The 72,089-nt window shown below is 47.5% G+C and overlaps 3 protein-coding genes, 1 non-coding gene and 1 pseudogene across 4 annotated transcripts in view; all 5 read right to left on the minus strand.

Annotated features, from left to right (window-relative positions):
- Positions 1-13,853: 13,853 nt before the first annotated feature.
- On the minus strand, positions 13,854-32,926 carry LOC129380199 (uncharacterized). Its single transcript, XM_072286592.1, has 2 exons — positions 32,422-32,926; positions 13,854-15,718 (listed from the first exon to the last, which is right to left on the minus strand). Exons 1-2 carry the CDS (start codon positions 32,567-32,569, stop codon positions 15,024-15,026), a joined length of 843 nt encoding a protein of 280 aa, XP_072142693.1. The 5' UTR covers positions 32,570-32,926; the 3' UTR covers positions 13,854-15,023.
- On the minus strand, positions 20,006-20,190 carry LOC126541012 (U2 spliceosomal RNA). The gene has a single exon (XR_007601600.2). It is a non-coding gene; the product is annotated as a U2 spliceosomal RNA (small nuclear RNA).
- Positions 32,927-47,425: 14,499 nt separating the features above from the next.
- LOC126540866 (uncharacterized) lies at positions 47,426-51,055 on the minus strand. The gene is made up of 2 exons (XM_050187693.3): positions 50,614-51,055; positions 47,426-48,069 (listed from the first exon to the last, which is right to left on the minus strand). The coding sequence occupies exons 1-2, from the start codon at positions 50,909-50,911 to the stop codon at positions 47,426-47,428; spliced, it is 942 nt and encodes a 313-aa protein (XP_050043650.3). The 5' UTR covers positions 50,912-51,055.
- A 1,713-nt stretch (positions 51,056-52,768) lies between these two features.
- LOC126541076 (U2 spliceosomal RNA) lies at positions 52,769-52,947 on the minus strand (annotated as a pseudogene).
- Positions 52,948-70,464: 17,517 nt separating this feature from the next.
- Positions 70,465-72,089, minus strand: part of LOC126540402 (uncharacterized) — a 5,320-nt gene continuing 3,695 nt past the window's right edge. Inside the window, exon 3 of the mRNA XM_050187214.3 lies at positions 70,465-71,460. Coding sequence (XP_050043171.2) covers positions 70,775-71,460 — 686 coding nt within the window. The 3' untranslated portion in view covers positions 70,465-70,774. The remainder of the gene's footprint in view (positions 71,461-72,089) is intronic.

The following is a 72,089-nucleotide window of genomic DNA, read 5'->3' on the forward strand; positions in this document are numbered from 1 at the left end:
TTGGAAGAACTTAGGCTGGAGATCGCCACACTCAAAAGCCAACTCACACCTAAGGCGGAACAAGCAAAACCCACACATGCGGGACAACAAGAACACACGAAAGTGACACCCTCTACGGACAAAACACTACAACTCCTAGTGCAACAGATGCAAAGCATCCAAAACTTCCAAGAACAACTATACGCTGATTTACAGGGACCTAAAGGATACGTAGAAGAAACACCAGCCCGACAAAGGCCACTGCGTAAAAGAGCGAATAGCAACACACCGACCAAAGGCGTATCTCGTCCAGTGCCATATCTCAGCGGTGTCTGCAGTTCTGGGCGTTTTACTGGCCATTGTCGATCACGCTTTCGACCTGGTAGAAATCACAGACAAATATGATATAGAATTAGTAATTCTCCCACTAACACCCACTAGATTTGGAAATAGCGTGTGTGAGGACACCTACCCCGACTTAACCTTCACACTAAACATAGCGAATGGACAATGGAGGAACTTCGAGGAAAATATGGGAAGTGACCACTACGTTATTAGCTATTCAATGACCACACCCCGGCTCAAGCTTCCACCAAATCAGGCCAGAATCACAAACTGGATGGCGTACAGGAGATATCCAATGTCCACAACACCCCCCAACACAGCTGAGGACTGGGCAAAGGAACTCAAGTCGAGCACGAAGCCACAACACGAAACACATCCATTAACGCGAAAACACCTGCAGTTGACCCACACCTGCTGCACATGTGGGAGGGACGGCGCAGCTTAACCAAGCGTTGGAAACTGAACAGAACTGAACTGAAGACTGAACAGAAAACTTAGGGCAAGAATAGCAACGTTAACGGAACAAGCAAATGAGTATGCCAGACAGCTGCAAACGGAATATTGGCTCCAATTTTGCGATTCACGGAGAGGGACGCTATCCACCGCTAAGACATGGGCTATCTTACGTAGCATGATAGACCCGGACCCTGCAAAGACGGCAACAGCGAGAACGATACGTACCCTAGTAGGTAAATACAAAGGTGACACCGATAAACTGATCCAAGCGCTCATGGACAAACACATCAAAACAGAGGACGATCGCGTCGAGTCTCTCAGCTACAAAGGGCCGACAAACCTCTAGATGAGCCCGTTACGGTTGCGGAACTATACGCAGTGGCACATGCAGGACATCAGACGAAACGCAGCACCCGGAGGGGACGGCATCACCAACGCAATGCTGCGCAACCTCAGCAATGAGCAACTCGGACGACTAGTCGACTACTTCAACAAGGGCATATGAGAAACTGGTACCATTCCACAGCAGTGGAAGGAAGCCACCATAGTCCTAATCAGTAAACCGGGAAAACAGAAAACTATTCAGAACTTAAGACCAATCTCACTTACGTCATGTCTCGGGAAGCTGTTTGAAAAAGTGATACTCACCAGTTTAACCGATTATATCGAAAGTCACAACCTACTATCGGTGTAGATGTACGGTTTCCGCAAACATCTCTCAACACAGAATGTTGTCCTTAGGCTGAGAGACTAAGTAATAAACAACGTGGCAACTGGAGAAGAAAACATAGTAGTGGCATTGGACCTAAAGAGCGCATTCGACACTATGTCCCATAAGCTCATCATGGAGGAACTAGAAGAAATGGGATGCGGAAAGAGAATTTTTGATTACATCAAATCCTTCTTAACTGGTAGGACTGCCACTATAGGTTTAGAACATGTACGACCACCCAAGCTCAACCTCCCCACAGGGAGCTATACTCTCACAATTATTGTTTAGCATTGGCATGAACAATTTGGCAAGAAGGTCGCATAAAATTCAAGATCTCAAATTCGCGCTCTATGCGGATGATATCACGTTTTGGATGCACAAAGGATCGTTAGGCCACAAAGAAAGCACCCTACAAGAAGCCATCAACTCCGTCCAACACTTCGTGGAAGAACGCGGCATGGCCTGTGCACCAGAAAAGTCCGAATGGATCAGAGTCCATGGACAAAACTACCGTAACAGGCCAGACCTACACCTCCAACTAGAGAACCGCATGCTTTCAGAAAAGACCAAGGTTCGTGTCTTGGACCTCCGGATCCAAAGCAACAGGCGAGCGGATCACACTATAGCGACCCTGAAAGCGACAACGAAGCAAATAGCAAGACTAATAAGAAGAATCACAAAGAAAGGGAGAGGCTTATACGAAAGCGAAACGATACGCCTTGTTCAAGCTTTTGTCATCAGCCGGATAACATATACTCTACCCTATCAAAACTTAAATCGCACAGAAATCAAGATGGTGGACCAGATCATACAATGCGCGTACAAGGTGGTGCTAGGATTACCGGTGAACACAGGAAATGAAATACTACACGACACAGGAGTTTACAACACCTTTGAAGAGCTCGAGGCAGCGGTTATGATAAATCACACAGAGCGCCTGTGTCTCACACAAGCCGGACAACAACTACTGGCTGAACTAAGATATTCGGTGAAACGGCAATATTGCAGTGACCAAATCCACCAGATACCAGGCCACATCAGGAAGCTAATACAAGCCACACTGATACCAAAGAACATGAATCCCGAATACCACAAAGGCCGAAGACAAGCCCGAGCCAAGCCACTTATCAAAAGCTTTGGGAATAATCAAGTGCAATACACGGACGCCACTCGGACTGCTAGAGAACACGTCATAGTAATAGTTCGCAACACGCAGCGGAAAAGAGCCGAAATAACGGCCTGAATGAACACAACATGCACAGCCACTGCCGAAGCTTCAGCAATCGCGATGGTAATCAAACACAGCGACATCGCCGGGCATTCGGCACTGGTTACATGCGACTCTCAAGCAGCATGCAGAATGTACATACAAGGCAGATTGCCACGAATCGCGCTGAGAATCTCAGACGACGCACTCCAAGAAGAACATGCAATCATATGGTGTCCAGGACACGAGGGCATCCCAGGCAATGAGAGAGCACACACCCTAGCTCGAGAACTCACAAACCGAGGGGGGAACCACAGCCCTTTCCGAAATAGTCCACTTACAGACCAAGACACCCTCGAACACCAACGTCGCATGAGAGAGCGTCTTGCCCCTCCACGTAGGCAACTGGGGCTACAAGAAGCCCGCGCATACAGTATACAAACACACACCTATGCCCACTTGGGAAGAGCACACCACATAAATCCCACATTACATGCCGGCGCTTGTCCATGGTGCGGTGCGTGGCCGTCGCTGCCACATGTGACGTGGGAATGTGCAAAAAGACCACAAGAAGCGAACTCGCCTGAGATGCTTACCTACAATAGGGAGCCGTGGGAGATCCTCCTTGCCCGGCCGGGGCTGGGGGCCCAAAGGGGGCCTCTTGGACCAGGCGAAGAGAGTGGCCAGGATCACTGGTGTCCTGGAATAGGGACCCACCCAACCGCTTCCCTCCCACCCTACGCTTTTCCTTATTCCCCTCTTCCCTCTAAATAATCAATAAAGTTTTTCCTCCTCCTCCTCCTTAATAATAGGCTGGTTATGGCTTAAATCCCTTTGGCAGGAACGAGGTGAGACGGGTGCTGACGTCAACCGTGTCACCTTTCTCTTTTGTGGCGGGAGGAGTCAAAGCTGCATGCCACCGGTCTCGACGGCAAGGGCGCAGCAGTTCTGTGGAATTTTGAAGGCTGTCAGTGGATCCGTGGTGGTGCTCTGTGCCCTCGGCCTCCTCAGTTCGACCCACGGAAAAAGGTCGGCAGTTTCTTCGAACTTTGAAGGTTGTCAGTAGATGTTTCAAGCCCAGTACAAGGGTAACCACTTCAGAAAAACGAGGGGGGAGGGAGGAGCGCCCGCTGCCTCGATGATAGGTACGCAGAGAGACACAACACTAGTGGCCCAAGCTATTAAAAAACTTTGCATACTTGGTCCGTATAAATGGCGTGACGACAACAGCATGATGAAAGTCGGATGACGAAGCTGGGAAAAAGGAAGTTATAGGGTTTTACGTGCCGAAACCACGATCTGGTTATGAGGCACGCCGCAGATTTTGACCACCTGGGGTTCTTTAACACACACGGGTGTTTTCGCATTTTGCCCCCATCGAAATGCGGCCGCCGTGGCCAGGATTCGATCCCGCAAGCTCGTGCTCGACGAAGCTGGAATGACGATGAAATTACCATGACAGCATCATTATAAAGTCAGCCCACGAATGCATGACGACTGTGTGACTACAATGGCGTGCCGACGACAACACGACGGCGATGAAACTACAAAAACGGCATCCCGCGTAAGAGGCTTGATAACTAATACATCAGAAGATTCAGATGAAGCCGGAATGATAACAATTAATGACTACGATGGTACCATCTTTACGACCACATACTAAGTGACCCAAGCCGGTAGACAACTTCGCTCATTTGGGTTGTCGCAAGATTACAGATAGATATATGCCCAGGAAGCACAAGTTGGTTACTAGCTAGCTTGACACATCTTCAGCACGCTAGAAGCAGCTAGCGTTGTGTCAAGTTATACTTTAAACGTCTTCAAGATGGATGGCTAGCACTTGATGTCTCTAAGACATACGTTTCTAGCCATTTTGATGGCAATTACTTTGAAAAAAATGTATCCAGGGTATCCAGGGCAACCTCAATGAATTGGAGGGGAAGGGAGAGGGAAGGAGGCGCCATAACGTAGAGTAAATGACGGGCGGCGACACGATAAATGTTGCAAGCTCGGAAACTGCCGGCACGCTGCGAAGAAAGGGAGGGGATAATTGCGTTGATAGGGCATATTAAACGCCTTGTAGCCTAATGCAGCATCTATCCGACCTCCACAAATGGAGCGCGCGGAACTGATACTTCATATATTTCCTACGCACGCGCACGTCCGCCGGTTGAAATCTGGCGCCACACTGTTGCGATTTGCAGCCCGAAAAGGTACATAAAGGCCAGTTAAGATAAAATATATTCTGTTTAAAAAATAGCTTTGCATTAAATTTGTTTTCAAGTGAAAATATATAAGCATGAGAAAAGATTGAGTATCTTATACAAGCGAAGCGCATCTAGCGCAGCAGGCGCCACATGCACCGGTAGCGCTTCCTTGATTTTTTTCTCTCTTTATTGCAGATTTTGAAACTTTCGGAGAATTTGGCGGCGGTTGCTGAGTGGAAAACTTCGTATCGTGTTTGCAAGAATGGCAACAAGACCACTTTATTTCGGCTCGGAAAGATATTTTATGACATGATTGAAGGGTTCCTACTTTGCTGGAAATTGTGTTGCACGATTTGAACGGCCTGAACGTCAGTTAACGTTCCAGATTCTCGGGTTCATGCAGTTATAGGCGCAGGCTGTTTCAAGTGGCAAATTTTTTTAGGCTTGTTAGCAGCATTTAATTTCTTTGCAACTTGAATATGGTATTGGCTTTGAGGCTACGACGGGAGCTGTGTAATTCAGTTACCGACTTGATATGTGGAGGTCGATCCCCAGCCCAGATGTTCCACAGTTGTGATCACATTATTCGTGGCTATGCACTGTAGTAAAACATGATAGCGTAATTAACACTCGGAAGTGCTACTACAGGCTAAATCGAAGCGAAACCACAAGCACTTGGCATGAAAGTCGCCTCGACACCATTCACTGACCGTACAAATTGGGAGAAAAGCTGATAATCGCCCCACATTTAGCTCATGAAAATGCCTCCACTCCCGTAGAAAAATTACTGTTGATTTACCATTGATTTGTTGAAACAACGGGCTTTCAACAAAATTTCAATAGTAACTGCGTTCGCTCAAAACTTGCACGACGATGTTAGCATTGAACGCTTCTCAATAAATAATTTATTGTGTAATTTTTCTTGACTTTTGTTTTTTTTTTATTGCGTAGCAGTTGAGTCCAGCATATAATAATTAGGACTCGTATATGAAGGCATTCCAAATTTTTAATGCGAAGCATTGTTTGCCTCATTCTTGTCACTTTGTGGCAGGTAGGTAGGTTCTTGTTTCGCCTCGCTTTCATAAAAAGAAAATGATGTCTGACCATGGTGGCATCGAACGTCGAGCCCAGTGCTCTAACCATTAGGCCGCGAGCCCACGCATATCCCTCTCGTTCGAAAACGAGTAAGCTCTGAAATGCTTGGCGCGTGCGCGGCGTGACACTTCCTCGTCCTCGTCCTCGCGATTTGAAGCACCACGAAACACTATCTCCGGGACCGCCCCACTTTCGTAGCCGTTTGCACTACGGAGAAACTGCGACGTTGGACCAGCTTCATGATCGCCCAAGTTCATAATGCTTTGACATTTCTTCACCGGTGTACACATGCCATCGTCGTTTCAACATACACCAGGTGACATAGCCAGGGGTACCATCCAAAATGAGCACGTTTCGGGGAGCAGAAGAATGCAAAATTCACTTGCAAACACGGCGACTGTGCGCATGTGGAGTTCCCCGAAAGTAGACACGGCGGCAGCGCACCTGGTGGTAGGCGCGGACACGTGACGACGCCTGACGACGCTACCTTTGGGCATCGTATCCGCTGTGGGAACTGTGGGATGCAAGCGCGCAGAGGCTGCAAACATACACGTGAGATGTTATCGAATTTCCTGTGCCGCACCCTCTGCCTGGAAAGCAAATATACTTCTTTTATACAAAGGCCGTGGTACTAGAGATCAACCAACGAACGCGTCTTGAGATCGCAGCGCGCAGCCCGCTATGACCATCCAGTTGAAAAAGCTTCGGATTCAGTAATAGCCGCAACAGTATCACAGCTAATCACTCTATGAGCGGCTGCTCCTGACTCTCGTCTTACAAGAAGCACGCGATAAAATCCTTGTTATTTAAGCCTCGACGGGCGGGTATATTCGCCCAATCCCCGAATAACTCGCCGGACCTTCGAATAAAATTATTATTATTCGCCGAACTGTCTTCTCCCAAGCCTGAGCAGCTCTCGTATGTTCAGTGAAATTAAAGAAGGCCAGAGGGAAATGAAAGAAATACCGGTAACGAACTCACATTATAGCTCACTTGTCACCTCGTCATCTGTAATGGCGCTGCAAACTATATCAAAAGCGTGATTTTTTTGTAAAAATGAAGTAATTAATAATAATTCCTACACCTAGATAGCGCTATAAACGTTAACTTAGTGCTCGGTTGTGTGTGCGCACGCGTTGATGACTGTTCTGAGCAGAATTTTTGCAACCGTACGCATAGTGTACCTCTAGTTCCGTAGTGGCATTTTTCGGTCGTAGTACTTATTGTTTACGCTACAAATTAGGTTGTGCTTAAAGACATAAATTTTAGTAGGAGAAAAATTATCAGTAACTAATTAGACATTCTTCAGCACGATTATGTTGTGTTGGAAAGGTTTTTATAACTCAATACAAGCTGTGAACGGCTTTCAGACACAGTTACTCGGTTATAGTTGTGCGGTGGTTCACGTCTCGCACTTTTTGACGAAAATATTTCTGTTTTCTTTTCGGACATCATGACGCACGTTTCCGCGAAATGCTTCAACGACGATAAGTCGGAGAAACTGAAGAAGGTATCGTGAAAACACGATACCTCAACTGCTTCATCTGTTGAAGTCGTTGGCTGACGCAGCTATACTGGTCTTCGATTGACGTGCGAGCCTGCCGGTATTGATGAGTTGCGCGACAGATTTCATGATGTCTATTGGAGGGAAGGCACCCGGGACCAGCCGCAGCCGAACTTCTGCGCATATGTAAGCAATCTCGTTTTCTTGAGCACGTAGCCTCTTTCGGTATTTTGACTTTGACGAGCGTGAGATGTTAAGCACACCATTCACTTTCTTCAGGCAAACCACATGCCCCGGAGTGAAAGCGCGCGCAACTAACGCTTGCTGCCGCCGCTACTTCGACTGAAACAATGGTAGGCGAAGAAGCAGCGGCGCCCCACGTGCGTAAAATTGCATTGCTTCATTTGTTCCTGTCTAATAACTTTACCTTAGCTAACCTTAATTTGTATGAGAGAACACACTTGGAACATAAGTATCAGCATCTCTGCACAGTTAAAATTTGTACAATGGCCACGCCGTCTTTCATAGGGGCTCCCGTGGGGCGCCTAAGCTCTTACCTAGTTCCGATATGTGAGAGGCGCGCTGTCTTTCAAGGTGTTTAGGCAGGCATTAAAACCTTAAGCGAACCATGATAAATAATTTTTCAGCATGTGTGCATCCGTGCTACGCTTGAACCACACTCATACCGGAAGGCAGTGCTGCACTTCATATTTACTCATTTCGTAACTATACACGACGGCCGCCATAGCAGTTTGCTCCTGTTGGTAGCGCTCCGTCTTTCCGGTATGCTCACGCACTTGCGATATTAAAAAGCTTTACTATGACTGCCGCGTTATTAATTTTTGTTGTGCGGGGAAGCTGACAAGCGGGTTTCAGTTTCTTTGTGTTAAGTGGCCTCCAACTCGTGTCGGGCATCGAGCCGCATAAATGACACATGGAATCACTTCACACTCCTACCTTCGGATCACACTGTGCCACATAAGTGATTCTATGTGGATTGAGAGAGAGAGAGAGAAACGAAGAGGGAAAGATAGGGAAGTTGTCCAAGGACGTGCCCGGTTGGCTCCCCTACACTTGGGGAAGGGGAATAGAGAATGATTTTGTGAAATGTTATGCATGGCATGCTGCATTGATAATGTGGGCCAATGAGGGACAGGAGCTTGTTCTAAAGGTCCTTAAAAATAGCCTTTCATGCTTGCGCAGTCGGGGTAACAGCACCACTCCATTATGTTGGTGTTACTTTCAGCCACAAGTAGATTGCTATATGTAACACGGTTCGCCGCTATCTGCCACACGCTCGCATTTTGCACCTTCGAAGGCTCAGGACGGTCACGTGAGCTGCACTTTCAAGCCATGCTTGACACAATATCTGAGACTCTCATTTTAGTGGAATACGAGTTGAATTTTGTACTAAATGCCGGCTTGAACGAATTTTTCGGGCGATTTACATGCGTACCTTGTATATTGCGCAATGACTGTCGTTTCCATATTTTACGTCTAATAGAAGGCACCATGTACTTGCTCGAAGAGACTCAAAGAGCTCAAAGAAGAAAAAGAAATTCTCAAGGCTAATTCGAATGTGCTTCGCTGACTCAAGGAAAGTAAATTTTGCTCAGTAATCCACAACGTTTCTAATCCAAGGCATGGAGATAGGTATTAGTTTTTCTTCCATTCTGTTTTAGATCTTTCATGCATGGCTGGCCTTGAAGTATACTGCTTCTTGATAGAGGCAATAAAATGGGAGAAAGGCCTCGTTAACGCATACCAGTTAAAATGTATGAATAGTTAAAACGTGATTGCGACGGATATTGCGCACCCGGTTTCCATAGAGCCTGATGTATTGGCAGATTGCTTAATCGATACTGGCACCTGTCGCAATATTCCAGTAGCTATATGGCAATGCGCTGCCAAGCTTGAAGTCGTGGGTTGATCACTGCTGTGGCCGCCGCATTCTAGAGGGGGAAATGCAAAAACGCTCTTGCATTACGCATTGTGTGCGCGTGAAAAATTTTCAGGAAGTCAAAATTAACACGGAGTCCCGACCACGACCTCCCTCATAATAAGATCGTGGTTTTGGCACGTAGGACACCAGAATACCTTTTTTTTATCTGTAGTGGGTCATGGTATACAATACGATTACTGTAATCGCATTTTGTGCCGTAGTGCTTAGGCACGCCTCGATTTGTGTTGCAGCTAACGACGCGATGCGCCGCAAAATATATCTCGCCTTTTCGGGATATGCGGGCAACGGTCAGCCGATGTGTCGTGCTGCCGCGCGGTGGTGGTGGTGGTGAAAAACGTTTATTGATGAGAAGGCCAAAAGTACGAGGGAAATTTATTTACAGAAAGGCAGAAAGGTCGACCAAAAGTAAAAAGAAAATTAAAATGCAGCGTCGTGGGCGGCCTTCAGGCTGCCGGTTGTGGCGCCCAGGCCATGCCTAGTCGCGACGTCCTCCGCCCAGTTCACCAGCCGGAGTTGGATATCCGGCTCGGTGCTGGACAAAGCAGCCTCCCACCGCTGTGGACTGGTTAGGTGCCAAGAGCCAGGGGCAAGTGTGCCGCGCAAGAGAATTAAGACGTGAGTGTAATCGGTGCGGGAGCCGTCACATAAGCGGCAGGCCGGCGAGTGCGTCCCGGGGTGGAGGAGGGCAAGACGCGCGGTGACTGTACACGGATACACATCGCAAATGAACGAAGGCGTGGTGGTGACGTCGCAAAAGAACACAGCCGCAGACGGGCTCGCCTTATCGCCTTATCGCCTATCACTGCCATAACTACCTCAGTAAGCGTCTGGCGTGTTGCGGTTGAAGGCGTACTGTACACTTTTAATATATGCGATGACCGAAGCACGCCACCGTTCTCTGCTGCTTGTTTGAGCTGGTCCGAATGTGCATCGCTTGCAGAAGCGAAAGGACCGCCAACATTGTCGCGGCTGGCGCCTGAAGCTAAGCGCCGCATTCGAGCACCGTTTGCGCGAGGAGAAAGGACACTGCGCATACGCTACTGCTCAATGCGTGCAAAGGCGTGTACGCGACGCGCTCCACACAAATCGCGCGGGATGATCGGAGGCGTGCGGGAGCGGATACTAATAAGCTTCAAAGAAACGGTACAGGTTCTCACTCGCACAGGCACGCTCACGCGCGCATCGATCGCTCTCAGCGTATCTTTAGGTCATTCCTGCTGCTGGACTTCTACCCAAAGATTCGATATCTCCTTGGTAATCGGTGGTGCACTGTAGCGTGGTCTTTGGTTCCGCGAGACAGCCGAGAATATTTTTTCACCGCTGTGAAACAAACATCGTGCTGCGTAGAAACAGCCACGTGCGACAAAAGAAATGGAAAAGCCATGTCATGTGGAATAAACGTGCCTCAAAAACGAAACCTTACAAGATTTGTCCTATAAGTGATACTAGCTAACGAGAAATACTTTTAAAAATTGCAACTCTTTTCCAATAAGGGCAATAAATAACTTGCTTATGCATTTGTTTCGTTGGTGATCAATAAATAATGCTTCCGTAATTCCTCTGGCATTCTGGTATTTGTGATAAAGCAAAATGTTTTTCTCTGCCTGTAAAGGGCAGAAAAAAACGATTGTTTCAACACAAAGCCAGAACGCAAGAGGAATTATGGAAGCATTATTTATTTATCACGAAGAAGGCAAATGCATAAGCAAGATTTCTGTGACCCTTAGTGGGAAACAGTTGCTGCAGCATTTCTCGTTAAGTATTATCGCTTATAGGACAAATCTTTGTTTTGATGTGTTTCTCGTTCGTTTTTGACACAGATGTTGATTCTACAGGACATGCCTTTCGTTCCTTTTTTTCTTGTCGTACCTGTCTGTTCTTGCCGCGCATGCACGGCTTTTTCTTTGTGAAGTTGGCCAGTGTGTTTAAAATTTTTGTCTTCACGAATAAACAGCGTTCGTGAATAAGTCAGCGTTCGTGTGTGTTCCTATCTTAATTCATCCTTCTCGTCTCTGTTTGGGTAGCTTGTCAAACATGTATGTACACCAAAGTGCCGAAGTGTCCATAGAATTGTTTATTCTGCATTGTTTATTTCTGCAAGAACGCTACAAGGTCTGATCTTCTGTTTGTTTTTAAGATTGATGTACATTTTTCTAGTTCAACTTTAATGAGTCCCCTGAGGCAGCCAATAAGAGTGATGGTAACTTTATGGTGTCGAAGATTTATCAATGTCCTCCATTCAAGGTATCACATGTCACATACCTGTTTGTAGGTATGAAAGCATTCATAGTTTTTAAACACAAAAAGCTCTACTTTTCGGTTCTCATGACGCTGCTTTGTACTGTGCTGCATTCTCCAGGCTCATCTTTATGCCGTAAGTGCATGTGTTCTTTTTGTATATATTAGAGAAAAAAATTGTCGTGAGCTTAAATATGCGCGTACATCACTTTCGTTCTAATTTTTTTCAACATGGGTGCTGTAGCTCCCTCCATCTTTCGGTTACTGCTTTGTCCCAGTTTTTATTCAACTTTTACGTATGTTATGGTGCGAATTTCTGGTGGCATTTTATTTATATTGTACCAGCGCAAGTTAGGTAAATTGTGTTTTGTTATACGTATTTATTTGGCATTTTTCACTATGTCACCATTCACGGTGCCCAGTCATTGGAACCTTTTCTCATACTTCTTAATGACTATTTCTGGGCTACTTGATGCTGCAAGTGCAGGTGACCATTTATTTGGCTGTTGGGAATTGTGTTAGCTGTGTGTTATTAGGAGTTTTCTGTACTAAATAAGTATTTTTTCTCTTACTTATACAATTCAAAATATTAGCTAGCCTTGCCTTATCTCTTTATTGACAGAAGAAGCACTGAATTGCTGGGTATGGTGAAAAAGGCCCCAAAAAGTGCTTTCATGAGCTTTGTGCAAGTCCAGAAAAATTGGATGAAAATGAGCTTACAAAATTGAAGAAATGCCACCATTAAACACTTCTGTGCCCCACATTACCTTTAGAAATTAAATGGTGTGCAGTTAGTTCTTGACTTGTGCCAGTGATATAAGCCGCATTCAACACGTAAAAGCTGTAGATGTTTATTTGTAAAGAAAGCAAATCTGCCTCATCAGAAACACATGATTCAGGTGTTTCTCACTATGTCCGACAACTTTCTAAATGAAGTCTCGTCAATTAATAGCTAAGTAAAGATGAACGACGTTATTTTATAGAATTGGGCAACATGAAAATATATATACACCTCGAGGACGAAAAGCTCAAATCAACAGACAGGTCTGCTTTAGTACTTCGTTAGATTTTAATTGTGGTGAAAGCCGTGTGCTACATGTTTTATCTACGTGAAGTCATTTATTTCCACTCTATTTGTTATTTTGCCTTTTCACAGGCAGCCGTAACTCTTCGTGATGTGCTGGTGTGTGAAACATTTTACTTCAACGTATTCAGATGTATTTTGTGTGTTCACACATGCAAGCCAGCTTCAAGAGTTCATGTGTTTAAAGCTATTGTTACAAACGTATGCTTAAGCCCTGCCTTTTGAGTCACTTTGCTTTCTAGAAACAAACTTAATTCAGAAGTCAAGACTACAATGAGTGTTCTGACTGAGTTTAAATGTGTAGTTTTCTTTTTCAGATGTGTTTACACGGTCAAAAGTGCGTTAGGTACTAACATGTACCTCAAGGTTCAATGCTGTTGTGCCTTATGTACTGTAATAATGTTTCATGTGCACGCATCTTTAGTTCAGATAAAGCTACCTGAAAGATATCAGTCTCTCTTTTGCTTTTGTTTGTGTTACGGAAAGTTATGAGCAGGCACCGGGGCATGCAGTTGTGAATACAAAGATATTTCAAAATGAAATGAATAAAAACAACCAGCCCAGCGAAATATCAATCCTATATCAGTAGCGAATTTTGAAATCTCAATGCCATCTCAACTGGGTCACAATGTACTTGTCGCTGCTGTGGCAATAAACACTCAACAACAGGTCAACCGAACTACCACATCATTTCGATGCACCATCAATATAACCCAAAAAGAATTCAAGAAAACGAACACCACGGTCTAAGAACAATGGAGCGTCAACGGTAAGTTATCAATTATTCAAGTTTGAGACACCCAAACGTCTTTCAATAAAATTTCAGTGGCCAATATTCATGAGCCCTCAACACTGATCTCAATGATATCGCAACAAACTCTCAAACACTTTTCACTATTATATTCAACATTGACCATTGAAATTTGAATGCATTCTCAATAAATATTTGTAAGGGCTATTAGGCATGAAGGCAATGCAAATAATACCAATGGCAGACAGCAAACAAGTGGGGCTGCCGAAGGTAACGGCCGCCTACAGATGAGGCCTCTTTTGTAGAAAATGATGCCAATAAGGAGCAGAAGTTTATTATGCTGTTTCAAGGGAAGGCACAATGGAGTAACACATAATCATCTGTACCTCATAAGCACATATATGGAAGATGTCATAAAAACTAAACCTTTAAAGTGGTTCAAATGTCTGTCGGCCACTGTTATATTAAGTACAAAAAATATCAGCTCTACACATTAGCTAAATGAAACTTGCAGTTTCAAGGTAAATATATTTAGCACTGTGTGACTTTTTTCAATGGTTTTCTAGGAAATGTAAAAAGCCTATACGCAAATCATCGGGAGCTAGGGATGGTCACATTGTTGAATGGGTAATCGATTTGTGCACTAAAATTTTGCCGCACCGATTAAACGCATCATCAATGTCTACCTTTCATTTAATCGATTAAAACAGTTCGATTGATGGTTTGACAGACGGTCTGAATGTGTGATTTCTGAATGGTACTGTAGAATGCCGAGCACGAACAGCGACGGCGCAGCTACGACGAAAGAGAGCCGCTGTCGACTGTTTCCCGAGTCCTGTTGAGCCAGCCAAGCGCTTCCCCGCTTTACCCCCACGTCGCACACGCTGCCCGGTGCCAGAGGCACCGGAGAGAGGCAAGCTCACTGTCAGTATTAATATAGTGATGCGTTTCTTTTTTGCGCTTCGTGAGTGGTCAGAATAACATTCCCTTTGCATTATCGGATAAGATACGGGATCCAGCAAGATCAAGCGTTACATATACACCGGCCTTGTTTCCGCGAAGATAGGTGGCGTATGCCTTACTTTCTGGGCTCTGACCAAATCGAGCGAGGTCATTAAAAAAAGTATGAGCGTGCGAATATCCGAATTCTTACGATAACGAATCGAATATTGCCTTATTCAATTCGATCTTCAATTGTATAGTCACTATTCGTAAATGCTTTTACTTTCCAATATTTCAAACAGCCACACGTGCGCGATAAGACATGAAATTGCACCAAATGTGCGACAAATTTAATCCCGGTGGCCATAGTAGAAAAAGAACACGAGAAAGTGCGTATGGAAACACGCTATACATTGTTCAGCGAGTGAGAGCCTTCCGGCTAAACCACCATGACAGAAATTATCATTGCAGCGCCTACATGTATATACAGCAAAAAAGCGCGTTTCTACAATTTCAGGCGAGTCCACGCGTAAAGGCTGTTCAACCGACACGCCGTCTTAAGCCTCGGTGCTCTAAATGACCCTTTCCCTCCCGTCGGCGGTCCCCATAGCTCCCATTCGAAAGACGCGCGTCGTTCGCCGGCGCCGCAAACACGACCGGCTCAAAGGGAAGCCGATCTTCACCAGGCGTCGTCGTCGTCGCCGGGGCCGGAACTGCAGCCGTGTCTCTTGCCTCTTCGCAATCTTCGCCTCTTTCCTGCGCGTCGTCGGTTCCGACGATACCGCTCGTGGTTTCGGCGCTCTCCGAGGCTCCGCGACCACGTGCCTTGGGACCTGGCGAAGCTAGTGCGGTGGCACGTCTGCTCCCAAGCGGTAGTAGCGGTATTCCAGTGGCGCCGCGTTCGAGTTCGCGCGTCTCGGAGGCCACGGACGGCTTCGTCGCCGTCAACGTCGTTGCCTCGTACGTACACGGCTCCATTTCCGGCGGCCCGGTCGACAGGATGCGGTAGACGTAGATGAGCAGCCCGGCGATTCCGAAGGCCACGACGCTCATGTAGACGTACACGCATGACATGGAGCCCTCGGGGGCGTCTTCCTCGTGGCCCCCGACCGCCTGGACGCCGCCGGTTGCGAGTCGCACGGAGGGCGGCCTCTCTTCATGGCGAACGGGCGCAGCAGAAGCCGGGTTGGGGACGCCCTCGGTTGTCGCAGCCACCGGCTTTCCGGCAAGCGGAGCTGGGAATAGTTAGAGGGGAAAGTGAAACTGCGCGTGATAACGAAGAATTGTCTTTTATAAATTTCTGCGCATACAACGCTTCTCAAAGAACCGATTTGTGGGATCTAGCACCCCAGAAACTGCACAGTGAGGTACACCGCAGCGGAGGGAACCGGAATAATTTTGGTCACCGCGGTTCGTTTAACGCACATTTAAATATACACGCACAAGCGTTCCTCTCATTCCATCCCCATAGGAATGCGGCAGGCGCGGCCGGTGATCGAGCCCGCCACCTCGTGCATAGCAGCAGGACGCCATAGCCACAGTCACCGCGGCGGATACGGTTTCTGAATCTGAACTGGTGAACGCGAAAGCTGCAGTTGAAAAGCGCAAGGAGGTTATTAAACAAAAGTTCAGTGGAAGAAGTTTCTCCGTATTCAGACTCACGTGGGATAGGCTTAGTATTTTTCTATCAACTTCATACCAACGAATGCATGCGACAGGGACACTGAAGAGAAAGATTATTTGAGCTGTTATAGTGAATTTCTTTTCCATAGTACCAAAAATAGTCACTCTTACCGTGACACGACGCTTGATATAAGCCAGAAAGTACGCAAGGCTTGATGCCGCCTTGAAGTTCCCGCACCCAGCAACGAGCCGTGACGTCATGGACTTTGACGTCCTCTGCTCGGGCATGCACAGGCACCTTCATATCGGAAAGCTAGGCTACGCTGTGCTCAAGAAGGTCCGAAGCTTGAACTGAACAAGTCTCAAGAACTGTTACAGCGCCCCGACAGCCCAAACGCGAGATGATGCTCTTCAACATTCGCGACGTCGCACTGACGCATCCGCGCTGAGGTTTCTGCTCGAAATTCAAAGTGTAAATGTTTGACCATAATTTTTTACTCCTGGCATTCAACCTGTAACCACGAAATTGATCATAGATTGATGAGCGAATACTGTATCAGTCTATTAGTCTCTCGCTGTAGTGTCGCTTTAACGTATACTTAATGGCTGCCAAGAGAAGGAATGCGCAGTCGAGGACGGCAGAAGACTAAGTGGAGCGATGAAGTTAGGAAATTCGCGGGCGCTAGTTGGAATAGGTTGGCGCAGACAGGGCTAATCGAAGATCGCAGGGTGAGGCCTTCGTCCTGCAGTGGACATAAAAATTTATTTTTATTATTATTATTATTATTATTATTATTATTATTATTATTATTTATGACTTGTTCAGTTGACACCACATAATTACTCGTATCTTCATTCACTCGTACCTTCAACCCTAAACTTGTCTAAACTGGCCTGACCTTTCGCTGCGTCGAAAGTCATCTCACCTTAATCTTTTTCACAAAATCTGTTACTATAACAACGATTTGAAGGATGTCCTCTTTTATCCACTTCATTATATATGTTCAAAGACCGATCATCGCTTCAAGGTGGGTCTACCTTCTTGTCGCACAAAATTGTCGTACGACTCTTTTATTCCTAGAACAAGCGCCGCATGGAACCACCTTCCCTCTACATATCGAAACCACAGCTGATGACCACCAGTTCAAGATCGCTTTACAATATGCCTTGTAATATTTTGTTGTTAGCTGCACATATTGCCATTTTTCCCACTCCTTTCTGTACTGCCTTTGGGCCCGGAAAGCGTTTCTAATGAATGAATGAATGAATGAATGAATGAATGTCATAATTCCCGATTTCTGTGTGCTACCCTCAAGACCCAGATTTGTCGCTGCATTGCCACAGATATTTCCAATTGTCTGTAAATATCTTGCATTGTCCGATAGTAGCACTACATCGTCCGTATACATCAATCCGGGATCTTCTGTTGCACCATTCGTACATTGCGCATGAAGTATAAATAAAACCCTAAATCACTGATTTCCAGTGTTCTTTCTATGCCCTTAACATTAAGCGTAAACAACAATTGAGACAGAGGGCCTTCTTTCAGCCCTTGGTGAATTTCGACCATTTCATTACATTTTCAGCCTTCTCATGCAATTTGAACTTGGTTGTCTCCATACATGTATAGCCCTCGGCAGCTCCACGATATTGTCACTTATGCATTTATGCTTGACAATATCCCATAACAATTCCCTGTCTACGCTTTCGTAGGCTCCCTTAATATCTGGAAATGCTATGCATAAAGGCCTCTTCTGAGCTACTGCTGAAATCTCTACGCACTGAGTTAGTACAAACATATTATCCTCTAGGCGTCTGCATAGTCCGAATCCATTCCCTAGTTCCCCCAGTCCATCTTTTTTTTTTTGGACCCACTTATACAGTCCTCATTTTATGACTTGCACTGCCATTCTATGTATCACCGGCGTTACCGTAACTGGCCTGTACGAGCTCGCAACGACACGCAAGTACTCAAAACGACGTTCATACGCAGCAGCATGCTGCGTATGGACGCCGCGTCCGTAAGCATATTGACATCACCTGAAGCATAAAAAGCTGCCATGTTTTCTAAATAAAGGCATTTCCTCCCACTCGTTATCGCTGCTGCTAGGCCTCGCTGTCTCCGCGTAGGCGACAACGTACACTCACCTGTCCTCTCAAGAGTATGGGGAAGTCCGCCGCTCGGCTGAACGCTTCGAGTCGTGAACGCCGCTCTGCGTTGTTCCGGCGTCCCCGTCGGCCTAGGCACGTCGTCATGCTGCCGCTTACTGTGGCGCCGGTTCTGGCTTGCAGCCGCCAATGTGGGAACCGAGGCACGTCTACCGGCCGCGGCCGCGTTCCCTCGTCCGGGCGGCTGCTCGTGCGCGAGGGCAGTGAAAAACAGAGTGCTGGCGTGAGGATCCTTAGGTCTATCGGGTTGCTGTCCCGCCCTGGCATTCTCAGGCACCGCCATGTTGCCGCTCTTCTTCTAATTCGTGGCGATGAGGATGGAAACCATTATTGGCTCGTGAGGTGAAAAATCCGGCTTTGGCGTGACCACACGATGGTCCCAAAAGGCTGCGAACCCTAGACCTTTGGCAGGAGTCGAAGCCGCGACCTTCGGTGTTAATTAAGGCGAATTCGGTCACAGTTTATTAAGGTAGAACTTATTAAGGCACTCGAGCCCACAACCACTGGTGCGAGTTGAACCCTCGACTTTTTGTGGGAGTAGAACCCATGACTTTGGTGTTAATAAAGACATGGTTAATTAAGGCACTCGAACCTGCGACCTTTGTTGGAAGTCGTACTTCCGACCTTTGGTGGGATTCGAACCCAAGATTTTGGTGTTAATGAAGGCGAAGTTAAAAGGACTGAACGAGGACAGGCATCGCGCGGTTGTCGCAATGGTTTCGCATTCATCCACGTAGGGATAACAAGTGCCCCTTCAATTTATTTTAAGCATGAAATGCTTTTAGCTCCCGTTGGCTACGACCTTCAAGTAACCTTATGCCAAATGCCAGAGTCGTTCTCCGGGCACTCCAACGAGTACATCCGGGCAAGTTGCAACAACAAAACGAGATCATCCAGACAACCTGCCAAGACCGCATTACATACGCTAATTTCCAAACAAGTTACAAAAAATATTGCTTTCGAGTTCTTCCAAATTTTCGTGCACAATATCACTCAAGCTGTAACTCCTGTTGTAACTTCTAGTACGTTGAAGTTTTATTTGTCCTTTCCGATAGCGACATTCACAAGGCAGATACAGGGCACCATACACTTTGTTGTGATCGTTTGGCGCTGAGACAGAGTTGACTGTGCTCTTTTCAACGCCAGCTGCCCGTGAAGTCCGCGGTGCGTTCGGCGCGCCGGCAGCGCCGGTAGCGCCGTGAATGGCCGTTTGACCGAGACGATACTTGCAATGAGGTTCGGTATGTGACCGGAAACTGTTGCGTCCATGTGGGCTAGTGCACAGTATGGCGTGCTGCGATGTGATGTGGTGGCTAGTATCAAGATTGTGGCTAGTATCATCTCCAACCAACCTACTTTTCCGTTAGTCATTTCATGCTTGCATCTACTCTCGATTACGGGAGAGTCAGCAATTTTTTAAGGCACTTACTGTGGTGAGGGCACTCGTCATAATAGTCTACACACTACTTTGACTGGCCCCTTCACCGTATAGTTGGTAAATTGAGGGGGCCCCATTTTCTTCCATTACATGTTATGTGCACAGAGTTTTGTTAGTCAGCGGATAGAGAGGACGGGGGGGGGGGGGGGGGACATCTTAGTGGGTCGCACATTAACACCGTAACTACAAGATATGTCCAGTGTGTTCTCCTTGGTGTTGTTGTGTTGTTGTTTGTGGCTTTCTGATGATATATATTTAGTTCTTTATTTCTTTATTCGAGAATTTATAACCATATACGTGGGCCGATCCGAAGATAGCGAAATACCGGGCCGACACGCGGCGGAGGTGAAGCAGTTCTTTAAGCACTCCTCCAACTTGCAAAAATAAGTTTCTCTTAGACCAAAATACAACCCGTATCGGATATCTGGCTGATAAGAACAGATACTGCTAAGATACAGATAAGAACAGATCAGCAGTGTAGGAGCGCCTTCCCTTTGTCGGCGTTCCGAGTGCTTGCATATCTTCTTTCCTTCCGTTCTCCCGTGGTGGCGGTCCCGTAAGCGTGCTGCCCGCCACGACCGCGAGGCGAAAAGAAATGCGACTCGTCCATGTGGCCCCGATCCCGCGAACTTGGAACGTTTCACCGAAGCAACGGCCAGCTTTAAGAGGGAGTTTGTAGGGGGCTAACTTTCTGTAGCCTGTGTTGTGTGCGACCGCTTGTGGTTTTCTAGTGACCTCACAACCATTACTGCACTGCGGGACGTCGACCAACGCACGATCGCCTTGACTACTGTGAAGCAGTGTGCCCTCGGAGTGCTCTGTGCTCGCGTGTCTGTTCTACGTGCTGGGATTCGTTAGTAAAAGGTGTCGCGCCGCGTTTTGCAACAATACATGGGTATGTGTATCCCGCGGGGCCTCATCTTCCAAGAGAGAGAGAGAGACAGGAAACATTTATTTCTAATGAGTTGGGGAGACTTCCTCGTAGGGTGGAGCCTTTAGCTCAGGGCTCCATCGGCTCGCGCCACTCCGCGTGCCCGTTGGATCATCCGTCGCTGCTTTTGCGGGTCAGCTGGTCAGCGCAGTCTTCCAGGAGCAAGGTAAAGGTGAAAGAATGGGGGAGTAACCCGGAGGGTTTGGGCATTCCCAGCTGGAATGATATACTGTGTGCTTTGCCCCACAGTACGAACAGTGTGAGGGATATTGTGTGCGTGGGGTGGAAGAGGCGAAGATAAAATAGACAAAGAAATCATTTAGTTTGGAGCTGTCGGCCACGCGACGGCATCTTCTCGGTTAAGAGGATTATGCGGTGGGGGTAAGTGTCTCCTGCTGCCTCTGTAATGTCGTAGAGTTTCAGCGCAGTTCAGTGGTTCTGTCTGTGCGTCTTCTGGGTTGGGCAGCTCTTCCAATGGCGCCCGGTCAGCGAGCTCTCGGGCTACGCATTAGCGCGTTCATTACCAGGTGTATAGACGATACGCACCCTGTGTAACGCTGTCGTGTGTAATGATGTAAGGATGCAATGTGTGTAGGGTGTTACCATCCCTTGTGCCAAAGTCCTGCTGGCAGTCATTAAATCTGTTCCAATTGTGATGGGTCCATCCGGTGCCGGTATCGTTGAAGCGTGCACAATGGCCAGGGCGATAGCAGCCTTTTTCGCCGTGCCACTGTTCACAGTGTTGAACGTGGCCGAAGCCCTCAGGATGCCTCTATCTAGTACGACTACACACAGGGCACGTATCTTTAGGTACTAGGCCAGGTCGGTGTATAAGAGCGGTGTCCGATGTGTCATCGCCAAAGAGGCGAACCAGGGCTTGTGCCCTTGCCTGTCTTCAGCCTTCATGACAGTCAGGGTGAATATTCCGGGGAATTCAGGCTACGTGAATTTTGTTTTCAATGCTAAGTGCAAGAAGTGTCCGGTCTTCCGAGGCTCAAGATCGTGAAGGAGCGAATAGCCGCGCCTCATCTTCCATTTATGTACATACGGCGTTTGACGCACGGCAATGGACAGCTCGCCATTAAAGGGCCCACGTACACCACTTCGCTGGTCATCCACCTTGACAGAGTGGAATGGCGATGAATCTTTATTTCTTAATAATCTTCCCTTCAATTCACTTATTTTATGTTTTACATATCTCTCAGGTTGATTTTATATTAAATAAATATTATCATGTAACTTTTGATTATAGCTTTAATATTTTCATTGTTATCACCACTGCCCTCAACCTTGTTCTCGCTCTATGCTGCCCGCTTTCTAGCCATCCCTCATTGTAGTTACGCGCTAATGTATGGAATCATCATTATCATCATCCTCCGTAGTGGGTATGCACCAAACCCTTAGCAGGTTATGAAGAAAAATAGGACGGACAGCTCCGCTTGAACCTCAGGCGGATTTACGCATCTTTCCCTGAGCTTGTATGAACAGGGCGCATAGAAGGCCACCAGCCACGGCAAAGCGAAACGCAGAAGCCCACGACCCATTCTTGAAGCCATTCAAGCCATTCTTGAATGATTTCGTCGAATCTGCCCATTCTGCGGATACACAGTTGTGGCAGCCTGCCAGGCATGGAATTCAGCACGCAGAACGATGGCCGCAAGTCGACGCAGCTCAACTTCCGGTGGACGCAGGACCAAGCGGCCCACGCACCGAGTGTGCTGCTGCAGGTACCACCGTCGACAAGCTCCGCTGACTTGCCACACCACCTCCTTCCTGCTGTTCCAAAGGCTGCCGCAACATCATCCGGCGAACACCACGAGCAGCAGCAGCAACAACATGTCCAGTATCGTCAGTCCGTGTGTTATAACTCAACTGTTATGACTGCTACCGGGCAGGAACGGCATCCGGCCGGTCGGCCAGGAGCATAATAACGTCCACACAAGAACGGGAACACTGCGCCCGTTTATTCAGTGACAGCCCTTTGTTCAAACGTTCTCAAGCCGCTCCGGCACGTGCGATGACGTCGCTCTTGCGCCACGGCGAACGCGGTTTTCTGTCTTCGTTGTCGTTTTCACTTTGCAGCACTCTTCCCTCCTTAAGGTGAGTACCGCTGTACGGATTTTCATATACGGGCCGATCTACGAAGCACAGCTGGTTGAGCTTCTTCTGGTAGCGTCGGTACACCAGCTGGTTGATCTTGCGAAGGTTGTGCCGGCACAAGACTGTATCGAGGACGGACTTGATCCATGTGAACGCTGAAGCTCACCTTCTGCCGTTTCAACGATGATCATTCGGGATCCTCTGTCTCTTTCACTGTGGCTGGCAGCCACCTTTCTCCCTCTCCGAAGTTGCGAGCCCAAACAGGAGTGCCCAGGCTCAGCTTGTTTTCTTGATCTGCCTGTGGACAGATAGGAATACCGGTGGACAGGTAGGAATTGTACCGGTGGTGGAAGGCATGTGTCCAACCGAGAGCGGATCTGGTATCCCAAAAGTCGTTGAGACGGTGATCGTCCATCATCCAGGGGCGTTCTACGGTAGATAAAGAGCAGTTTAGCCAATCGCTCAGACAAGTCACCTGACCTAACCTTCTTGAGGCCATCTTTCAGCGTCCGCACGGCGCGTTCCGCAAGCCCGTTCGATTGGGGGTGATATGGTGCCGTACAAAAGTGCTTTATGTTATTTCCTGTCAGAAACTTCGTGAAAGTCTCTGATGTGAACTAAGTTCCGTTGTCTGTCACAATGGTTCTTGGTATGCCCAGCCTGCTGAAGATTTTACGCAAGGATGTAACTGTCGATTGTGCTGCGGCTTGACGCACTGGAATTGCTTCGAACCATTTTGAATGTGAATCTATGGCCACTAGGATCATGGTGTTATTCACTGGACCAGCATAATCCAAATGGACACGTGACCAATTCTCGTGCGTTAGTGGACAGCTTATTGGTATTTTCGCCGGTGGCATTGCGCTTGCTTGTATGCATGTAGTACAATTCCTACTGATTTGTTCGATAGCTCCGTCGATGCCGGGCCACCACACGACAGCACGGGCCAGTGCCTTCATTGCAGACATTCCCTGGTGCGTCTCGCGCAGGAATTGTAGCATGTCACCACGAGCAGCCTCGGGAATCACGACTATGTGACCCCAGTAAATGAGATCTTTGTAAACGGTTAGCTCACATTTTCGCGCCGAAGTATGGGTCCAACCGCGGATCGTGTGCTTTGCGTTCCTTTGGCCAACCATGAAGCACGTAGGACTTGACATTTCCAAGTACTTGATCTTTCTCGGTCAACTGTCTCATTGCTTGCGACGAAAGGGGCGTGTCATCCAGCTGCTGCAGCGAGTCCACGTACTCGTATAACTCCTCTGATATGTCCTCGGTGGTTTCTAGAGGAAGCCGACTGAGTGCGTCTGCATTCAGATTGTCCGAGCCAGGTTTGTACTCTATCTTGTACTGGTATGCTCCCAGCAGCAAGGACCAACGCTGAATTCTTGCGGCAGCCATGATGGGCGTGGGACGATCTTCGCGAAATAGACCCACCAGCGGCTTGTGATCTGTGATCAAGGTGAATGTTCTTCCCAGTAGGTAGACCCGAAACTCTGATACCCCGAACACTAGGGCCAACGCTTCACGCTCCAGTTGGGAATAATTCCTTTCCGCTTTGGTAAGTCATCGAGAACGAAAACCTATAGGCTTGTCAACGTTGCCAATGCGATGGGGCAATAACGCTCCGATTCTGTTGGGTGATGAATCGAACCCCAAGCGCAGCGGCAGTGAGGAACCGAAGTGAGTGAGCATTTTGGCATTGCATAAAGCATTTTTTTACTTCTGAAACGCTTCCCGTTGTTGACAGCCCCAATTACAGCGACGTTCTTTGGTTAGCAAATCGTAGAGCGGTGATAGCAGACTGGCCATATTGGGAAAGAACATGTTGTAATACGTGAGAATACCCAAGTAGGAACGCAGTTCGCTCACGTTCTTGGGTGTTGGCGCCTTCATGATAGCATCCATGTTCTTCTCCAGAGGTTGCAGCCCTCCAGTACTGATCTTGTGGCCAAGATACGAAACCTCAGGCATACTGAAGGTGCACTTGTCCTTCCTTAGCTTGACGCCGTACTCTCGAAAGCGATGGAGAACAGCCTTGAGGTTCTTACCGCCGTCATTACCCTTCTCGGCAACCAGAACGTCGTCCAAGTACGCCTGGACTCCCGGCAAACCGTTCAGGACGCTGTCCATTATTCGCTGAAAGATGGCTGGGGCAGAAGACACACAAAATGGCAGGCGATTAAAGCAGAATAATCCCCGATGTGTGTTAAGGACCGTCAGCTTCTTTGACTGCTCATCCAGGGGAACCTGGTTGTAGGCGTCTCGAAGGTCCAATGTGCTGTAAACGTCACCCTCGTGCAATGCAGCAAAAGGTCACTGATTACCGGGAGTGGGTACTGCTCCGTCACACAGCTGGCATTTACCGTTAGCTTGTAATCGCCACACAATCGAACTGTTCCGTCTTTCTTCATTACCGGAACTATCGGCGTCACCCACTCCAAGTGAGCCACCGGGGACAGGACTCCGGATTTAACAATCCTGTCCAGCTCGTTAGAAACCTTTTTCTCGCATTGCATATGGAAGTGGCCTGGCTTTGAAGAACTTTGGAACCGCATCCTCCTTCATGTAAAGATGAGCGGGCGGAACCTTGAACAGACCCAGTTCAGGTGCAAACACGTCCTCGTACTCACACAGGATCGCTTAATTGCAAGTTTAGCCCTTTCTCCTTAATGCTGGACACGCTCAAAACTGCAGCCCCTTCGTTGCTCAGCGCCTGGATGAGATCACGGCCACACAGGCTCTGTCCCGAGACGCAAACAACGGTCAGTGACGCCGTAACCGTCGTGCCGAAGTATGAAACTGGGAGCGTTAGCTTCGCGGCTATAGGCAACGGACCCAAGTAGCAAGACAACTTCAAGATGGATTTTTCAAGGCAGGGCCAGCTTGTGCGATGTTGGCAGTAGACGCCCCAGGACACCACGTACACGGGTGAGCCGGTGTCAATTTCCATCACGATGTCGGCTCCGCCCCAGCAAAAATTGCGTCGTACCGGGCTGACGATTCCGTTGTCTGCGGTTGGTTGCTGCTTTAGTGTATACAACTGTGCGGAGAGCTCGGCTTCGGCATTTTCCATTCAACCGCTGCTCAGCGCCAAGCTCTGGTGTGGTCACTTTCCCTTAGATCGACACACGGCAGCTAGGTACCCTTTTTCCTACAGTTGAAACATTTGGCGTGTTTAAAGGCACAAGTCGCCTCACCGTGCTCGCGGCTTCCACACCGATGACAACCTTTAGAAGATCCACTCGCCTGACTGCCCGTCGCGACGCCTCGCAGCACAGAAGTCGGGGCCGAAGACTTGCGACTTCCCACCGCGATTTTTACCGACGAGGCGGACTTTTCTGTTACTCCCGAATCATCGCCCCCCGTTGAGGAAGAGTCGACGAGCGAGGCTCCAAACCGACGCATCCGCCTATCCCGTAAGAAGAGGCTATTCGAGGGTTGACGCCCAGATGAGGTTCCATGAGGGGCGCGCAGTGTGTCGTCGTTGCGATGCGCGCGTAGCGGTCGAAACTGTCGATCTGGAAGAAAGGCGCCATGACGTCACAACAACCGAGTATGCCCACGGCGCTGGTCAGGATTAAGCCACGCAAAGTGACGAAAGGGCCACGCCAACCGGGCACGACAGTCGAACTCTTCTACCTCTGAGAAAGCGTGGAATGAATTGATCGTTTGTGAGACCGTGCCCGCAATCTTATCTTGCTCAGACTGATTCACAGGCTCTAGAGCATTCTTATGGATGCAGTTCGAACTTTTTTTTTCTCGAGCGTAATAGTGCTGACAACGCGCAGTCTGTTCATCAGCTCGTGATTAAAACTTTTGTTCAGGTTGTCAACTGTTTACGTGCACTTTCTTTATTTCATCTCAAGAACTTCCTCTTAGGTGCTTGTTATGGACGTCAGTAAAAGTAAAAATACTTTCGCCCTTTCAAGAGCCAAAGGTCCAGTCCCCTTAATGTGCACCATACTTCATTCTTGTCTTGAAGCACGCCTAGCATGTCTGCGCTAACGAGGTGGCTTCACCACATATTTTATCCCAAGGAACGCATATCAGCCGCTGCATGCGCAAACGGATGACCACTTCTTTGTTTATCCGCTTTACAGCTTTCTTTGACGTACGGACACTTATTCTGACAGAAAAGCAAAGCAATGAATACTAATCTGTGCTTGCTACGAGCAAGCCAACTTTGTCACCTTCTTCCTTCAGTTGATAAAATAAAAGAACTGACAGCTATTGATAAATCGTGTACGGCCTTCTGTTCATATATTAACTCATCTGCAAATACTGACTCTCGCAGCTGCACGTGCTTGACTTTCAGAAAGTGCTATGGGCGTCTTGCGCTGGAGTTTGAGGTATAGTAGCGGCGCCTGGTGGCGGCGCGGGAAACGACATCTGGGTCGTACCAGCTTGGGTCGCATTGAGCCCTGGCTGTGGCGAAGCACGTTTCTAGGCCGAGTTTTGCGTCGATTCGCACTTTTTTATGCCCTGTTGCGAGTGCGAAAAGGCTCATCACTTCTCACAGACTACGCCGACCACGCTGCGAGCTCGCCACAGCCTATAGTTTAACGAAAACGAACTCTCTGTGTGCCGTGGGACGTAATGCCGGGAGCAGAAGGAATCGGTGACGCCGATCCGGAGAGACCTAGCCCAGCCTCGAAAAGGCGTCACCGTCATTACTTCTGCGTCGTGGGCTGCCATGAACAAGAAGGCCTGAATCCCAACATCAGATTCTACCGTTTTCCTTCAAGGCCTCACGAAGTGGAGCGTCGGGCGCGCTGCATAGCTGCAGTTCGTCGCGCTGAGTAAGCGAAACTTCGCGTCATGCTGACTGCTTCGCCTGTCTTGAAGCTTGCTTGATTATCTGCGTTCTCAATTTCGGTCTTTTGCACCTACAGTCCCGACAGCAGACCGACATAGCAGCAGGCATGGCTAGTAATTCACGATTCGAGACCCGGCCACAGCGACAATTAACAATTCGACCGATGCGAAGTGGTGAAGTGCCAGATGTGTGCAAATGAGCACAAGTGGTCGGGCTCATTCGATGACAATTCACTACTCCACTACGAGCAGCACAGGTTAAGAGAGTTAAATGCGCTCATCCTTGATCTCAAGCCAGCACGTTGAGGCAGCGTAGCAAGGCAGTATTGATTGCAGCACATCGATGTTCGAGCGCTGTGATTAAAAGCTACATCAAGCGAGCAGCGCACGAGCTAGCGCTGCAGCGCGATTCGCACGTACGTGCGAGCTCATATGCATTGCATCAGTTATTACCAGTTACTAAAAGGGACAGATGGCCGCTACTACAACGGACGCATAACTACTTTTTTAGCGGCATGCAGTAAACAAAGATTGCAGGAGGCCCGCCGTTTCGCGGCATGTCGAAAGACCGCTGCCGTCGCGGTGCGTACGATCGTGCGCTCGAGCAGTTCGTACATCGCGGTGCGTACCGTCGTGTGCTCGAGCAGTTCCGTACACATGATGTCTGCTTATCGCTGCTGTGGATTCATTTATAGCAAGCATTTCCTCGCGTTTGTGCGCCTGAATCTAGCAGCTAGCGTGCAAACCTTACCTGTAGTTCCACTTCGTACGCGACTCGCTTCACTTACGATTGACACCGTGCTAAAGCTTCGCCGCCTAATTCTTGAACGGCGTACACGTATTCGGCACTGCATAATTTCTTGCCTTTACGCAGCGTGCCACCCCTTAAAAAACCTTAGGCGCCCGATATTCGCTGCAGGCCGTGCTACAACACAACCGAAAGTGGCGCGTCCATATTGTAAACGTGCTTTCCGAAGCGGACGACCGAGCTTGGTACGACCCATTTTAGGACAGAGGGCGCTTTTTAGCACCTTTTTCGCAGCGCCCCCTGGGCAATGCAAGAGCCCCATAGGCTATCGAAAGCGACTTGTCCACCCTATCGATCACAAACATTGCATGGTCAGTGCGAAGCGGACGACATGTCGGATCATATACCAAGGAAGTTTCGTCAATTTGTTAATGGTGACAGGCGTGTAACCAAACGGCATAAGGTCACCCAGAGCCATGGTCGAGGAATAATCTCTATTGAGACACGAATGAACAGCAGCAAACGCCACACAGAAAATTGATTTTAAAATGCACGAAAGAAAAAGAAATTATTCGATCTGCGTTGGTAAATCATCTTTCATCAATACCAATAAAAATCCACCTTAAGGAGAGGCTTGACAAGGCAGAAAGGAAGCAGAAACGTAAGACAACAGGCGACGCCGGCTTGAAGCTGTCGCACCTGCTCGTCATGGTGTCACGGGGTTTTGACGACGTCTCCTCACGCCTGTATAGTTAACGTTTCATCGGTAAATGTAGATTACATTGTATTGTGAAAGTGCCGAGTACTCAAATGAGCAAGATTCGATATATTTGACAGAGCTACAGTGGCCCAAACACGAGAGCATACTTTGAAATCAATGACGTCACACTGAAGTGACGTCGCTGGGGTATAGGCGCGAAATTGAACAAATTAACTCCCGCTCGAGCAGGGCCACATGCGCGGGCCGCAACACCGTGACGTCTTCGTTTTCTATTATTAATCAACGTATTGCAGCGAATTCAGTAAACGATTATAGATTCTTGAAAGAACACTTTCTGAACGTCAACTGTGTTTCTCTTTGATGTCCCTCTAAGCTACATTACTCACTGTCGATTTTAGAAAATTACACTTACACAATTACACAATTACACAATTGGTTACACAATGACGTTGGGGCTGGCTTACTTCTCGATGATTGGAATCATGATGAAACGAAGCAACGCAACGGTTGTTCTCATATGGCGCCTTCTTGGGGTGCTTCAAGTTTCAAGGCTGGTCCACCAGCCGAAACGTCAGTTGAATATACTGTGCTAATTCAACGTACGTCGTACTTTTTTCTTCATTTTACTACCGCGGCCAGCACGATTTCCTCAGCCACAATTATATATATATATATATATATACGAGTGTGTGTCTGTCTGTCTGTCTGTGTGTGTGTGTGTGTGTGCGTGTGTGTGGGTGTGTTTGTGTGCGTGTGCGCGTGTGTGCGTGCGTGCGTGCGTGTGTGCGTGCGTGTGTGCGTGTGTGCGCGTGTGTGTGCGCGCGTGTGTGTGTGTGTGTGTGTGTGTGTGTGTGTGTGTGTGTGTGTGTGTGTGTGTGTGTGTGTGTGTGTGTGTGTGTGTGTGTGTGTGTGTGTGTGTGTGTGTGTGTGTTACATATTTCCATATGTCCGCGTTTATTGTTTTTCGAAACAGTTTGCATTCAATGTCCATGTAGTCAACACCCGCCGCGGTGGCTTAGCGAATTTATGGTGTTGCGCTGCTAAGCACCAGATCGCGGGATCAATTCCCGGACTCGGCGGCCGCATTTTGATGGGGGCGAAATGCTAAACGCGCGTGTCCCGTGCATTGGGGGCACATAAAGATCTCCCGGTGGTGAAAATATATCCGAAGTGCGCCACTGCGGTGCTCCTCATATTGAAATCGCGGTTTCGGCGCGTAAAACCGCATAATTCAATTCAATTTCACCATTGTATTCTTTTCTTTCGTCTTATACCTCTTCCAGTCGGCCCTTTTCATATTGCATGCAGATCCAACGCACATGCTAGAATCAAAGTTAAGCGAAGGATTGTTTATTGGTAATGCCGATCTGATGTACAAAGACCGATTTGATTTGGTTCGGTTTGATGAGTTTTATGCAGGAATCGTAGGGGGACATGCCCGTTCAGTTGGATTGCCCAAGATCGGGCACTCACCCACTGACACATACTGAAAGGCTAAATCAAAGAAAATACGGCAAATTAATCTATCTGCTTAATATAATCCATCATTCCATTAACAGGTCTGTGTGCTGTAGAGATTCCTCTGAGCAGACGTTATACGTTGAGGTTTATGTAGGAAGGTATGTTTTGTTATGCACAACAAAGGTGGGGCATATACTTGATCAGCATACAAGGGTTGTGTAGGGCCGTTTGCTTCTACTTTCTTTCGACGCCTAGGAGCACCTAATGACACTTACCACCATAATAATAAGTGCATCTTGAAGCCCACGCTTGACTTGATTTAAGAGGAAGCTTTAGCTCGGGCCCAACTCCGACGCCGCCTATTCAAATACATGTAAAAACGCAAAAACGTCTTTCTGAGATAACCCCTGGACCGATTTTAATGAAATTTGTTGCATTTGAGAGAGAAAGTTAAATTCTAGTGACTGTTGGAAGCGGAATTTTGATTTAGGGCTTGAATTTTGTTAAAAAGATTTTCAAAAATTCAGAAGTTCGAAAAAAATAGAAGCACAATGTTTACAAACTAATAGCTCTGCATCAAAAACAGATATCGCGATTCTGTAAACGGCATCCATTAGACCATTCAAAGCGGACAAATTTGATATGTCATTTTACATGTTGCGTGAATTTGTTACGTTAGTTACAAGGGTTTTGCAAAAGTTGTAATAACACATTGACATATTTTTTGAGGTTCATGTGTAACATACCACTTTTGTCCGCTTTAGATGTGCTATCAGATACAATTCACAGAATTGCGATATCATTTTTTCTTGCTGGGTTACGGAGTTGTAAACTTGATAGTTTCGTTTTCTGAAAATTTGCGATTTTCGCCAATTTTTTATTAAAATATTACAACCTAAATCGAAAATTCAGAACCAACAGTCACTAGATTTTAAGTTTTTCTTTTAAATGCAGCAAACCCCGTCAAATTTGGTGCAGTGGTTGCCGAGAAAAACGAATTCTCCTTTTACATGTATTTAGATAGGAGCACCCGAGCTAAAGCTTCCTCTTAAATGACCCCGGTTGTGAACTCACCAAAAAAGGAAGCGCAATGAGCGTCTTGGACGCGTTCGCACCAGGCATCGTTTACATCAAGTCAAGCATGGGCTTAACATTAAGATGCATTTCTGAATAGGGGGGTTAGTGTCCCAAGTCGGCAGTCTTCGGCCAGAAATTCACAAACGGCAAAGTGGGGGAAAGGTTCAAAGAAGGCAAAAAACTTACTGCCTCTTGGTTCCTGCTCCGGTAAGGCTCAGAACCAGAGAGTGTTTGATAATGGTTAGCATAACGACCACTGCACTTTATATTACGGAAAGCCTGCCATAATTTACGCTTATTATCACCACCGCTCATGCGTCCACAACGTGAGACTCTCGAACACAAAGTAAACGCTCGCGATTTCCATGGCATAACGTTCGGCGAAGGTTTGCGGCCATATATGGCGTAATGTGTTATGTATGCATTGTGTGATTCATAATATGCATATCAAGCTGTGGTTTGTGCAATCTATGACCGTGTTATCAGCCATAATAGTTGGCTGCAGCTTTAGGGAAGCCTACGTTAGAAAACATGACGGCAGGGTTCGAGTGTCAGTGCTAGGCAAGTTTATATATTAAACGGCGAGAATCTGGCTCCCGTCGCATGGAAAAGACAGAGCATGATGAACACTATAACAAGGCTTCTGTATTGTCACATACAATATCCCGTTCACACTTCTTATTCGTCCTGCATGGTGCGATTGCTGGTCGTAATGCACTGGTCCCGTGGTGCGATTCGTAGACGATGAAGAAGAAGAACACACGCTACACTGGTTTCTTGCGCGCTCACATCGGGTCGGAAATGCCAGCTCACGATGCCGCTTACTCGGCAAATTCTTCGAACAGCGCTTACCAGACAGCCTTGGAGTATTCCCCGATGGTGGAGCAACATCGCACGACGCCGAGGCCGCTTCAGCACTGGAGCATGTCCCCGGGCAACGCCGGAACAGCGTGTCCTCCAGGATCGAAAAGTCTGGAGATCCACGGGCATTGGCGGGCATCAAAAGCCACTCACCCGACAAATCTATCGGAGCGAACGGCGACGCCAGCGGCCGCAAGCACTGCCGTCGGCGTCGCTAAGGAGATGGACCTGTGGGACGACCACTCGTGGCAGCGCTGCCTGATCGTCTACGTAGTCGTGCTGACCACCGTAGCGCTGGCGCTGATTGTCTTCATCACGAGCTCCGCGCCGAGGCACCAGGCGTTGGAGGAGACAACGCGACGGGCGGCCACCAGGATCAATCCCCAGGCCAGGATGACGGCCTCGAACGCGTCAGGTCGGCTGCCGGATCCGATGGCTGACAAAATCAGTCGCGTTGCCCAGGTGCCGACTGTAGTCGCAACCTTGGTAGACCAAAGTTACGATGCAGAGGAAGACACCGTTACTGAAAACAAGAGCTCGGCAGCTTGACATAACTGCAAGGGGAAAACATCGCTCAACCTGTTGCTTCGTTTTATTTACTTTCGTTTTCGTCACGCTCTTTGTTTCGAATATGCTTTCTTTTTCTTTTCGTCATTTACTGGTCCTTTGTCGTTTGTGCAGCACATTCAATACATGTGCATGCAATGTGCGGGCTGACGTCATGCAGTGCATTGCATCCTAAGCCTCTGCCAGAAGCTTGTCATGTATCTGTTTTGTAGTCGTCCCACGTGCAAGAACAAGAGCAGTTGGTGTTCGAGGATGGCGCTAGCGAGCCCTCGATTCGGCCGTTCTGGCGCCGCTCAGACTGCCGCGAGTCCCTTCGCTATATAAAGAGCAAATATTGAGCAATTAGACTAGAAAACTGGGCTGTTTAGTTGTGAGTGTCACGATACATATTTTGAGGGGGCTAAAGTTAGACGGAACACTAATAATTATGCAGTACAAAGGCGTCCATTGAAGCTAATCAGAATTGTGTCACTGACGACAGCTCGGGTGTAAGGTACGGCTGGCTTTCAGCCGCCATTTGTCAACTAGATTGTGAACTATAGTTCAGTTAATGTGGACGTTTAGTGGGCAAATCGAGGACGTTTCACCCCTAGGTCACCCTAAAATGTCGACTAGTCCTACCTTGATCCACACGTCCATTTGGCTCGCATCTGACAATCTGCCGAAGACCATTCCAGGACATCTTAAGGGCGATTTCATTATGTTCTCGGGATGTAACAGGCTTCAGTTAAATGAACAGTAAATTAAACAGTGTGCTACCATATGCAATTATATAACTGAAAGTTACTGTCGCTCCCCTGCTGCCATGGACGTCAGCTATACGTCGCAATGCGTTTGATCGCCTAGCCCATTGCCACCTGATTACAAATTTAAACGCACTAAGATTGGCTTCACTGACACTAACTTGGCTCCGGAACTTACTTTCTAATCGCCGGCAATTTACAATCGTTAACAATCTTTCTGCGCCTCTTTCCTATCTCACTTCTGGCGTGCCACAAGGTAGCGTTCTTGGGCCGCTACTATTCTTAATATACATTAACGATCTTGCTAATAACTTAGCATCCCGAGTGCGAATATTCGCAGACAACTGCATGATTTACCGCCCTATAACCAGCCCCGATGACAACCTCATTCTTCAAAACGACCTTCAGCTTACTTCAAATTGATGTAACACTTGGTTTATGACTCTTAATTCATCTAAATGCAAAGTAATGTCCTTCACTCGTAGATACTCAATCTCTAATTTTCACAGAGCACGTTCTGGTGGGCGAGTTGGTTGTGCATGACTACTACGAAGGCGCCAAATAAAACAACGGACGAAGGGAGGAGACACGAGAGAACCGCGTAGGTGCACTAACAACTGAGCGTTTTATTTCTTGACACAGGAATAAATACCTGCTGTCAAGGATCAAAACGCTCAGTTGTTAGTGCGCCTACGTGGTTATCTCGTGTCTCCTCCCTTCGTCCGTTGTTTTATTTGGCGCCTTCGTTCTAGACTCTAATTTTCAACATAACGTAACTAATAAGGCGATTTCTACAGCTACTTCCTACAAATACTTAGGCATTAATCTCGCAACAAGCGTTTCCTGGACCCATCACGTTACTACTATATGTGCTAGTGCTTCTAAATCACAGGGGTACTTACGCCGAAACCTACGTAATTCGCCCTCCTACATCCGCAAGCTAGCTTATCAGACATTTGTTCACCCCCAGCTCGAATTTGCCTCTCCAATCTGGTCACCCCATCAAAACAACCTGATCAGCTTATTAGAATCAGTGCGAAATAGGGCCGCCAGGTTTATCTCACGTAAATACGCCTACAATTCAAGCATCTCACAAATAAAACTTGATATTTAACTTCAGCCACTAAGTAGTCGACGTGATTTTGAGCTCATATCATTGTTTCACAAGTACGCTCATACAGTTAGGAAATCTTCTTTACGGTTTCAAGTCTTGCACATCTCGCCGATTATATAAAATAATCATCTCAGCTTCACGCGCATCTACGGGAACACTCATGCATTTAATTGATCGGCGCTTCCTCGTGCCATTCAATTCTGGAACGCTCTTCCTGATTTCATCGTCTCCGAATCTAATCCCGATAAATTCCGCCAGCTCATCAGTCCATATTCCACTGCCTAACTTCAATGGTATGGTATGGTATGGTATGGTATGGTATGGTATGGTATGGTATGGTATGGTATGGTATGGTATGGTATGGTATGGTATTCCTTATGCGATGGCGCACACCCACTGTGGGGGATCGGCCAAGATTTGGATGAAATTAGGCAATCTTTATGAAATACTAAAATTGATAAAGCTAACTGGAGGAAATGAACAAAAATAAAATGTTTAAGAATTCAAGACAATCTCTTGTAGCAATTATAAATTCCTCCACGGTTGAGCAAATATCCCTGTGGCACTTTCCAAGAGAGGAGGCTCCTAGAGAAAGGATATTTATAATTAAAAAGCTTAAACCAAGCTGTGTAAATCTTGATTCTAGAATATTTTTTCTTAAATATGTAAGAAGGCGGCAGAATATGAAAAAATGATCTATTGTTTCATCTTCTCCACAGACTGGGCACAGAGGGGAGGGCACCAGACCAGCCCTGTGACGATAGAAGTTTAATTTTGGTATTCGACAACGTAATCGGGTAAAGATGACTTCAGTTTTTCGGGTGTGAAAGGAATGTTTCGGCCAAGGGAATAGGAGGTGTCGATATTCTTAAAAATTAGCTATAGCTGTGTTTAAAAAGTCTTTAATAATTGTGTATCTCCTGAATCTAGTAGTCGTTAGGTAAGCTATTGGAGGAAGTAATGGTAATACAGGGCCACTCAGGGCCGCTCTCGCGAGACGGTCAGCCATTTCGCTCATGATTAATCCTTTATGTCCAGGCACCCAAAGCAATCTAAATAAATTTAAGTGGGCAGGCACTAGAGAATGAAATGTACGTAAAAGGTTAGTGACACCATTTGCTGTGAGCGAGGAACATAAGGATAAAGAATCTGTTAGTATTACTACCGCCGATATTGACGAATTTAGTTTGCGTAAGGCTAGAACTACAGCTAGGAATTCAGCCAAAAATACGGAAAAGAACTCCGGAATCCTGATTGCAAATGACCAGTCTAGAGCGGGAGAGAAAATGCCAATTCCAGATTTTTCTTCACACTGTGAGGCGTCTGTCGCTATGACCGCACTTATAGATAAACTCAATAAATGGTCCTCTAATAAACCATTTAATATATTAATAGAGAGAAGTTTTGCATTGTTTGGGTAGATGTCATCATATATAATTTGTACGTTCTCTCGCACATCACAAATAGTCGGTACCTCGCACAGACGTACATTTAAGAGATTGGTCCATGTTTGTACGAAGACCACCTGTGGTGTATGAAAACGATCCCAGTGTACTGCGAAGAATAGCGCAGGCTGGGAAATGAATATGTTTGGCACTCTTGTAATAGGGGATTCATACAATTTTAAGACTATTTGCACCGCCAGTAAACGAAATGTACACAATATTGAGGGCAACCTGACTTCTTCGTGTAGTATGTTATTGGCAACCCATTTCGGTAATCCGCAACACAGTCGCAGGGCTTCGCGCTCAAGTAGAACAAGGGGACGTAATTTATAAGCTGGAGCACCAGAAAATAAAACACATCCAAATTCTTAAATGGGCCGCACATACATTTTGTATATCATTAAAAGTGAATCTCTCCGCATTCCGGACCGACTGTTGCACAGCTGACGTAGCATACCAACTGCTCGCACTCCTTTTTTAACTATATGGTCAATATGGCCGAGCCAGCTGAGGGAGCCGTCATATACTACACCTAAATATTTCACCGACTCCACTTGAGGTATAGTCTCGAGGCGATAGGATATCAATATGTTAACGGGATTGCTAAGGGGGAAAACCAATATCGAGCATTTTCTAACGTTAAGCGAAAGGCGAATTTTGTTTAACCAGGTTTCTATGGTGTTGAGGTAGTTCTGTAGTCGATAATATAGAGAGTGAATATCACTGTCTAATGCGAAGAAAGCAATGTCATCCGCGTAAATATATGTTTGTACATCTTCATGAAGAGGAATGGAACCCATCAGAATAATAAATAGTAATGGTGAAGTGACAGCTCCTTGAGGAACACCTCGTGATTGATTATATTGACACGTGTACTTATCTTTATCGGGCAACCACGTTTCGCCGCTTAACAACTGTAATCGCACAGCGAGGGACGCGACTGCATGTATCCGGCGTTTCTGGAAAGTTATCGACGCTTCTATCCGCGTGTCTGTTGTCGCCGAACCTTGTGTTATCAGATTTCATCGCGTGACACGAATGGTGTAGAACTTTGTGGAAGACACGCGGGTCCCATCAGTTAATCTGGAACATTCGATGACTGATCTATAAAAGCCGACGCGCTTGACCCGCTAATCAGTTTTCCGACGATCGCCGACCGTGTTCGCCGCTATCATTGTGCTATAAGTGTAGCCTGTTTTTGTGGGCACAGGTTCGCCCAATAAAAGCTAGTTTTGTATTCCACCGTATTGCTTCTTTCTTCACCGTCACTACCACGTGACAATATAAACTCGAGGAAACGCCTATTAGACAGCAGTAAAATGTTCTTCCATTTAAAAATTCACCAATCCATGATGCATTTTCTTCTGTTTCCCAGTTATGTGCTTTCTTGTTTATTAGCTCATTATTTCGCTTATTATTCTTGTATTATTTTAGTATAGTTTAGTATTTGTACTGGAGTGGCTTTCTGTTACAGTGGATTTTTTTACATTGGTTATTGAAAGAACTGTATCGTTTGTCTTTTTTCTAATATGTACATTACCGACCCTGTAATTTTTGTACAATGCTTTAATGCTTGTATAAGATGTGTATACATTTTTCCACTGTCCCTTAATAATGTATGTCTATTATGTTTTGTTATATGCCATACATACTCTGTCAATCCTTCTGTAACGCCCCCCTTACCCAATGTATCATACGAGGCCTGTAAGGACAGTTTAAATAAATTTTAAAAAATGTGCGGTAAAATATAGCGTATCGTTTTTTTTCCACTACACTACGTGCCTCTCGCCAATGTGTTATGAAAACAATGGGATATTGCAGCTCAAGCTTAGTTTGCCGACAGTACATCTTTACCGAACACTTATGTTTCTTTTTTTTAATCTAGCTGAAATCGCCGAACGCAGACAATATACGTATAGTATAAAGCATGGCAAGCAGCACTGCACGTAACTACAAGTACGAGGGTAGCCCAGCATAAATATTGTCAGAAGCTTCGCTCTCCCTACTTTAGCGGCACACTGAACACGATAAGGAGACTTGGCTCGATTTCAGCTTTCAATTCCGGTAAATAGATCTATGTCTGTGTTACTGTATATTGTAAACTTAGTGACTGACAGCATTAAGTCCACCTGACCTGTACGAAAATTGTGAGCATGTACTGATTCATTCACCATCGACAATAAATATAAGCTTACTTGTCTCAAGTGCTTTTTTTTTGCCAGTTGAGGCCTCTCGGTGAGCTGGCGACATAATAAAAATATCAGTACTCATGTTAGACTACCGCACACACGATCACCACCCGGAAAGCGGTAACAAAACGCCCAAAACCAACGAGCGAGCAGCGCGACGAACCCCACCAACCGCTACCGCAGCGGCCGTATTGCTCACTACGTAATGATGATGATATTAGTTTTGATTTTGCCAGCGCCATCTCTCGGTCGCATACTTTAGTTCACAACGCTACCGCTACTCTTATTTCCGTTGCACTGTGCAAGGTACAGTTTGCCTTCTCCTTAGGTCTATTCGATTCAGCCAAGTTTCTCTGCACCTTCTGCACCTATTCACGGTGCACTGCACCTAGACCCTCGATTCCCCGAGGTGCAGCAGTGCACCCTGCACTCCCGTGCTCGATTGAAAGGGGTGCAAGGCAAGGTGCCGCCGCGGTGCACTGCACCCTTGAACCTTGCAGCGAGTGGGTTGTTGTGCCATTACCACCAGCCCGGATTCCGAATCTGCAAGATGCAAAATTATCCTTCGAGCGCCCAAATTCTCCCTTGAAAAGTCAAGATGCTGAGCCGTCAGGCAGCGGTGTCCTGCGGGAGAAGCATCGGCGAGCAACTTGTTCAGACCTGTCGCCAAGTGCCAGACAGCCCGGCGCCGTAGACACCCACTAGGTGACCTCCGGCCCTTGCCTGAAGGTCACCGCGCCCGCCACAATTGAACCAGGTGGCCAGCGCGGTCGCTGGTTGGACCTCTCGGACGACCGTCGAGTGCTCGCTTTGTATTGGGCCGTTTGGGTGACAATGGTTTTGGGGGCTTATAAGCGGAGGCGCGCCGCCTGAAAAACCGGATCCGCCGACCCACCGGGAGCCAGTGCCGCTCTCGACTGGAGCGAGATGTGTCACGCGTTTTCGCCGGACGTTGCCGTGCGGGAACAGTCGCGTTTGCTGTGAGCTCTCGGCCCCAGTGCCGATCCCTTCATGTCCTGTATAATGACCTGTATATAGTGTATAAAGTCCCTTTTGTTATTCTCATCGACGCCTGGCTCGGAGTCTTCGCTACCAACGCTCTGTCACGAAACGGGTGACGAGCGCTACGGGACCACAAAGTCGTAATAGTGGTGCAGCGGTGCAAAGTCGTAACAGTGGATGGCAGCTACGGGATTGACCGGCATCAGCTACCTCGGCGCGGTGAGTGCCTGAAGTTTACCTCAAACACCAGACTTTCTCTGACACAGGTTATAGTAGCTCAGGGAAGGATTTGGTGTTGCATTGTGTTAACCTTGTGTGTTTCAAGCCTAGTTAGAGTGTTTTGAAAACCAGGGGATGCTGAGGGGGTAAACAGGGCAGTGTGTGAAATACTTGCATATGTCTTACTAGTAGCATTATAGTAGCGTACGGCAGGTATATTCAAAAAGGGCAAACAGCAGGAGGACAGTGTGAACGATGGAGAAGTACAAGGTCAAGGAACTTCTCCAAATTTGTGAGGAGTTGGGCATTGAGTTGGGCTCAACTAAAAGAAAGAATGCGATCCTTGAGGTCATGAGGACTGGGGACGTAACGGCTGAGGAAGCCGCAGAGGCCTGGGCGGATATCAATGAACGTCGGGAAAGGGAGGAAAGGAAAGAAAAGGGACGTCGCGAGGAGGAAAAGGAGGAAAGGAGAGAACGTCGTGAGCACGAGCTTAAAATGAAAGAGTTGGAGACCCGAAATAGCTCGCCGGCGCCTAGTCTAACTTCTAACGTTCCAAGAATACGCGATCAACTTCCACCCTTTGTCGTCGGAGAGGATATGGCCAAATACCTCGTGAAATTTGAGCACGTGTGCGAACGGAATAGCATTGAGCGATCCCTCTGGGCACAGAATCTGTTAGCCTTGCTTCCTGGGGAGGCATCAGACGTAATAACTTGCTTATCGAAAGAGGCGTTTGAAAGCTACAGTGATGTGAAGGAAGCGCTACTGCGGAAGTACAAATTGTCGCCCGAAGCTTTCCGGCAGAGGTTCCGGTATGCAAAAAAGGGCAAGGAGTCGAATGTTGACTTCGCGTTTCGTCTAAAAGCCGACCTGGTGGAATGGCTGAAGGGCGAAGAGGTTTACGACGACCGCGACAAAATCGTCGAATGCATCGCGTTGGAGCAGTTCTACCGTTGCATTGATGAGGATGTCAGGCTCTGGCTGCAAGATAGGCTAAAGGAGGTTAAGCTAAACAAGGCAGCAGAGTTAGCGGAAGAGTATTACACCCGCCGCAGCTTGCACAGCAAGGCAGTGCGCGTAGAAAAAGCAGATAGGAGAGATGGGTTTTCCGGGAAGCCCGACGAACGGAAGCAAATCACGCGTCGCGAGTTTCGGGAAGACGAGTCCCTTCCCAAAGAAACTGTAAGGGAAGGACAGAATGCATCTCAGAATGATGACGATGGTCCGAAACAGCGAAACGATACGACGCGTTCTTTTGAAAAACGGAAACCGTTAACCTGCTACAATTGCAAAAAGCAAGGGCACATCGCTGCAAGCTGCCCAGAGAGAATTGCTTTTGCAACAATACAGGAAACTCACAAAAACATACGTCTATTGGAGCCCTATGTGCAGGAAATTAAGATAAACGGTAAGAAGTGCCGTGCACTTCGGGACTCTGCAGCAACTATGGACGTTGTTCACCCGTCTTTCGTCTCCTCGAGTGATTTTACGGGAGAGTGTGCTAGGATACGGCAAGTGGCCGAGGAGGAGAGTGTCTGTTTACCGATCGCAGCGGTTATCATTGAAGGAGAGTTTGGGAAACTTAACACCGAAGCCGCTGTGTCAGCCGCCCTCCCGGAGCACTTTCCCTACCTCTTCTCAAATAGCTCGGAGCAGCTGCTGAAGGATCAGGGCGAATCGTTCTTTGCCGACGGGGCGTACCTGGCCCTCACGCGATCCAAAGCGCGCCCGCTGTCGAGGGAACTTGACTTTGCGTCGGTGAGCCAACAGCGGTGCGGCACACGGACCGATCAAGGTAACTTGAGTGGCGAGCAGGCACGGGAGAGGCAGAGCTCGGAGGCTGGCCTGGGCGAGCGTGTCCTGGAAGTGAGTGGGAGTGACGCGTGCAGTGCTAGCCGCGATATAGACGCGACGCCGCAATTAGGCGACGCGGGCTCCACACTCGCTCCGGTTTCCGCCAGCTTACAGGAGCAGGCGGCAGTTGAAAGAGAAACTCTGATTCGCGAGCAACAGGAAGACTGTTCACTAGCCGATCTGAGGAAGAGCGTCAAACGGGGAGTGAAAAAAAAAAGAGGGTTTCATTTGGCAAGGAATCTGGCTTATTGTACCGCCGCTACACGGATAAGCAGGGTCGCAAATATAAGCAGCTTCGGATTCCGCGAAAATATCGCCGGGAAAAATGAATGACCTCATTTGCTTCCTCAGTAGTATGTTTTCGGTCCAAGTGATTTCAAGGGGACCATTCTATTTGTCATTATTATTGTTGATTATTAATTATTTCTGATATTTTGGTGTGTTGTTAAGTTGAAAACTGGTTGTTTGAGCCTTGTGTACTAGATCGTACACCTGCCTCTTGTTGCAGCGGGAGCAAAAAGGGGGATAGCAATTCAGTTAGGTTGATTTGGATTATAGCCTTGTCTGGTGTTTGACGGGAGACAGAGGGCACTTGTTCGTGTTGGGTGTTGCCTTTTGCCGGTCGGTTTTGCAAGCTGCAGAACGACCAACCGGGACCAGTGGCCAGAAGCAAGGGCTTAGGAACGACCCGAGCGGAGCTGGTCGAGGTGCCTTGGCGACAACGCGGTGAGCAGAGCTCCTGTCCTGGCAAGTCGGACCTGGGCACGTGAAGTTACCTGGCGTCCCGACACTGGACGTGAACTTGGACGAGCCTGACGAACGTGCGCGCCTGGCATCCGAGCCACGTGGAGGCAGCTCGTCTTCCCGGCGCCTTATCTGAGGGCGGGGATGCTGTTGTGCCATTACCACCAGCCCGGATTCCGAATCTGCAAGATGCAAAATTATCCTTCGAGCGGCCAAATTCTCCCTTGAAAAGTCAAGATGCTGAGCCGTCAGGCAGCGGTGTCCTGCGGGAGAAGCATCGGCGAGCAACTTGTTCAGACGTGTCGCCAAGTGCCAGACAGCCCGGCGCCGTAGACACCCACTAGGTGACCTCCGGCCCTTGCCTGAAGGTCACCGCGCCCGCCACAATTGAACCAGGTGGCCAGCGCGGTCGCTGGTTGGACCTCTCGGACGACCGTCGAGTGCTCGCTTTGTATTGGGCCGTTTGGGTGACAATGGTTTTGGGGGCTTATAAGCGGAGGCGCGCCGCCTGAAAAACCGGATCCGCCGACCCACCGGGAGCCAGTGCCGCTCTCGACTGGAGCGAGATGTGTCACGCGTTTTCGCCGGACGTTGCCGTGCGGGAACAGTCGCGTTTGCTGTGAGCTCTCGGCCCCAGTGCCGATCCCTTCATGTCCTGTATAATGACCTGTATATAGTGTATAAAGTCCCTTTTGTTATTCTCATCGACGCCTGGCTCGGAGTCTTCGCTACCAACGCTCTGTCACGAAACGGGTGACGAGCGCTACGGGACCACAAAGTCGTAATAGTGGTGCAGCGGTGCAAAGTCGTAACAGGGTGCAGCCCGGCACCCCCTGCACTTTTTCGTTTGAGGTGCCGTGCACCTTTTTCTGAATCGAACAAACCTCTTGTTTATATAGGTGTTCTGTACTGATGTCCGCAGTGTGACGTCGCTTGTGGTTACACGTTACTTCAAGGACTATTCAAGACAACATCTGTTATCTGTGCGATCTGTTGCTTGAATTGACGAACTGAAGTTTAGAGAAACAATAAAACACACAAATGGAATCTCTGCGTGTGTTTGTTTTACTTCGCGCCGAAGCAAGAGAGACGTACTTCCGCTTCGCCTGCTTGTTCACGGTCGTGCGGTCATGTGCGCAGACGCCGAAACTATGCCATTTTCTGCCGTGTTCCAGCGCCGTGATCATGTTGTGCGATCCGCTTGTTCTGCATCAGTGTTTGCGTAGCATTGTATTATACCGCTAGTCATGTTCCCTTGCGCAAAGCGCGCAAAATCGTACGTTTCGCGAACGAGACAACAGCACGCGCGTGACGCCGTCAGCGGAAGTGCGTAGCGTAAAAAAAAAAAGGAGGAGAAAAAAATTAAGCCGGGGCCTGTGACGTATGCGTCACGCGATCCTCAAGGTCGGGTATGGGAGAACGCAGGGAAAGAATTTCGCTTGCGTAGGCTAGACGGGGCGAATGGAGAGAGCGTCTTGCTTGGCTGTGGAGCCCGCCTGCTGAAATCATGGGTTCGCGGCATTAAAATATTTCTATCTTGGCTATCATTGAGCCGATTTCAAGAACCCTTGCGGCAGAATGCTCCCTAGAGGACACGTAACAACTTCCAGCGTATAACCAAAATTTGCTATGGGGCCTGGTGAGGGGCCCTTTAAAAAGTGTACGTGTTTTCTGCAAACAAAGCTAGCTGCGAGTGACCCTCTCTTCAGGTGCGCTGCTTATTCGTAGGGTTTGGTGTCTTTCCCACCGTAAGACGTGTGAAGAAATTCGGGCCAGGAACAAGGCAGCGTGATGATCACAGCTATAAGCAGTAAGCCAAAGTCTCGTGAAACGTCATCAACGTGATAGTGCGGCTCTACTCGGGCCTCAATCTCAAGCCTCATAGACGCTCTCAAGTGGCCGACTTCCTCCGTTGCCGTAGATGAGGTAAGGAAACGCGACCACGTTGCTGGGGCCGAGTGCGAGGCTGACGAAGGCGAGCTCGCTGCGCTTCTGCCACTGCTCGCGGTCGTCGGGCGGCGGCATCGCGACGGGCCCGGGTGACCAGCGTCCACGTCCCGACTGCCGGCGCTGATCGCAGGCCTCTTCGGCTCCTCTGTAGCACGGCGGGCCGCGGTTCGCGAAGGAGGGAAGTTCGGTGCCTTCTAGATGTTATTGTTTCCCTAGTGAAATGGCGCAACCCACTCTAGGGGATCGGCCATGAATCTGGCGGTGAAGAAGCTGTTATCAATTTTTTTTCAATAAATTAAAATGCAATGAAATCAGTATCTTGCAAATGGGATATAATGTGTCTACTGTTACAGCTCTGAATAATCCATTATCTAAGCATTACATAAAAAAGAATTTTGTGAGCATAATAAGTATCAAGAAGAATTCCAGCATGCAATTCTTTTTTCTCTCACGCAGAAAGATGCAGAGGGCTCCACAAACGTTCCTAAGGCGGTAACTTAGTAAGGTAGCCCTAGGATAGGATAGGAATAACTTTAATAAAGTGCCGGCAAACGACGATTTAACGAGTCGTGACGCTGGTCAAGCGTCGACCCGGGGTTATACCCTACTCTGCACTAGCCCAGTTGGGCCCGTTTGTAGTGGTAGCCCTAGAAGAAAGAACTACAGGAAGGGTCAAATTCAAGCCAGGCTTTTGGAAGGGTTCTTCTGAAAATCTTTTGCGTTGAATAGTAAAACGGCGGCATGTCAAAAACAAGTCTTGCAGAGATTCAATCTCGTTGCATAAAGAGCATAAAGGCGACAAAGCCAGACCACACCTGTGGAGATAAAAGTTCAATTCGGGGACGCTGCATCGTAGTCTCGTAATTGTTACTTACATTTATCTAGTGGAGCACCATTTGGTGTTCCCAGGAAAATTGAGATGCGGTAAATTAGATGTTGAGAACGATGACTGCGCTAGGTTATTTGTAGTACTGTATTTTCTGAATCGCGCAGCAGTGATGAAATCTGACGTAGCTAAAATTGGGATTATAGAACCATCATGGGATGCCCCTACGAGTGCATCTGCACATTCGCTTAAGGCTAGACCTTGGTGGCCTGGCACCCACACTAAGCGAACGAGGCGGAAGTGTCTTAGGAGAAGCGAATAGAAAGTTTCTAATGAATGTGACAATTTGGAAGTGGTTAGTGAAGAATAGACAGACAGACAATCGGTTAAGATCACGGCTGGTGACAGACATGATGGTAATTTGCGTAAAGCGAAGACAACCGCCAATAATTCCGCCTGAAAGATAAGCTTGAAGTCACTGACGGTAGCCGAATGAAAAAAAGACTAATTTAGATGAGTTGATACAATGTCCACACTTGCCTTTCTTCACATACGGAAGCATCAGTTGCTATAACGGTCTTAGTATCCAGGTGTGCAAGGTGATCTTCCAATATACTATTCAGATAATGATAGGCGAGATGCTTGGCATTGTTTGGAAAATTTTCAAATTCAATGTAGCGACTGTAAGAATAACTTCATAAGACCACCTCACATATGTGAACATTTAATGGGTCCAATAGTTTTTGTACGAAAACAACTTCAGGGCAACGTGAGCGATACCATCGGTAGTTAAAAAATGAGGCCGATTCATTAATGAAAACATAATGTGGTCTCCTCTGTGGTGATGCATATATATTAAGAAAAGTTTGTACTGTTAGCATATAAAATCGCATGAGAAGAGAAGGCAGGCGTGCTTCTTGGTGCAAGATTTCATTAGCGAAAAGTTTAGGGACCACAAGACATAAACGTAATGCATCTCGCTCTAATAGAATCACAGACGGAATTTTGCATGCAGGTCAAACAGAAAACAAAATGCAGCCGAGCTCTATTATCGGGCGAACATACATGCAATATATTATAATGATGCAATGCCGACGCTACCCTGATAGAGAGAGGTTAATGCCATCAAGCCACAACCCTAGATGGCTAATATAGGATTGTGGAGTTTGGTACAACGCACGTAAATCTACCGACGCTGCAAAAAGTGCTATCTCGTCGGCGTAAACGTACACATATAATGCTGTAGCAAAGGTACAGTACTCAGTAAAACATTAAACAGCAATGGCCATAGAACTGATCCTTGTGGTAGACCACTTGACTGTTGATACGTAGATGAAGGCAATTCGTATAGAGAACAGTAAAATTCCCTGCCGTTTAATAATTCATAAACCCACGCGACAAATTATTTGGCAGGCCTGCATTCTGAAGCGCGTTTATTAGGCTTACATGTTCTACACTGTCATGCGCCTCAGTAATATCCAAAGTAACTAGCCCGATGTCAGAAAAAATATGCAACCTTATAAGGTTGCATATTTTTTCTGACATCGAGCTAGCTAAATACGACTTTCTAGGTCTACATGGGCGCACCAAACCGAGCACCCACGTCTGAAGCCAAATTGCCATGGGCTCAATATCAAGTTCTGTATCAGCCGATTACCTGTGCGGTCGTGTGAGATTCGTTCGATCAGTTTTAGTAGATTAGATGTAAGAGATATTGACTTATGTTATACCAAATAGATAAACCATCAATCGACGTAGACAGAGAAATATAGTGATGCGTTTCTTTTTTACGCTTGGTCAGTCGGCAGAATGGCATTCCCCTTGCATTATCAGATAAGATACGGGATCGAGCAAGATCAAGCGTTACATATACACCGGCCTTGTTTCCACGAAGATAGCTGGCGTATGTCTTACTTTCTCGGCTCTGACCAAATCGAGCGAGGTCTTTAGAAAAAGTATGAGCGTGCGAATAGCCGAATCTTTCGAATAACGAAGCCAATATTGTCTTATTCAATTCCACCTTCAACTGTATAGTCACTATTCGTAAATTCTAATATATTTCGACCGAACAGCCAACCGTGCGCGATAAAACATGAAATTTGAGCAAATGTGCGACAAATTTATTCCCGGCAGCCATAGTAGACAAAGAACGCGAGAAATTACATAGGGAAGCACGCTCTAAATTGTTCAGTGAGTGAGAGTCTTCCGGCTAACCACCATCACGAAAATTGTCATTACAGTGTACATATATATACAGCACAAATGCGCGTTTCTGCCATTTCAGGCGAGTTTACGCGTGAAGGCTGTTCAACCGAAAGGCCGTCCTAACCCTCGGTGCTCTAAATGACCCTTTCCCTCCCGTCGCCGATCCCCATAGCTCCGTCGTAAGCTGGCGCCACAGACACGACCAGTTCAAAGGGACGCCGATCTTCACCAGGCGTCGTCGTCGTTGCCGGGGCCGGAACTGCCGTGTCTCCTGCCTCTTCGCGGTCGTCTTCTCTTTCCTCCGCGTCGTCGGTTCCGACGATACCGCTGGTGGTTCCGGCGCTCTCCGAGGCTCCGCGACCACGTGCCTTGGGACCTCGCGATAGTAGTGCGGTGGCACGTCTGCTCCCAAGCGGTAGTAGCGGTATTCCAGTGGCGCCGCGTTCGAGTTCGTGCAACTCGGTGGCCACGGACGGCTTCGTCGACGTCAACGCCGTTGCCTCGTACGTACACGGCTCCATTTCCGGCGGCGGGGTCGACAGGCTGCGGTAGACGTAGATGAGCAGCCCGGCGATTCCGAAGACCACGACGCACATGTAGACCAACACGCATGCCACGGCGCCCTCGGGGACGTCTTCCTCGTGGCCCCCGACCGCCTGGATGCCGCCGGTTGCGAGTCGCATGGAGGGCGGCCTCTCCTCGTGGCGAACGGCCGCAGCAGAAGCCCGGTTGGGGACGCCCTCGGTTGTCGCAGCCACCGGCTTTCCGGCAAGCGGAGCTGAGAATAGTTAGAGGGGAAAGTGAAACTGCGCGTGATAACGAAGAATTGTCTTTTATAAATTTTTGCGCATACAACGCTTCTCAAAGAACCGACTTGTGGGATCTAGCACCCCAGAAACTGCACAGTGAGGTACAATGCAGCGGAGGGAACCGGAATAATTTTGGTCACTGGGGTTCGTTTAACGCACATTTAAATATACACGCACAAGCGCTCCTCTCATTCCATCCCCATAGGAATGCGGCAGGCGCGGCCGGTGATCGAGCCCGCCACCTCATGCATAGCAGCAGGACGCCATAGCCACAGTCACCGCGGCGGATACGGTTTCTGAATCTGAACTGGTGAACGCGAAAGCTGCAGTTGAAAAGCGCAAGGAGGTTATTAAACAAAAGTTCAGTGGAAGAAGTTTTATCCGTATTCAGACTCACGTGGGATAGGCTTAGTATTTTGCTATCAACTTCATACCAACGACTGCATGCGACAGGGACATTGAAGAGAAAGATTATTTGAGCTGTACTAGTGAAGTTCTTTTCTATAGTACCAAAAATAGTCACTCTTACCATGACACGACGCTTGATATAAGCCACAAAGTACGCAAGGCAGGCGGTGATGCCGTCTTGAAGTTCCCGCACCCAGCAACGAGCCTTGACGTCATGGACTTTGACGTCCTCTGCTCGGGCATGCACAGGTACCTTTATATCGGAAAGCTAGGCTACGCTGTATTCAAGAAGGTCCGAAGATTGAACGGAACAAGTCTCAAGAACTTTTACAGCGCCCCGACAGCCCGAACGCGAGATGATGATCTTCAATATTCGCGACGTCACACTGAGGCACCCGCGCTGTTTCGGCTCGAAATTCAAAGTGTAAATGTTTGACCTTCATTTCTTGCTCCTGGCAATCAACCTGTAACCACGAAATTAATCATAGATTTATGAGCGAATACGGTTTCCGACTATTAGTCGGTCGCTTTAGTGTCGCTATAACGTATGCCTAATGGGTACCAAGAGAAGGAATGCGCAGTCGAGTACGGCAGAAGACTAAGTGGAGCGATGAAATTAGGAAATTCGAGGGCGCTAGTTGGAATCGGTTGGCGCAGACAGGGGTAATCGGAGAACGCAGGGAGAGGCCTTCGTCCAGCAGTGGACATAAAAGAAGAAGAAGAAGAAGAAGAAGAAGATGATGATGATGATGTATGACTTGTTGTTCAATTGGCACCACATAATTACTCGTCTCTTCATTCACTCGTATCTTCAACCCTAAACTTGTCTAAGCTGGCCTGACATCTTGCTGCGTCGGAAGTAATATTTTCACAAAATATTTTACTCTAAGAACGATTTGAAGGACGTCCTATTTTATCCACCTCATTATATATGTTCAAGGACCGATCGTCGCTTCAACGTGGGTCTACCTTCTTATCGCACAATATTGTCTTATGACTCTTTTATTCCTACAACAAGCGTCGCATGGAATCACCTTCCCTCTACAATCGAAAGCATAGCTGATCACCACCAGTTCAAGATCGCTTTACAAGATGCCTTGTAATATTTTGTTGTTAGTTGCACGTATTGCCATTCTTTCCCACTCCTTTCTGTACTGCCTTTGGGCCCAGAAAGCAGCTTTAATTAGTTTATTTATTTCTTTAGTTATTTATTTATTAACAAGCTAATTTATTTATTCATTATTTCTTAATTACTTAATGTCATAATTCCCGATTTCTCTGCGCTAACCTTTACGTCTAGATTTGTCGCTACATTGCCACAGATATCCCCAAATTTCTGCAAATATCTTGTATTGTCCGCTACTAGCACCACGTCGTCCGCATACATCAATCACTCTGGGGACCTTCTGTTGCACCATTTGTACATTACGCATGAATGATAAATAAAAGCCTAAATCACTGCTTTCCAGTGTTCTTTCTACGCCCCTAACATAAAGAGTAAACAACTATGGAATCAGCGGACATCATTGCTTCAGTCCTTGGTGAATTTACACCATTTCATTACATTTTCAGCCTTCTCATGCAAATTGAACTTGGTTGTCCCCATACATGTATAGCCCTCGCCAGCTCCACGAAATTGTCACTTATGCATTTATGCTTGAGAATATCCCATAACAATTCCCTGTCTACGCTTTCGTAGGCTCCCTTAATATATAGAAATTCTATGCATAAAGGCCTATTCTGAGCTACTACTGAAATATCTACGCACTGAGTTAGTACAAACATATTATCGTCTAGGCGTCTGCATAGTCCGAATCCATTCCCTAGTTCCCCCAGTCCATCTTTGTTTCTTTCACCCACTTAGACAGTCCTCATTTTATGACTTGCACTGTTATTCTATGTATCACCGGCGTTACCGTAACTGGCCTGTACGAGCTCGCAACGACACGCAACTACTCGAAACGACGTTCATACGCAGAGCATGCTGCATATGAATGTAAACAAATAAATAAATAAATAAGTAAACAAATAAAGGGATTTTCTCCCACTCGTTACCGCTGCTGCTAGGCCTTGCTGTCTCCACGTAGGCGACAACGCACACTCACCTGTTTTCTCAAGAGTATGGGGAAGTGCGCCGCTCCGCTGAACGCTTCGAGTCGTGAACGCCGCTCTGCGATGTTCCGGCGTCCCTGTCGGCCGAGGCACGTCGTCATGCTGCCGCTTACTGCGCCGCCGGTTCTGGCTTGCGCCCGCCAACGTGGGAACCGAGGCACGTCTACCGGCCGCGTTCCCTCGTCCGGTCGGCTGCTCGTGCGCGAGGGCGGTGACAAACAGAGTGCTGGCGTGAGGGTCCATGGGTCTATCGGGTTGCTGTCCCGCCCTGCCATTCTCAGGCACCGCCATCTTCTTCTAATTCGTGGCGATGACCATGGAGCCACTTACGAACGGGAAACCATTATTGGCTCGTGAGGTGGAAAATCCAGCGTTGGCGTGACCACACGATGGTACAAAAGGGCTCTGGTAGGACCTCTGGTAGGAGTCGAAGCCACGACCTTTGGTTTTAATTAAGGCGAAGTTAATTAGGTCACAGTTTATTAAGATAGAGTTTATTAAGGCACTCGAGCCCGCAACCATCGGTGCGAGTCGAACACTCGACTTCTTGTGGGAGTAGAACCCGTGACTTTTGGCGTTGATAAAGGCACAATTATTTAAGGCATTCGAACCCACGACCTTTGTTGGAAGTCGTACCTTCGACCTTTGGTAGGATTTGAACCCACGGATTTTGGAGTCATTTAGGGTGAAGTTAAAACGACTGAACGAGCACTGGCGTCGCGCGGTGGTCGCAATGCTTTCGCCTTCACCCACGTAGGGATAACAAGTGCCTCTGCAATTTCTTTTAAGCATGAAATGCTTTTAGCTCCCGTTGGCGGCGACCTTCAAGTGACCTTCAGCCAAATGCCAGAGCCGTTGTCCGGACACTCCAACGAGTACATCTGGGCGAGTTACGCGAACAAAACTAGATCATCCGGGCAACCAGTCAAGACCGCATTATATACTCTGGTTACTTTCCAAACAAGATTTAAAAAATATTGCTTCAGAGTTTTTCCAAATGTTCATTCACAATATCACTCAAGCTGTAACTTCTTCTGTAACTTCTAGTACGCTGAAGTTTTATTTATTTCTAATAGCGACGTTCACAAGGTAGATACAGGGCACTATACACTTTGTTGTCATCTTTTCGCGCTGAGACAGAGTTGACTGTGCTCTTTTCAACGCCAGCTGCCCGTGAAGTCCGCGGTGCGTTCGGCACGCCGGCAGCGCCGGTAGCGTCCTAGCCGGTAGGGCCGCGAATGGCCGTTAGACCGAGACGATACTTGCAATGAGGTTCTGTCTGTGACAGGAAAATATTGCGTCCATGTGGACTAGTGCACACTATGGCCTGGGGCTATGTGACGCGGTGGCTAGTATCAAGATTGTGGCTAGTATCATCTCCAACCAATCTGCTTTTCCGGTAGTCATTTAATGCTTACATCTACTCTCGATTGCGAGAGTAAGCAATTCTTTAAGGCACTCACTCTGTTGAGGGTGCTCGTCATAATAGTCTACACACTATTTTGACTGGCCCCCTCACTGCATAGTTGATAAATTTAGGGGGCCCAATTTCTGCGATTACATGTTATGTGCACAGAGTTTTGCTAGTCAATGGATCGAGAGGGGGGAGGGGACATCTCAGTGAGTCGCACATTAGCACGTTTTAGATTACAGATGCAGAAAGTTGCGCATTACGTACTTGAATTTTACACGTTAAGCCCACCGGTTCTGCTGGCGTCGACGAAAAAGTGAGCACGGCTCCAACGATGCTTCGCAGGGCGGACGACACACTGCCCCTTTCCAGTACACCATAACTAGATATAGCTAACCTGCTCGAAATCAAAATTACGAACGTAAAAAATATGCTTGCCAAGTATATTACGAGATCGATTGAAATCTTGAATAGTTTCCTTGAGCTTCAACCACAACACAGTTCCCTACCCAATACGCATGCTGCACTGCTTTATTGTCCAGGTTTTGTCCGGAATTTTTTACTTCGTATTCACCAATGCTGCATGCGAACCAAATTTTCTCGCTACCGTTCTACAATATTACATTATATCAGGCTCATACTATTTTCACCTTATTGCAGCGAAGCTGTATATTGCTAGGTTCTGGTGAAAGATGTGTCCGTGCGCAAGAGCCGTGTAGATCGAGAATTTCTCCCCATGTACGTTAGCCAATCCCGAAAATAGTGCAGTACCGGGCCGACCCGCACCGGAGGTGAAACAGCCTTTAAGCACTCCACCAACTTGCAAAAGTAGGTTTATATCTTAGACCCAAATACAACCCATATCAGATATTAAGCTGATCAGAACAGATACTACACATTGACACGCGACGGCCATGTCTGCGTTCGCACCGCCCTCTCTTTGTCGGCGTTACAAGTGCTTGCGTATCTTCTTTCCTTTCCTTCCGTTATCCCGCAGTGGTGGTCCCGTAAGCGTGGTGCCCGCAACGACCGCGAGGCGGAAAGAAATGCGAACCGTCCATGTGGCCCCGATCCCGCAAACTTGGAACGTTTCACTGGAGCAACGGCCAGCTTTCGGAGGGAGTTTGTAGGGGACTAACTTTCTGTATCCTGTGTTCTGTGTGACCGCTTGTGGTTTTTTAGTGACCTCACAACCATTGCTGCACTGCGGGATGTCGACCAACCCATGATCGCCTTGGCTACGGTGAAGCAGTGTTCCTTCGGAGTGCCGTGAGGCGCATGTCTGTTCTATGTGGTGGGATTCGTTCGTAAAAGGTGTCGTGCCGCGTTTTGCAACAACACATGGGTATATGTACCGCATGGGGCCTCATCCTCTTCCGAGAGAGAGAGAGAGAAAACATTTATTTCTAATGAGTTGGGGAGACTTCCTCGTAGGGTGTAGCCCCTAGTTCGGGGCTCCATCAGCTCGCGCCACTCCGCGAACCCGTCGGACCAGTCGTCGCTGCTCTTGCGGGTCTAAGCTGGTCAGCGCAGTCTCCCAGGAGCAAGGTGAAGTTCTAGGAATAGGGGAGTAAACCGACGGGTTTGGGCAATCCCAGGCGCAATGATATACCGTGGGCTTTGCTCCACAGTACGGGCAGTATGAGGGATATTGTGTGGGGTGGCATAGGTGAAGATAAAATAGAAAAGGAAATGATTTAGTTTGAAGCTGTCGCCAGGCGACATCTTCTTGGTTATGTAGATAATGTGGTGGGGAGAAGTGTCTCCTGCTATCTCTGTAATGTTGTAGAGTTTCAGTGTAGTTCAGTGGTTCTGCCGGTGAGTCGACTGGGTTGGACAGCTCTTCCAAAGGCGCCCGGTCAGCGAGCTCTCGGACTACATTATTAGCGCGTTCATTACCAGGTGTTCAGACTACACGCACCCTGTGTAACGCTGTTGGGTGCAATGATGTAAGCATGCAATTTGTGTAAGGTGTTACCATCGCTTGTGCCAAAGTCCTGCTTGTGGTCAGTGAATCAATGACAATTGTGATGGGTCCATCCGGTGCCGGTATCGTTGAAGCGTGTGCAATGGCTAGGGCGATAGTAGCCTTTTCCGCCGTGCCACTGTTCAGAGTGTTGAACGTGGCCGAAGCCCTCAGGATGCCGCTATCTAGTACGACTAGACACAGGGCACGTATCTTTAGGTACTAGGCCACGTCGGTGCATAAGAGCGGTGTCCGATGTGTCATCGCCAAAGAGTCGAACCAGGGCTTGTGCCCTTGCCTGTCTTCAGCCTTCATGACAGTCAGGGGTAATATTCCGGGGAATTCAGGCTGCGTGAATTTTGTTTTCAATGCTAAGTGCAAGAAGTGTGCGGTCTTCCGAGGCTCAACATCGTGAAGGAGCGACTAGTCGTGCCTCATCTTCCATTTATGTACATACGGCGTTTGACGCACGGCAATGAACAGATCGCCATTAAAGGGCCCACATACACAGCTTCGCTGGTCATCCGCCTTCACAGAGTGGAATGGCACTAAATTTTTATTTCTTAATAATTTTCATTTCTTAAAACATGGTAAAACATGGTTAAAACAGTTCAGTGTTGTTGGCAACATAGTTAGCTTTGTTGTGATCCCAAATTTTTTATACTGAAATCCAGTAAATAACATGGGTATCGGGAGCGTAAGCTGAAGCAACTTTCGGTCAATAAAACCGTCAGAAATTAACACAGGACACACGGTTTCAGGTGCAGTAGTTAGTGCCAAATCTAAAAGGTTATTGTCATGGTGGGTTGATTGATTACCTGAAAAAGATTCAAGTCCAAGGTTAATTCACTGAAATCGGTTGCGTGCTGACACGATTATGACAGGCATAGCCAATTGATTTGGGGAAAATTGAAATTGCCAAGAAGATAAACATAACTAGTTGAACATTTCTACGTGGCAGTAACAATGATTTCGCGTAGTTTATCAACAAATGGAAGGGACATTTCAGGGGGGGCGGTAACAGACACAAACTAATATGTTTCCACAAATGGTTTGACAGGCAGCCAAGATAATGTTAAGCGATCACGAGGTGTGAACTTCATATGAAGAAATCCGTTTATTGATTGCAAGTAAGACATCACCGCCCCTTTTATCATTGGGGCCATGCCGATAAATGCTGAATATGTCCTTTTCTATAAAAATTTCACCATCTGGAACATCGTTGTGCAGCCATGTATCTGTTAGGGCTAGAATGTCGGGATTGCTATCTTCTATAAAGGAACAGAATATATCGCGCTTATTTAGTATGCTACGTATGTTAGTGTACGGTATTCTGAGCAAGCGACATGAGTCAGTATAAAAGGGTAGTTCAGGGACCCGTCCACCCGTAGATTTTTTAGCTATCTACTACATAATACGACGGTGCCTCTATCAACATTCCTTGTTCTTTATGCGCATTTTGTCAAGTGAAAGCTTGCACGATTTGTCCTGTGCCCTTGCATATTCTAGCAGTTTCTTTCTTGCTAAGCGAGCGCTCGGCGCGAAATCCTCGCGAACAGCTAAGCAGGGGCCTTTTAGCTTCCTTGCAGAAGCCAAAATTTTATGTTTGTCTTTAAGTGTGACAAGCTTTGCGATTATTGGCGTGCATTTGTCATGAGCGAATCGACCAATTCTGTGCACTCGTTCAGACTGGTCGCTTGATAAAGTAAGCTCCAACCTTTCAGCGCACAGTTTGATGACTTTTTGCTTTATGAAGTTGTCCAATCTTCACCAGACTCATCGCTGATGCCAAAAAAAGGACATTTCATCTACGTAGTCTGTTTTCGGCGTCCTCGAACCTTGAAGTTATGGTTTTTAACTGGCGTGAAAATGACTGGATACTGCCAGGTGTGTCTGTTCCAGAGGTTTTACGTAGGCTAAGGGTGGACTCAAGAGTGGCGACTCTGGCCTTAAGGCACTTCACCTCAACGTCTTTGGCGTCCTGCTTCTCTTTTATCCCCTTAATTTCAACCAAAATTGCAGTTTGGCCTGCTTCTATCCTGCGTACAATGTCTAACACAGGATCTTCAGGTTCAGGATCAAGTTCGACATCCCCCGACAGCATCAATCGCAACGAGACACAGAAATAAGCATGAAGTCGCACAAAGCAGCACAGTGCGCGCATGACGCTGTCATAGAGCTCAATTTGGCACGACACCGCTATTATACAGCAATTATTGCACTTAAATGTCCAGATAACAAACCTGTAACAACAGAAGCGTTGAGCGTCCCATTGTCGTAGCGGCGTCGTGTCATATGATCATGTAACTTTTGAATTATAGCTTTAATATATTCATTGTTATCACCATTTGCCCCAGCATTGTTCTCGCTCTATGTTGCCCGCTTTTCAGCCATCCCTCATTGTAGTTATGCGCTAACGTTTGGAATCATCATCATTATCATCATCATCCGCTGTGGGTATGTGCCAAACCGTTAGCAGGTTATGAAGAAAAAAAGGACGGACAACTCCGCTTACGCCTCAAGCCGGTTTTACGCATCTTTCCCCGATCTTGTAAGAACAGGGCGCACAGAAGGCCACCAGCCACGACGAGGCAAAGCGTCGAAGGCCACGACCCATTCCTGAAGCCATTGAAGCCATTCTTGAATGATTTCGTCGAATCGGCCCATTCCGCGAGAACACACTCTCTCTCAGCCTGCCAGGCATGAAATTCGGCACGCAGAACGATGGCCGCAAGCCGACGCAGCTCAACTTCCAGCGGACGCAGGACCAGGCAGCCCACGCACCGAGTGTGCTGCTGCAGGTGCCACTGCCGACAAGCTCCGCTGACTTGCCGCACCACCTCCTTCCTGCTGTTCCACAGGCTGCTGCAACATCATCCGGCGAACACCACCAGCAGCAGCAACAACTCGTCCAGCATCGTCAGTCCTTGTTTGAAGATATGGACGCGTGGGCCGATACAAGCTGGCCACATGCACAGGCGGGCTCCTTACACACGACTCAAGTCCTGCGATCCCGAGTCGAGCCGATCGAACATTACTTGGGCAAGCCTCGACCGTCGGCTCCTAGCCGCCTGCGGACTTCGTTGACGACGTGTCTCGCGACGGCGAAAACGGTCTGCCTCGCTTTCGTGGTGCTGGCCATGCTCGCCCTGTCCGTTTCGATATTCTCCATAATTGGTGACCTACGCGCCGCGACGCCTCGCAGCACAGAAGTCGGGGCCGAACACTTCCGACTTCCCACCGCGATTTTTACCGACGAGGTGGACTTTTCTGTTATTCCCGAATCATCGCCCACCGTTGAGGAAGAGTCGACCAGCGAGGCCCAAACCGACGCATCCGCCTATCCCGTGAGAAGAGGCTATTCGAGGGTTGACGCCCAGCCGAGGTTCCATGGCGGGCACGCAGGGTGTAGTCGTTGCAATGCGCGCGTAGCGGTCGAAACTGTCGATCTGGAAAAAAGGCGCCATGACGTCACAACGACCGAGTACGCCCACGGCGCTGGTCAGGATGAAGCCGCGCAAAGTGTGGAAAGGGCCGCGCCAACCGGGCGCAACAGTCGAACTCTTCTACCTTTGAGGAAGCGTGGAATGAATTGATCGTTTGTGAGACCATGCCCGCAATCTTATCTTGCTCAGACTGGTTCACAGGCTCTACAGCATTCTTATGGATGCAGTTCGACTTCTTTCCTCAAGAGTAATAGTGTTGGCGGCGCACAGTCTGTTCATCAGCTCAAGATTAAACCTTTCTTCCGGTTGTCAACAGTTTATGTGCACTTTCTTTATTCCATCTCGAGGACGCCCTCTTAGGTGCTTGTGAAAATTGAGTAATGTGAATGTCAGTAAAAGTAAAAACACTTTAGTCCTTTCAAAAGTCAAAGGTCCAGTACCCTTAATGTGCACCATAATTCATTCGTGTCTTGAAGCACGCCTAGCATGTCTGCGCTAAAGGGGTGGCTTCACCACATATTCTATCCCAAAGTACGCATATCAGTGGCTGCATGCACAAACAGATGACGACTTCCTTACTTCGCTTATACACTTTACAGCTTTCTTTGACGAACGGACACTTTTTCTGGCTGAGAAGCAAAGCAAAGAAAACAGATCTGTGCTTGCTACGAGTAAGCCAACTTTGTCGCCTTCTTCCTTCAGTTGCTAAAATTAAAGAGCCGACGGCCATTGATAAATCGTGCACGTGCTTTTGTTCATATATTAACTTGCCTGAAAATACTTACTCTCGCAGCTGCACGTGCTTGACTTTCAGAAAGTGTTATAGGCTATCGAACGCGATTTGTCCTCCCTCTCGATCCCAAACATTACATGGTCAATCCGAAGCGGATCGCATATCGGATTATACCAGAGAAGTTTAGTCAATTTGTTAATGGTGACAGGCTTATAACCGAACGGCATAAGGTCGTCCAGAGCCATGGTCGAGGAATAATCTCTGTAGAGATACAAATGAACAGCAGCAAACAGCAGATTGACAACAGCTTTTAAAACACACTGAAGAGAAAAAAACTATTCGAGCTGCATTGGTAAATCATCTTCATCAATGCCCAAAAAAATCCACCGCAAGGAGAGGCTTGATAAGCCAGGAAGGAAGCAGAAACGAAAGACAACGGGCCACGCCGGCTTGAAGCTGTCGCACCTCCTCGTCATGACGTCACGGGGTTTTGACGACGTCTGCTCACGCCTATAGTTAACGTTTCAGCGGTAAATGTGCAGTACATTGTATTATGAAAGCGCCGAGTACACAAATGAGCAAGTTTCGAGATGTTTGACTCAGCTACAGCGGCCCAAACACAAGCGAATACTTTGAAATCAATGACGTTGCACTGACGTAACATCGCTTGGGTTTCGGCGCAAAATTGAAAAAAAACAATGATATTTCGCTCTTCGTTTTCTCTTACTAATCAACATATTACAGCGAATTCGGTTAATGAGTCTTGAAAGAACACTCAGCTGACCTAGTGTTACTAATGTCCCTCTAAGCTACGTTACTTCCTGTCGATTTTAGAAAATTCCACTGTGGCTGTTGGGCTGGCTTACTCCTCGTCGATTGAAATCATGGTGAAACGAGCCAACGCAACTTCCCTTCATGTTGTGTGTGCGCCTCGTGTTGAGCTAATTCCCCTCAGCGGTTACGCAATATCAACAAGCTCAACAGTTAGTTGAATCTTAGTTGCAGGCTATGTTCTGCAAAACATTTTTATTCCTGCAGGCGCCAGTACAGTGGGGATGAATTTCAACCCCAGTCACGCACAGATGAAGAACACAGCAGCAAAACTGTGAATGGCGAAATTAACTGTTTTTATCGGACGAATCTGTGCCTGCAAAAGTGACATTTGTAGCACAGCGGTAGAGACGAGCACAGTCGTCAGGAATCGTCGAAAATGTGATTTGCGGGTCAAGCGCGTCGGCTTTTATACATCACCTGTCGAAGGTTCCAACGTAATCGCCGGGGTCCGCGTGCTCTCTAGAGAGTACTACACAATTCGTGTCCCATTTCGATGGGGGCGAAATGCGAAAACACCCGTGTACTTAGATTTAGGGGCACGTTAAAGAACCCCAGGTGGCCGAAATTTCCGGAGTCCCCCACTACGGCGTGCCTCATAATCAGAAAGTGGTTTTGGCACGTAAAACCCCATTAAAAAAAAAAACAATTCGTGTCCCGCATGCAAACTGATTATACAAATTTCTGCGAGAACATCTACAACAGATAGAATAAACGATAACATTCGAGTAAGTTTCAAATCATGTTGGCTCGGTTTGCGCACAGCGATAACTCGAAGTTGTTAGCGGGTGAAATGCACTCCCCGAAAAAATTATGAATATGTAAGTGCACGTATGCGTATGAAAAAAAAAAAGAGGGGGGGGTGGGTGTATGTAGTGATGGAGCCTGTCATGATCTGTACACGGATACATCGTTGAAGATCTATTTTTTGGCCACCTTTATAAGCCAAATCTTGTGCATTAGGATTATTAATCCGAGTTTTGTGGACCGTGCGCGCCGATGAACAACTTCGAGAGCCCTATGAGCTGTGTATCACGGTGTCGGCGAATGCACATTGTTTTGACGTTTTCATCACAAATAAATTCAATGACTCAAAGCCATGTTCGAAAAGTTTTACAGGGCTAACGTAGCATATGAGATAGGCGCGAAACACTTTGCATATTTTCCCTGATACATACGGCAGCAAAAAGAGCGAAAGAAATGGGAGAGAGAAACGAGTGTTCTGCTTTGTTCCCGCGAAGTGGTAGGCCAAATCTCAACAAAAAACGAGCCCCTCGGTTTCCCTTCTCTTTTCGTTCATTCATAGCGAAGGTCTCGAGTACTACCAGTGGTCTTGATGCCGGTAGGTAGCATACGAGGCTTTATTAGCCGCTTTATTAGTGACGCCATCGGGCAAGAAAAGGGGTGTTCCAAATCCTCCCACCATGGCGCTGAGTGGCGCTCCCAGGACAAGATTTAGTAAACCATAAATACCGAAAATAGTTGCCAGATTCATAGCTGTCGCCGTCGCACAATTGGTAGTGCAACGCACGCGTGATGCAGAGGTTGCGGGTTCGGTACCCACCGGCGCCAAGTTATTTTTCGCCCGCTTTCATTTCCCCTTTCATTATTTTCTACATTTCAATCACAACCACAGCTAATTTCCCCGATGCTTTCCTCGGCTGCTCTGTCTGCTGTGTGTGTGTGTGTGCGTGTGTGTGTGTGTGTGCGTGTGCGTGTGCGCGTGCGTGTGTGTGTGTGTGTGTGTGTGTGTGTGTGTGTGTGTGTGTGTGTGTGTGTGTGTGTGTGTGTGTTACATATTTCCATAAGTGCACGTTTCTTGTATTTCCTAAGAGTTCTTATTAAATGCCCATGTCGTCTTCACCCGCCGCGGTGGCTTAGCCGATTTTGGGTGTTACGCTGCTAAGCACGAGGTCGCAGTATCAATTCCCCATAATGAAATCGCAGTTTCGGCACGATTCAATTCAATTCGACGTCGTATTCTTTTCTTTCGTCTTATACATCTTCTACTGTGCCCTGTTGATATTTCACGCCGATCCAACGCACATGCTGGAATCAATGTGAAGCGAAGCATTGTTTATTGGTGATGCCTATCTGATGCTGTAAAAAGACCGATTTGGTTCGGTTCGGTTTGATTAGATTTATGCAGGAATCGTAGGCCGACATACCTGTTCAGTAGGATTGCCCAAGATCGGGCACTCACCCACTGACACATACTGAAAGGTTAAATGAAAGAAAATAAAGCAAGCTAACTTATCTGTTTAATGTAATTCAACATTTCATTAACAGGTCTGTGTGCTTCAGAGATTCATGCGAGCAGACATTATATGTTGAGGTTTATGCAGGAATGTATGTTCTTTTACGCAGAACAAAAGTGGGCATACTTGGTCCGCATACAAGGGTTGTATAGGCGCATTTCCTAGTAATTTCTTTCGGCGCCAGGAGCACCTAGTGACACTTAGTGTACCAAGTTGGCAGTAAACGGCCCGAAACTGACAAACGTGAAAGTGGGTAAGAGATTCAAACAAAGCTGAAAAACTTAGTGCCCCTGGGAGGCAGCTATCAAAAGTTCAGAGCTGGCAGACCAGCTCTGGGCCGTCCGGCAAGCCGAAGATGCCGCCCGAGTCCAAGGACGCCGAGCCGCCACCTGAGGCCACCACAGCAAGAACTGCCGGACTATTTTCAATAAAGTTTCTTCTTCTTCCTAGTGCCCCTTGGTTCCTAATCCTGTAAGGTTCAGAACCAGACAGTGTTTGATAATGGTTAGCATAACAACCACCACCCCCTATATATTCCGGAAAGCGTGTCATAATTTCCGCTTGTCAGCACAATCCCTCACGCCCTCCCAACGTGAGACTCTCGGACACAGAGTAAAAGCTCACGATTTGCATGGCATAACTTTCGGTAAAGATTTGCGACCATATTTGGCGTAATGCGTTATGTATGCGCTGTGCGATTCATAATACGCATATCAAGCTGTGATTTGTGCAATCTATGACCGCGTTATCAGCCATAATAGTTGGCTGCAGCTTTAGGGAAGCCTACGTTAGAAAACATGACGGCAGGGTTCCGGTGTCAATGCTAGGCAAGTTTATATATTAAATGGCGAGAATCTGGCTCCCGTCGCTTGGAAAAGACAGAACATGATGAACACTATAACACGGCTTCTGTATTGTCGCATACAATATCCCGTTAACACTTCTTATTCGTCCTGCATGGTGCGATTGCTGGTCGTAATGCACTGGTCCCGTGGTGCGATTCGTAGGCGATGAAGAAGAAGAACACACGCTATACTGGTTTCTTGCCAGCTCACATCTGGTCAGCAATGCCAGCTCACGATGCCACTTACTCGGCAAATTGTTCGAACAGCGTTTACGAGACAGCCTTGGAGTATATCCCGATGGTGGAGCAACATCGCACGACGCCGAGGCCGCTTCAGCACTGGAGAACGTCCCAGGGCAACGCCGGAACGGCGTGTCCTCCACGATCGAAAAGTCTGGAGATCCGCGGGAATTGGCGTACGTCAAAAGCCACGCCAAATCCGACAAATCCATCGGAGCGAGCGGCGACGCCAGCGGCCGCAAGCACTGCCGTTGGCGTCGCCAAGGAGATGGACCTGTGGGACGACCACTCGTGGCAGCGCTGCCTGATCCTCTACGTAGTCGCGCTGACCGCCGTAGCGCTGGCGCTGATTGTCTTCTTCACGAGCTCCGTGCCGAGGCACCAGGCGTTGGAGGACACAACAAGACGGGCGGCCACCAGGATCAATCCCCAGGCCAGGATGACGGCCTCGAACGCGTCGGGTCGGCTGCCGGATCCGATGGCTGGCAAAATCAGTCGCGTTGCCCAGGTGCCGACTGTAGTCGCCAGCTTGGTAGACCAAAGTTACGATGCGGAGGAAGACACCGTTACTGAAAACAAGAGCTCGGCAGCTTGACATAAATGAAAGGGGAAAACATCGCTCAACGTGTTGCTTCGTTTTATTTACTTTCGTTTTCGTCACGCTCTTTGTTTCGAATCTGCTTTTTATTTTCTTTTTATCATTTACTTGTCCTTTTTCGTTTGTGCAGCACATTCAATTCATGTGCATGCAATGTGCGGACTGACATCACGCAGAGCATTGTATCCTAAGCCTCTGCCAGAAGCTTGTCATCTATCTGCTTTGTACTTGTCCCACGTGCAAGAACACGAGCAGTTGGTGTTCGAGGATGGCGCTAGCGAGCCCTCGATTCGGCCGGGTTGGTGCCGCTCAGACTGCCGCGAGTCCCTTCGCTATGTAAAGAGGAAATTTTGAGCAATTAGACAAGAAAACTGGGCTGTTTAGTTGTGAGCGTCGCGATACATAATTTGTGGGGGCTAAAGTTAGACAGAACGCTAACAATTATGCAGTACAAAGGCATCTATTGAAGCTAATCAGAATTGTGTCACTGACGACAGCTCGGGTGTAAGGTACGGCTGGCTTTCAGCGGCGATTTTCAAGTAACGCAAAGTGATTGTGAACTATAGTTCAGTTAATGTGGACGTTTAGTGGGCAAATCGAGGACGTTTCACCCCTAGGTCACCCTAAAATGTCGACTAGTCCTACTTTGATCCACACGTCAATTTGGCTCGCATCTGACAATCTGCCGAAGACCATTCCAGGACATCTTAAGGGCGATTTCAGTATGTTCTCGGGATGTAACAAGCTTCAGTTAAATGAACAGTAAATTAAACAGTGTGCTACCATATGCAATTATATAAATGAAAGTTACTGTCGTTCCTCTGCTGCAATGGACGTCAGCTATACGTCGCAACGCGTTTGATCGCGTAGCCCATCGCCACCTGATTTCTAAGTTGAACGCACTAAGATTGGCTTCACTGACACTAACTTGGCTCCGGAACTTACTTTCTAATCGCCGGCAATTTACAATCGTTAACAATCTTTCTGCGCCTCTTTCCTATCTCACTTCTGGCGTGCCACAAGGTAGCGTTCTTGGGCCGACACTATTCTTAATATACATTAACGATCTTGCTAATAACTTGGCACCCTGAGCGCGAATATTCGCAGACGACTGCATTATTTACTATCCTATAGCCAGCCCCGATGACAACCTCATTCTTCAAAACGACCTTCAGCTTACTTCGAATTGGTGTAACACTTGGGTAATGACTCTTAATTAATCTAAATGCAAAGTAATGTCCTTCACTCGTAAATACTTAATCTCTAATTTTCACAGAGCACGTGCTGGTGGGCGAGTTGGTTATGCATGATTACAACGAAGGCACCAAATAAAACAACGGACGAAGGGAGGAGACACGAGAGAACCGCGTAGGCGCACTAACAACTGAGCGTTTTATTTCTTGACACAGGAATAAATACCTGCTGTCAAGGATCCAAACATCAAGAAGAAACAAGGCCGTCAGCCGTGGTTTCTTTGTGCGATGCAGATGACGGCCCTGTTTTCTCTAAATAAATTTAGTTGCAAGTGACACTCTTCAGGTGCGCTGCTTCTTCGTAGGGTTTGGTGTCTTTCCCACCGTAAGACGTGTGAAGAAATTCGGGACAGTAACAAGGCAGCGTGATGATCACTTCTATGAGGAGTGCGCCAAAGTCTCGTGCCACGTCATCCACGTGATAGCGCGGCTCTGCTCGGGCGTGAATCTCAAGCCCCATAGACGCTCTCAAGTGGCCGACCTCCTCCGTTGTCGTAGATGAGGTAAGGAAACGCGACCACGTTGCTGGAGCCGAGTGCGAGGCTGACGAAGGCGAGCTCGCTGCGCTTCTGCCACTGCTCGCGGTCGTCGGGCGGCGGCATCGCGACGGGCCCGGGTGACCAGCGTCCACGTCCCGACTGCCGGCGCTGATCGCAGGCCTCTTCGCCTCCTCTGTAGCACGGCGGGCCGCGGTTCGCGAAGGAGGGAAGTTCGGTGCCTTCTAGATGTTATTGTTTCCCTAGTGAAATGGCGCAATCCACTCTAGGGGATCGGCCATGAATCTGGCGGTGAAGAAGCTGTTATCATATTTTTTTCAATGAATTAGAATGCAATGAAATAAATATCTTGCATATGGGATTTAAACTGTCTACTTTTACAGCTCTGGATAATCCATTATCTAAAAATTACATAACAAAGCTTTTTGTGAGCATTATAAGTATCAAGAAGAATTCCAGCATGCAATTCTTTTTTGTCACGCAGAAAGATGGAGAGGGCTTCACAAACGTTCCTAAGGCGGTAACTTAGTAAGGTAACCCTAGAGGAAAGAACTACAGGAAGGGTCAAATTCAAGCCAAGCTCTTGGAAGGGTTCTTCTAAAAATATTTTCCGTTGAATAATGAAACATGTCAAAAACAAGTTTTGCAGAGATTCACTCTCGTTCCATAATGGGCATAAAGGCGACAAAGCCAGACCAGACCTGTGGAGATGAAAGTTCAGTTCGGGGACGCTGCATCGTAGTCTCGTAATTGTTAGTTACATTTTTCTAGTGGGACACCATTTGGTGTTCCCAGGAAAATTGAGATGCGGTAAATCAGATGTTGACAACGATGATTGCGCTTAGTTATTTGTAGTATTGTATTTTCTGAATCGCGCAGCAGTGATGAAATCTGACGTGGCCAAAATTGCGATTATAGAACCATCATGGGATGCCACTACGAGTGCATCTGCACATTCGCTTAAGGCTAGACCTTGGTGGCCTGGCACCCGCACTAAAGGAACGAGACGGAAGCGTCTTGGGAGAAGCGAATAGAAAGTTTCTAATGAATGTGACAATTTGGAAGTGGTTAGTGAAGAACAGAAAGACAGACAATCGTTCAAGATCACGGCTGGTGACAGACATGATGGTAATTTGTTTAAAGCTACGACAACCGCCAATAATTCCGCCTGAAAGATAAGCGTGAAGTCACTGACGGTAGTCGAATGAAAAAAAGACTAATTTAGATGAGTTGATACAATGTCCACACTTGCCTTTTCTTCACATACGGAAGCATCAGTTGCTATAACGGTCTTAGTATCCAGGTGTGCAAGGTGATCTTCATATATACTATTCACATATTGATAGGGGAAATGCTTAGCATTGTTTGGAAAATTTTCAAATTCAATTGTAGCTACTGTAAGAATAATTTAATGAGACCACCTCACATAGGTGAACATTAAATGGGTCCAATAGTTTTTCTACGGAAACAACTCCAGGGCAACGTGAGTGATACCACTGGTAGTTAAAAAAATGAGGCCGATTCATTAATGAAAGCATAATGTGGTCTCCTCTGTGGTGATGCATATATCTTCAGAAAAGTTTGTACTGTTAGCATATGAAATCGCATGAGAAGAGAAGGCAGGCGTGCTTCTTGGTGCAAGATTTCATTAGCGACAAGTTTAGGGAGCACAAGACATAAACGTAATGCCTCTCGTTCTAATAGAATCACAGGCGGAATTTTGCATGCAGGTCAAACAGAAAACAAGACGCAGCCGAGCTCTATGATCGGGCGAACATACATGCAGTATATTATAATGATGCAATACCGACGCTACCCTGATAGAGAGAGGTTAATGCCATCAAGCCATAATCCTAGGCGGCTAATATAGGATTGTGGAGTTTGGTATAAAGCACGTAAATCTACGGATGCTGCAAAAAGTGCTATTTCGTCGGCGTAAACGTACACATGTATATGCTGTAGCAAATATACAGTACTCATCATCATCATCATCATCATCATCATCAGCCTGGTTACGCCCACTGCAGGGCAAAGGCCTCTCCCATACTTCTCCAACTGCCCCGGTCATGTGCTAATTGTGGCCATGTTGACCCTCCAAACTTCCTAATCTCATCTGCCCACCTAACTTTCTGTCGCCCCCTGCTACGCTTCCCTTCCATCGGAATCCAGTCCGTAACCCTTAATGACCATCTGTTATCTTCCCTCCTCATTACATGTCCTGCCCATGCCCATTTCTTTTTCTTGATTTCAACTAAGATGTCATTAACGCGCGTTTGTTCCCTCACCCAATCTGCTCTTTTCTTATCCCTTAATGTTACACCTATCATTCTTCTTTCCATAGCCCGTTGCGTCGTCCTCAATTTAAGTAGAACCCTTTTCGTAAGCCTCCAGGTTTCTGCCCCGTACGTGAGTACTGGTAAGACACAGCTGTTATAAACTTTTCTCTTGAGGGATAATGGCAACCTGCTGTTCATGATCTCAGAATGCCTGCCAAACGCACCCCAACCCATTCTTATTCTTCTGATTATTTCACTCTCATGATCCGGATCAGCAGTCACTACCTGTCCTAAGTAGATGTATTCCCTTACCACTTCCAGTGCCTCGCTACCTATCGTAAACTGCTGTTCCCTTCCGAGACTGTTAAACATTACTTTAGTTTTCTGCAGATTAATTTTTAGTCCCACCCTTCTGCTCTGCCTCTCCAGGTCAGTGAGCATGCATTGCAGTTGGTCCCCTCAGTTACTAAGCAAGGCAATATCATCAGCGAAGCGCAAGTTACTAAGGTATTCTCCATTTACTCTTATCCCCAATTCTTCCCAATCCAGGTCTCTGAATACCTCCTGTAAACATGCTGTGAATAGCATTGGAGAGATCGTATCTCCCTGCCTGACGCCTTTCTTTATGGGGATTTTGTTGCTTTCTTTATGGAGGACTACAGTGGCTGTGGAGCCGCTATAGATATCTTTCAGTATTTTTACGTACGGCTCGTCTACACCCTGATTCCGCAATGCCTCCATGACTGCTGAGGTTTCGACTGAATCAAACGCTTTCTCATAATCAATGAAAGCTATATATAAAGGTCGGTTATATTCCGCACATTTTTCTATCACCTGATTGATAGTGTGAATATGGTCTATTGTTGAGTAGCCTTTACGGAATCCTGCCTGGTCCTTTGGTTGACGGAAGTCTAAGGTGTTCCTGATTCTATTTGCAATTACCTTAGTAAATACTTTGTAGGCAACGGACAGTAAACTGATCGGTCTATAATTTTTCAAGTCCTTGGCGTCCCCTTTCTTATGGATTAGGATTATGTTAGCGTTTTTCCAAGATTCCGGTACGCTCGAAGTCATGAGGCATTGCGTATACAGGGTGGCCAGTTTCTCTAGAACAATCTGCCCACCGTCCTTCAACAAATCTGCTGTTACCTGATCCTCCCCAGCTGCCTTCCCCCTTTGCATAGCTCCCAAGGCTTTCCTTACTTCTTCCGGCGTTACTTGTGGGATTTCGAATTCCTCTAGACTATTCTCTCTTCCATTATCATCGTGGGTTCCACTCGTACTGTATAAATCTCTATAGAACTCCTCAGCCACGTGAACTATCTCATCCATATTAGTAATGATATTGCCGGCTTTGTCTCTTAACGCATACATCTGATTCTTGCCAATTCCTAGTTTCTTCTTCTCTGCTTTTAGGCTTCCTCCGTTCCTGAGAGCTTGTTCAATTCTATCCATATTATACTTCCTTATGTCAGCTGTCTTACGCTTGTTGATTAACTTCGAAAGTTCTGCCAGTTCTATTCTGGCTGTAGGGTTAGAGGCTTTCATACATTGGCGTTTCTTGATCAGATCTTTCGTCTCATGCGACAGCTTACTGGTATCCTGTCTAACAGAGTTACCGCCGACTTCTATTGCACACTCCTTAATGATGCCCACAAGATTGTCGTTCATTGCTTCAACACTAATGTCCTCTTCCTGAGTTAAAGCCGAATACCTGTTCTGTAGCTTGATCTGGAATTCCTCTATTTTCCCTCTTACTGCTAACTCATTGATCGGCTTCTTATGTACCAGTTTCTTCCGTTCCCTCCTCAAGTCTAGGCTAATTCGAGTTCTTACCATCCTGTGGTCACTGCAGCGCACCTTACCGAGCACGTCCACATCTTGTATGATGCCAGGGTTAGCGCAGAGTATGAAGTCTATTTCATTTCTAGTCTCGCCGTTCGGGCTCCTCCACGTCCACTTTCGGCTATCCCGCTTGCGGAAGAAGGTATTCATTATCCGCATATTATTCTGTTCCGCAAACTCTACTAATAACTCTCCCCTGCTATTCCTAGTGCCTATGCCGTATTCCCCCACTGCCTTGTCTCCAGCCTGCTTCTTGCCTACTTTGGCATTGAAATCACCCATCAGTACAGTGTATTTTGTTTTCACTCTACCCATCGCCGATTCCACGTCTTCATAGAAGCTTTCGACTTCCTGGTCATCATGACTGGATGTAGGAGCGTAGACCTGTACAACCTTCATTTTGTACCTCTTATTAAGTTTCAGAACAAGACATGCCACCCTCTCGTTAATGCTATAGAATTCCTGTATGTTACCAGCTATATTCTTATTAATCAGGAATCCGACTCCTAGTTCTCGTCTCTCCGCTAAGCCCCGGTAGCACAGGACGTGCCCGCTTCTGAGCACTGTATATGCTTCTTTTGGCCTCCTAACTTCACTGAGCCCTATTATATCCCATTTACTGCCCTCTAATTCTTCCAATAGCACTGCTAGACTCGCCTCACTAGATAATGTTCTAGCGTTAAACGTTGCCAGGTTCATATTCCAATGGCGGCCTGTCCGGAGCCAGGGATTCTTAGCACCCTCTGCAGCGTCGCAGGTCTGACCGCCGCCGTGGTCAGTTGCTTCGCAGCTGCTGGGGACTGAGGGCCGGGGTTTGATTGTTGTGTTCATATAGGAGGTTGTGGCCAAGTACTGCACCAGGGTGGCCAATCCTGCTCTGGTGAGGGAGTGCGTTACCGGTTCTGGTCACCGGGATCAGGCCACACTCCAGGCCTGTTCAGTAAAACATTAAACAGCAATGGCGATAGAACTGATCCTTGTGGTAGACCACTTGACTGTTGATACGTAGACGAAGGCAATTCATATAGAGAACAGTAAAATTCCCTGCCGTTTGATTATTCATAAACCCACGCGACAAATTACTTGGCAGGCCTGCATTCTGAAGCGCGTTTATTAGGTTTACATGTTCTACACTGTCATGCGCCTCAGTGATATCCAAAGTGACTAAGGTTGCATATTTTTTCCGACATCGAGCTAGTTGAATACGATTTTCTAGGTCGACAGGGGCGCACCAAATCGAGCACCCACGTCTGAAGCCAAATTGGCATGGGCTCAATATGAAGTTCTGTGTCAGCCGATTACCTATGCGGTCGTGCAAAATTCTTTCGATGAGTTTTACTAGAAGTAAGAGATATTGACTTATGTTATACCGAATAGATAAACCATCAATCGACGAAGACAGAGAAATATGGTGATGCGTTTCTTTTTTACGCTTGGTCAGTCGGCAGAATGGCATTCCCCTTGCATTATCAGATAAGATACAGGATCGAGCAAGATGAAGCGTTACATATACACCGGCCTTGTTTCCACGAAGAAGGCTGGCGTATGTCTTACTTTCTCGGCTCTGACCAAATCGAGCGAGGTCTTTAGAAAAAGTATGAGCGTGCGAATACCCGAATCTTTCGAATAACGAAGCCAATATTGTCTTATTCATTTCGATCTTCAATTGTATAATCATTATTCGTAAATGCTAATATTTTTCGACCGAATATCTCAAACAGCCAACCGTGCGCGATAAAACATGAAATTGGACCAAATGTGGGACAAATTTAATCCCTGCAGCCATAGTAGACAAAGAACGCGAAAAATTACATAGGGAAGCACGCTCTAAATTGTTCAGTGAGTGAGAGTGTTCCGGCTAACCACCATCACGAAAATTGTCATTACAGCGTACATATATATACAGCACAAATGCGCGTTTCTGCCATTTCAGGTGAGTCCACGCGTGAAGGCTGTTCAACCGAAACGCCGTCCTAACCCTCGGTGCTCTAAATGACCCTTCCCCTCCCGTCGCCGATCCCCATAGCTCCCATTCGAAAGACGCGCGTCGTTCGCCGGCGCCACAAACACGACCAGTTCAAACGGACGCCGATCTTCACCAGGCGTCGTCGTCGGGGCCGGAACTGCCGTGTCTCCTGCCTCTTCGCGATCGTCGTCTCTTTCCTCCGCGTCGTCGGTTCTGACGATACCGCTGGTGGTTCCGGCGCTCTCCGAGGCTCCGCGACCACGTGCCTTGGGACCTCGCGAAGGTTGTGCGGTGGCACGTCTGCTCCCAAGCGGTAGTAGCGGTATTCCAGTGGCGCCGCGTTCGAGTTCGTGCAACTCGGTGGCCACGGACGGCTTCGTCGCCGTCAACGTCGTTGCCTCGTACGTACACGGCTCCATTTCCGGCGGCGGGGTCGACAGGCTGCGGTAGACGTAGATGAGCAGCCCGGCGATTCCGAAGACCACGACGCACATGTAGACCAGCACGCATGCCACGGCGCCCTCGGGGACGTCTTCCTCGTGGACCCCGACCGCCTGGATGCCGCCGGTCGCGAGTCGCACGGAGGGCGACCTCTCTTCATGGCGAACGGCCGCAGCAGAAGCCCGGTTGGGGACGCCCTCGGTTGTCGCAGCCACCGGTTTTCCGGCAAGTGGAGCTGAGAATCGTCAGAGGGGAAAGTGAAACTGCGCGTGATAACGAAAAATTGTCTTTTATAAATTTCTGCGCATACAACGCTTCTCAAAGAACCGACTTGTGGGATCTACCACCCCAGAAACTGCACAGAGGTACAACGCAGCTGAGGGAAACGGAATAATTTTGGTCACCGGGGTTCGCTTAACGCACATTTAAATATAAACGCACAAGCGTTTCTCGCATTCCATCCCCACAGGAACGCGGCAGCCGCGGCCGGTGATCGAACCCGCCACCTCGTGCACAGCAGCAGGACGCCATAGTCACAGAGTCACCGTAGTTCCTATGGGCCCGGGAAGCATTTTTAATGAATGAATGAATGAATGAATGAATGAATGAATGTCATAATTCCCTATTTCTCTGTGCTATACTCAACTCCTACATTTGTTGCTGCGTTGCCACAGATATTCGCAATTGTCTGTGAATCTCTTGCATTGTCCACTAGTAACACTACATCGTCCGCATACATCAATCCGGGGATCTTCTGTTGCACCACTTGTACATTACGCATGAAGGATAAACAAAACCCTAAATCACTGCTTTCCAGTGTTCTTCCTATGCTCTTAACATAAATCGAAAACAACAATGGAGACA

Source organism: Dermacentor andersoni, chromosome 2 (genome assembly GCF_023375885.2).
Source record: "Dermacentor andersoni chromosome 2, qqDerAnde1_hic_scaffold, whole genome shotgun sequence".
Classification (NCBI taxonomy): Eukaryota; Metazoa; Arthropoda; class Arachnida; order Ixodida; family Ixodidae; genus Dermacentor; species Dermacentor andersoni.

Excerpts from the sequence above, each read along its gene's own strand:
- LOC126540866 (XM_050187693.3), bottom strand. The coding sequence starts at position 50,911 with ATGGCGGTGCCTGAGAATGGCAGGGCGGGACAGCAACCCGATAGACCC. Across the intron at positions 48,070-50,613 it reads CCATACTCTTGAGAAAACAG|CTCCGCTTGCCGGAAAGCCG; the intron begins GTGAGTGTGCGT and ends AACTATTCTCAG.
- LOC129380199 (XM_072286592.1), bottom strand. The coding sequence starts at position 32,569 with ATGCCCGCCAATGCCCGTGGATCTCCAGACTTTTCGATCCTGGAGGAC. Across the intron at positions 15,719-32,421 it reads GAATACTCCAAGGCTGTCTG|CTCCGCTTGCCGGAAAGCCG; the intron begins GTAAGCGCTGTT and ends AACTATTCCCAG.